The sequence below is a fragment of the Sinohyriopsis cumingii genome, chromosome 4 (genome assembly GCF_028554795.1).
Source record: "Sinohyriopsis cumingii isolate HCF-2022 chromosome 4, ASM2855479v2, whole genome shotgun sequence".
Classification (NCBI taxonomy): domain Eukaryota; kingdom Metazoa; phylum Mollusca; class Bivalvia; order Unionida; family Unionidae; genus Sinohyriopsis; species Sinohyriopsis cumingii.
Genome location: NC_142964.1, coordinates 135,934,551 through 136,006,639, shown reverse-complemented (window position 1 = coordinate 136,006,639; position 72,089 = coordinate 135,934,551). Strand labels below are relative to the sequence as shown.

At 36.4% G+C, this 72,089-nt stretch overlaps 2 protein-coding genes across 3 annotated transcripts; both read right to left on the bottom strand.

Moving 5' to 3' along the window:
• Positions 1-17,750: 17,750 nt before the first annotated feature.
• Positions 17,751-47,867, bottom strand: LOC149802144 (uncharacterized). 2 transcript variants are annotated; one of them, XM_089956543.1, is made up of 4 exons: positions 47,561-47,867; positions 30,003-30,080; positions 29,097-29,243; positions 17,751-18,716 (listed from the first exon to the last, which is right to left on the bottom strand). In XM_089956543.1, the coding sequence occupies exons 2-4, from the start codon at positions 30,066-30,068 to the stop codon at positions 18,495-18,497; spliced, it is 435 nt and encodes a 144-aa protein (XP_089812669.1). In that variant the 5' UTR covers positions 30,069-30,080; positions 47,561-47,867; the 3' UTR covers positions 17,751-18,494. The 2 variants fall into 2 exon arrangements, with proteins under 2 accessions (XP_089812669.1, XP_089812668.1); XM_089956542.1 differs by having other exon boundaries at positions 29,097-29,212; positions 47,561-47,862.
• Positions 47,868-58,829: 10,962 nt separating this feature from the next.
• LOC149802143 (uncharacterized) lies at positions 58,830-67,018 on the bottom strand. Its single transcript, XM_089956541.1, has 4 exons — positions 66,842-67,018; positions 64,256-64,336; positions 60,059-60,171; positions 58,830-59,472 (listed from the first exon to the last, which is right to left on the bottom strand). The coding sequence occupies exons 1-4, from the start codon at positions 66,924-66,926 to the stop codon at positions 59,161-59,163; spliced, it is 591 nt and encodes a 196-aa protein (XP_089812667.1). The 5' UTR covers positions 66,927-67,018; the 3' UTR covers positions 58,830-59,160.
• Between the last annotated feature and the right edge of the window lie 5,071 nt (positions 67,019-72,089).

Here is a 72,089-nt window from a genome sequence, read left to right as displayed (position 1 = left end):
AATGTTGAATTGAAACCGGCATTTTAAAAACAATATTGTTAGATGAATTTGTCTGAAACAAAAATTTTCATACAGGTAGGCAATTATTAGGAAAAAAATACCTGGATTGTCTTGTTACATTGTTCTTACAGATTTATTTGCCAATCCCTTTTGTTTTTCACTTTCACATGAATAAAATATGAATGAAGACAAGCTTTTCACACAATCTGGCTTTTGGATTGGATGTACTCTCATCATTGCAAATTCTGAGGAATTAAAACTGTAAATCCTGGATTGGGCAAGACACATTACCTTTTGTGTACTACATACATTTGTAAATTATGACTCAAGAACAGTCTGGTTATATTCCCTAGTGTCTGTGCCAAGAATTAATCCCCAAAAATATTCCATTACTGGATTTGTATTCAATATATACCCTGTACAAAAATGCTCACTTTTTGATGAATTTATTTTGTGGACAATAAAAACAAGTTGTTTGCACTTGCTATGAGCAAAAAACCATGGAAAGGATTATATTTTATTTGCTAACTTGTTATTTCTGATACTTTGACCTTCACAAAACTATTATATTTATGAACCTGAGATGAAATTGTAAATTTGGCCTATTATCCCTAATGTATATGCCTTGGAACAATGGATAAGGTAAATTCCATAATTTAAATGTCTTAATCACTCAGCAGAGAGAGAGAGAGAGAGAGAGAGAGAGATTCATAAGTAAGTTAGTTTCTTCACAGAATAGTAGAAATCACTAGCCAATTACTGACTGCAGTTGTAAGATATCTGAGGAGAAAGTAAAAGCTACTTTATAAGCTCGCAAGTCACTTTAATGTGAGTTATAGGCCCCCAAATACTATTACTCCTCAGAGAAAACAAAAAACTGGGTTTTAGAAATTAAAGCCACACAAGTACCAGTTTGTTACTTTGTGAAAAATGGGGTCATTATAAGAAAATGGAGACACCTGATGTACCTGCTGGTGATGAGTGGTCAGTGAGCAATCAAATTGTTGTTCCTAAGTCATATAGACAGGAAATGCATAGTCTAGCCCATAAAACTCCTTAAGCTGGTCTTTTTGGTGTAAATAAGACTTATCACAAGATCCTGAATCACTTTTTTTTGCCAAAATTAAACGTGATGTTTATAAGTACCATATATCTTGTGACATTTGACCATTTGACAAGCCATTTAACAGAAAAATGGTAGACGGTCGGTTCTTTACCTAATGCCAAGTCAAGCAACCAACACTTGTTGACCATAATGTGTGCATCCTCAAGATTTCCAGTCAGATTTGGGAAGGTAAACAAGTGTTAAAAACATTGCCTAAAAGTTTAGGCAATGTTTTTAACACTTGTTTGCCTGCCCAAATCTGTCCAGCAAATTTTATGTTTGATTATGTCCAACAACTTATGCATGAATTAGACATCCAACAATTTAATTTTTCTATCTGTCACCCTGAAAGTAATGGGGCTAGCTCAAGAGTGTCCGAAAAAACTCTCACCTACCCAGGATACATGTATACCATTATACTGAACCAAACTTTAAAAAGGACAGTGATCAGTAAAATCCTGCATTGTATAATTTTCGAGTAAGATCAGGAGAGTTTTATTTCTTCTTCGGATATTGATATTTATCACCAAAAGAAAGACCTCATGACTACTCTAAAAAAAAAAAAGACTATCCCAAAACAACATCAGCTACCCAGGATACATGTAGGCAATCAAATAGAATAAAACCAAATAAAAAGACAGTGATCTGTAAAATTCTACCTTGTATAATTATCGAGTAAGATCAGTAGAGTTTATTCTTTTGTTGATACTTGCTGAAGACTGTCCCAAAACACACTCATCGACCCAGGATACATGTATACAATTACAATGACTTAATGAAATATGCAGTTTTGGTGCTTTCTCTCTCTCTTTCTCTGATTATATATAGTTCACTAAACTATTTTCATATTGCAAAGAGCAGCACAATTAACAAGTCAGAATCATGTGTCACTACATTCATGTTTAAAAAATTCTTTTAAGCTTTTTTTAATCTTTAATGTGACAAAGAGCAGCTGAATAATTAGAACCCAAGGGTGCTGTTTTTATAATTCTTGAACCAAATTATTAATTTTAATTGGTTTGATAATGGTAAGAATTACAATAGATAAAAGTAAAATCTCCTGTAACATCTTTCGTCTCTGATTATTTCCACTGTTAGAGACAAAAGTTTTAAAAGATGCAAACCAGTTTTAACGCTGTTTTTTTTTGTTGTTGTATTTTTATAAATACATTCAAATGTTGAGGTTCTGTATATTAACAATGCAAATTAAGTATTGGAAAACAATTATACACTAAATCTAATCTTTCTAATCGCAAGTCAACATTTTTATCATGATACGATCATGATTTTCCTCAGTTTGATTATTTCGGTTTTTGCGGCAAAATATGTTCCAAAATGAATATCGGGATAAGAATAAGAACACCTTTAAGGAATGCATAATTTTTTAAATGTCATTTTACGTATAAACATTTTTTAATGTGCTATTGATATTGCTTTGAAATATTTTATTTTCGCAGGAGCTTATGTACAAGAGTATCACAGGAAAAGATATACGTCTGTGAGGTGCGTCAAAATGGGTGATGTACAATACAATCCTTACAACCAGGGTTCGTCTGATGAAAGCTCATTAAGAAGAGTACGAGGGGATATATCATTATCATTTCTGATCCTTACTAAAATAACTAAAGTTAACAAAGTAATAAGAGATATCACTAAGAAGTAGATTTCTTAAACGGTGAAGGTAAATACTTAAGTGCGTCAAAACTGGGGTTGAAAAAGATGGACGACCTTGCCGTACTGTAAACGTTTTTGTTTTAGTAAGGTGCTATAAATCACTTAAATCTTGGAGAAAGCATATGGTTATAGAGACGATTAAAACTTTGTTGCTAACGAACACCTAAAAAAAGGGACTGAAAGAGTTATCGTCACAGCATGAATGTCTTAAAGCTCCATGGGGAGCATTCATTGTTTCTGATAAAGGAAATATTTTAGAAATTTAGAGCGCCGTCTGTTTTCATATTGCCATGCTAATCTATAGTATGCCATTATGCCAACAGATGGCGACACGAGATGGACAACAAAGACGATACTGATAAAACGTATGACAACAGATGGCGCCCTGATAACAGCATAAAACTATAGAAGTGGATCAGGTGAATTTACATTCTAATCTTGGAGGAATGAACTATATAAAGATCCGTCCTGCCGTGTCTCGACATCAGCATAGTATTTGCCGAATAACAAGACAATATAAATGCTTCCTTTTGTGAGTTTTTGTAATATAAAAAAAGAATTATATCTTTTTAAAATACATGGACCTACTACAGGTGAAGAATTGAGAAGAAGCCACTCTTCACCTTCACCGTTCATCAGTAGTTTCATCATGAGCTACTATTTTAAAAGTTCAACGCTTTTCCTAATTCTTTAAGTGATAAATCTGACATAAAATCTCTCTCGACCTCGATCTCAATTTCATGTTTACATATAGAAACCTTATATATATATATATATATATATATATATATATATATATATATATATATATATATATATATATATATATATATATATATATATATATATATATATATATATATATATATATATATATATATATATATATATGTGTGTGTGTGTGTGTGTGTGTGTGTGAAATTAGGGACATATATTAGCAAGATTCACCCTTGCAGATAAATAAATGGTAAACATGAAAACAGTACTGATAAATTGCATTTGATTCAGTGTTTGGGCAGAAACATCCGGTTTTAATTTTATAAGCTTGTGCTAGCCTTGCAAAACAGCCATTTAATTCCATATCAAACCAAACAATTCTCCCGTGGTAATAATTACATGAGTAGCTTCTCAAAAGAGCATCATCTCGTCGATTTTTCCTTTTTGTTTTTTTTTAGAAAAAATTCATATCTAAAATATTTGACACAAAAATATTTAATCGGTTTATGAACATAAATAAACACCGAACAATGTTCACATAATTGACATTCTTTCTTCAAGGCTATGAAAAGTTAAAGAAAAAATAAAAATCTTACTTCTTACTAATATGATAATCATAATTTATAAACGTTTTATGTTTAGCAACACATTAATGTAAACAATTACATTCTAGAGTCATTATTGATTTGTTAACGAAGTCACATGCGGCACGTAAATTCACCACTTCACGAAACAATTTAATAAGCAAAATACTATTCAAGTTTGGAATGCTTCAGTCCTGATTATTTCTCAACACCGGTGTGTTCCGTAAATATCAAAACACAAAAACAATAATAACAACAACAAAATATTTTTAAATATGTTCTTGTAAAAGATATGGGGATAGGGAAGAAGCGGTGTTGCAGATAGGTGTAACTACTTGTCAAAAAGTAGCAGCTAATCAAAACACCATTTCTGTGTTGTAATTGTGGTTTACATGAAATGCATCAAACAATAAAAGCAAAATAAAATTAAATAAACCTAAAATATAATATTAGTTTTAAGAAGTCGGGGTGTCAGCCTAGGGTTTCTTTGGAACTTGATTAGATCGGTATGGGAAATCTGTACGCATTTATGAAATATTTCTTTATTTTGAAACCTAACGTGCGTGACCACACACAAACACACACAAGAGAAAACACGGAAAGCGAAACATCTATACTCCTATAAGATGTATTTGCAATACAAACAACGTAAGAGATACGTTTGGTGAATTTCCAGCAGTAATTTAGAATGAACTGTATTTACAGACAGAACGTGCGGACGGATAAAAGGAAGGAATCATCAAATCCTCTGACACGGATGTGTTTTAAATCATGTTATACAAAAAATCATCAAATCCTCTGACACGGATGTGTTTTAGATCATGTTATACAAGGAATCATTAGAGGGCTCCGAGTGGCCGAGTTGTCTAAAGCGCTCTCCGTTACGGATAACTGCCATCTCACCCCTGTCTGCGTGGGTTCAAGTCTAGGATTCGGCCAATGTGGGTATGTGAGAAAGCTTGCCAGTAGCTTCTCGTGGCTCGGTGGTACTTCCCAGGGTTTTCCCAGGTTCTTTATCCACCATTAATACTGGCCGCCATCGTGTGCTGAAAAATGGCGTTAAACCCAACAACAACAACAACAACAACAAGGAATCATTAAATCCTCTGACACGGATGTGTTTTAGATCATGTTATACAAGGAATTATCAAATCCTGTGACACGGATGTGTTTTAATCATGTTATAAAAGGAATTATCAAATCCTCGGACAAGGATGTGTTTTGGATCATGTTATACATGAGAATCTATATATGATAACTAATTGATTTTGAAGTGATTGCAACGAACAATCCCTTACACTCGATAAGCCTGTTAAGAGAAATAAATAAATAAATAAATAAATAAATAAATAAATTGTTATGTACATTTGACTTAATTATATAAGAATTAATATATATTTATTTCAATTTAATTGTTTGTCAGTTTTACATTTTTTATTTTTTCATTATATGATATTGTAATGTAAATGTATTCACTAGAGATGATATTTTTTAGAAAATAGTTTGACTACGACTGTTGGTTTATAAACACCAGGTGTTGATCTAAATCCTGACCTTGTTTCAGAATTTGTAGCAACCTTCGTAAACAAGTTCTATTTTTTTAAAAAAATGATTGGTTGTTTCCAAGGTCATGATGGGACCTTGTCTTTAAGATATAAAGTTTATTTATTTTTTCTAAGAGTAAAAATGTTTGGTTTTCGCCAGGGTCATACTGGGTAAACGTGATCTGTAACAAGCATTTGCTTCTATAAAATACCAGAAGATGATCACGTGACCTTGTTTACATTTTAGAAAGCCCATATAACCCAAGTTTTGGAGAATTAATCTCAGTAGAAGTTGGGCTGTTAAACTGTTAGTTGTACGTTGTGCTGTTTGGAGTTTTTTCAAATTACTTGGATTCAAAATGATTAATTCTGTTATTTTTCTGGAAAACACGTGTGCTCATGAAATATTGTGGAACAAGGACAGTTTTTTATATATAAATATTTATTCAGCTATTAGAAACTGGAGTGATAATTCTTATTTCTACAAGGAACTGTAGACTTCAACACTACAGATAGTAGGATACGTCATCGTCCAAGTTTTGTTATTAGGATTCACCCTTGCAGATAAATAAATGGTAAACATGAAAACAGTACTGATAAATTGCATTTGATTCAGTGTTTGGGCAGAAACATCCGGTTTTAATTTTATAAGCTTGTGCTAGCCTTGCAAAACAGCCATTTAATTCCATATCAAACCAAACAATTCTCCCGTGGTAATAATTACATGAGTAGTTTCTCAAAAGAGCATCATCTCGTCGATTTTTCCTTTTTGTTTTTTTTTAGAAAAAATCATATCTAAAATATTTGACACAAAAATATTTAATCGGTTTATGAACATAAATAAACACCGAACAATGTTCACATAATTAACATTCTTTCTTCAAGGTTATGAAAAGTTAAAGAAAAAATAAAAATCTTACTTCTTACTAATATGATAATCATAATTTATAAACGTTTTATGTTTAGCAACACATTAATGTAAACAATTACATTCTAGAGTCATTATTGATTTGTTAACGAAGTCACATGCGGCACGTAAATTCACCACTTCACGAAACAATTTAATAAGCAAAATACTATTCAAGTTTGGAATGCTTCAGTCCTGATTATTTCTCAACACCGGTGTGTTCCGTAAATATCAAAACACAAAAACAATAATAACAACAACAAAATATTTTTAAATATGTTCTTGTAAAAGATATGGGGATAGGGAAGAAGCGGTGTTGCAGATAGGTGTAACTACTTGTCAAAAAGTAGCAGCTAATCAAAACACCATTTCTGTGTTGTAATTGTGGTTTACATGAAATGCATCAAACAATAAAAGCAAAATAAAATTAAATAAACCTAAAATATAATATTAGTTTTAAGAAGTCGGGGTGTCAGCCTAGGGTTTCTTTGGAACTTGATTAGATCGGTATGGGAAATCTGTACGCATTTATGAAATATTTCTTTATTTTGAAACCTAACGTGCGTGACCACACACAAACACACACAAGAGAAAACACGGAAAGCGAAACATCTATACTCCTATAAGATGTATTTGCAATACAAACAACGTAAGAGATACGTTTGGTGAATTTCCAGCAGTAATTTAGAATGAACTGTATTTACAGACAGAACGTGCGGACGGATAAAAGGAAGGAATCATCAAATCCTCTGACACGGATGTGTTTTAAATCATGTTATACAAAAAATCATCAAATCCTCTGACACGGATGTGTTTTAGATCATGTTATACAAGAAATCATTAGAGGGCCCCGAGTGGCCGAGTGGTCTAAAGCGCTCTCCGTTACGGATCACTGCCATCTCACCTCTGTCTGCGTGGGTTCAAGTCTAGGATTCGGCCAATGTGGGTATGTGAGAAAGCTTGCCAGTAGCTTCTCGTGGGTCGGTGGTACTTCCCAGGGTTTTCCCCGGTTCTTTATCCACCATTAATACTGGTCGCCATCGTGTGTTGAAAAATGGCGTTAAACCCAACAACAACAACAACAACAAGGAATCATTAAATCCTCTGACACGGATGTGTTTTAGATCATGTTATACAAGGAATTATCAAATCCTCTGACATGGATGTGTTTTGGATCATGTTATACATGAGCATCTATATATGATAACTAACTGATTTTGAAGTGATTGCAACGAACAATCCCTTACACCCGATAAGCCTGTTAAGAGAAATAAATAAATAAATAAATAAATAAATAAATAAATAAATAAATAAATAAATTGTTATGTATATTTGACTTAATTATATAAGAATTAATATATATTTATTTCAATTTAATTGTTTGTCAGTTTTACATTTTTTATTTTTCATTATATGATATTGTAATGTAAATGTATTCACTAGAGATGATATTTTTTAGAAAATAGTTTGACCACGACTGTTAGTTTATAAACACCAGGTGTTGATCTAAATCCTGACCTTGTTTCAGAATTTGTAGCAACCTTCGTAAACAAGTTCTATTTTTTTTTTAAATGATTGGTTGTTTCCAAGGTCATGATGGGACCTTGTCTTTAAGATATAAAGTTTATTTATTTTTTCTAAGAGTAAAAATGATTGGTTTTCGCCAGGGTCATACTGGGTAAACGTGATCTGTAACAAGCATTTGCTTCTATAAAATACCAGAAGATGATCACGTGACCTTGTTTACATTTTAGAAAGCCCATATAACCCAAGTTTTGGAGAATTAATCTCAGTAGAAGTTGGGCTGTTAAACTGTTAGTTGTATGTTGTGCTGTTTGCAGTTTTTTCAAATTACTTGGATTCAAAATGATTAATTCTGTTATTTTTCTGGAAAACACGTGTGCTCATGTAATATTGTGGAACAATGACAGTTTTTTTATATATAAATATTTATTCAGCTATTAGAAACCGGAATGATAATTCTTATTTCTGCAAGGAACTGTAGACTTCAACACTACAGATAGTAGGATACGTCATCGTCTTCCATCTTGGATTCTTCGTCGGGATTCGAACGTGAAATCAGTAGAACATTTTGTTATTAGGACTACTAAAATTTTATTCTCGGTTTATTTTTGGATCATTTTTGGATTTGATTCTATAAAACCGTAAGTTCATATTTTTTCTTCATTTTTACAGAATTTTTCCAAGGAAATAAATTATTTTATTTTTTAAAAGCTTGTTGTTTTCACTCTTTCCTGTGTTACTGTTTATTCGAGCCTAAACAAGTGACATAAGAAAATAAACAAACAAGTTTCGAAAAGCTTGTCTGCCATTTTTCCTTAATAGCTTGAATCAGATCGGAACAACGATAAATAAATGCTGTGTGTGTGTGTGTGTGTGTGTGTTGCACAAGATAAAGCAAATTAGCCAATGTTGGTTTCTTGAATAGGGGCTTCGTGGCTATATCTGCCATGTTTAGAATTTGCAATATGTTGGAGCCGGACAGTTCTGCCTCTTCAGTTATTAATCTAATGGCTCCATCTGTTGTCATTATGTGTCATTACAGGAAAGGCACATTGTGACAACAGATGGCGTTGATTACAATATTCTTACCTGAATTATTGTTGCATCTTAGTTGTTAATTGCACGCCGCTACATTGTAACTTTTACAATGTCATGTATTTTTACGATTGTATTGATTATTATGTAATCAATGAACTGACAGAATGCAACGAGGAGACAGCTGGAAAATGCACTGTAGAATCTTGACGTATGTAATAGTCAATATATGTAAATGGAACTTGAAGATATGAAATTGCAGTATTCCAATATCACGCATATCAAATTGAGAACGACCTACTGCAGATGTAAAGATGCAGTCATGTGTGTACATCTTACACATATAGAAAATATAATAACGCATAGAATATACAGTATATACTAACAAAATTATATGCATATAATTATGGCAGCAATCTCCCTCCATAGTTCTCGACCTCTTCGATTTAGGATGTAAACTAGTTATTGCAAGTGGCCCACAATCCCATTTCTGATGTGTTTCTTCGATCAGTGGCGGAAAGGCCTGAACGCTTTCCGGCAGAGTGTTTATCGGAAAAGAAAATCTTTTTCAAGGATCAAAATTGCCGTAAACATGGATTTTCATTTATACATGAGCCAGAGAACACAGGCGAATTCTTTAAATAAATATTGAAGATTGATTCAAAAATTATCCTTGACGATTATATGTTTTTAGATGGATCTGTCTGCTGATATTCCAGATCCTGTGTTGATACTGATGGACGATTTGAGGGTATAATATCACATATTCGTTAAAATGTGCAATATTGCTTCATACAGATATATACATAACATACCTGCGTAACTTTTAGACACTTTCTGGTATTTAGTAACAGCCATATGTAGCCACGAAGTTCGAAATGGCCACATGACATAGGGTTGTTGTTTTTCCACGTGGAGTTACAAGTCCACAAAAATAGGACTTGATCCGGAAATAGTCAGAATATTTCCAGACAAATAACAGTATTAATCCTTTTTGAATTCAAGTGATTTGAAATAACTCCAAACAAGTAATTTGAAATAACTCTAAACAGCACAACATCACACTTTAACTGCCCAATTTCTACTAAAAATTATTTCTCTCAAACATTGAGTTACGCGCTTTCCTAAACATCAACAAGGGTCATGTGATTGTGTTTATATCACATACACTGAATATGGCCTTGATTAGACCAATGATTTTATTCGCAGAATAAAATTTGTAAAAAAGTGTCTACTTCTTAACCCACGTAGTTTCATCATGACATTGATAAAAATCAATCATTTTAAAATAAAATAGAACTTTGTTTATTAATTCTGGACCCAGGTCAGAATTTAGACCAACAGCTGTTGTTTATAAACTAACAGTCAAGGTCAAACCATTTCCTGAAAAAAGTATCATCCATAGTGAATAAATTTACATTACGATAGCATATAATAGAATAAAAGTTTTAAAACTGACAAATTAAATAATATATATATATATATATATATATATATATATATATATATATATATATTAAATCAGATATGCATAACATGTGTCTTAGGATTTTATATAAGATTCTGATGTTAACAACGTTCTTCATCCTTATTTTAACAATAGTCAGATGGAATAATTTATAGCTGTGTTCAGATATAATTTGAGAGGCTTAATTATTTAAATCATTCATTGGATTTACTAAAGTGCCCAATGACTAGATTAACTCTATTTTTGGATTGTTGTAAATTCCTTCAAAGACATTATATATATATATATATATATGGATTATATCACAGTGATTCATCACTACTGTTGGTGCATCAGTACATTGACGATTGGAATTCGCAGTAACGGGTACAAAGAGAAGCTGAGAGAGTATGAATGCCTAGGAGCTCTAAGACTTTTGTACGATATCATATTTATTAATCAATTCGCTACAATCAAGAGGTGTCATTCCTTCTGTAAATCCAAGAAAGTCAAAAGTTTTGATCGTTGTCAGCCATCCACAGCTGCACTGTTGCACGGGAACCATTTATATTCGTTGAGTCACTGTGGACTAGACTTGGACTTTTGAAGTTATAGCATTGATTGATTTATTTATAAATCCACTAGAATCAAAAGGTTTCTTCCTTATTCCAAGTGTAATTAATCAACAATGTTGGGTAGAGGCAAGTGGTTTAAAACTAAAGTAGAAACCAAAAATAGATAGACGGACGGACATATATAATACATATCGCCTTACGACAGTCCTATCAAAAAGAATAATTTATAATGGTATGCATACTGGGAGTGCTTGCTCCCATCTGTTACAGTAATAACTGTCCCTCGTATGGTCTCCGCCATTCTTGATAGAGTTTTGAGAAATGAAGCTTTTCAGGCAATAGGCTAGTTAAATTGTTATCATAGGCAAGATTATTTGGACCATTTCATCTATTCTGAAAGACTTAATATAATTATGATGTATGCCGCGAGGTAATTTGCAAAACAAAACAAAAACAAAAAAAAAAAACAAAAAAAAAACAAACAAATAAAACAAACACATAAAACACACACAAAACACCACCACCAACAACAACAATAAAAACAATCAAACAATTTGTTCGCCAGAAATCTCTTCGCAAAAAATGAAACCGCAACGTAATTCGGATTACCTTGGTTATTTCTACAATTGACAGACCATAGGAATTGTTGAAAAGTTGTGAAACGAATACCAAATAGTTAGATGCATTCGCACTTCTCTATCAATCCTTGTTTTGTTTTGTAAATAACCGATACAGTTTTGAATAGCAGTCATCAACACATATTCGAGGTATGATCTGTAGTTCAGTCAAAACTTCATCGGCCTTTTCCGGCGAGAAAGAACACTCAGGTATAATTCGTGGCCACTGATATATTTTGAACTACTTTTATTCGCATGGAGCAGTATGGTGACAGAAGAAAACTCTGCCATAATCAGAAAATTGTCGGCCTTTGCTGTCATGACATGTTTTGCTGTGGTCAAATTTTGGTTTATTCCTACAACTGTTGTGGATATTTCACCATCTGAGAGAAATGTCAGAGTGATATTCCCAATCGATCCGGAGGATTTACCTAAGCTGCGCAAGACACAGCATGTGATCTCACAGTATCTTGTGAACAATGAGGGCAACGTGTCGCGTTGTAATCATGTACATCTGATTATCTTGGTAGGTTTGTATTAAACAATAGTTCTGATGTGGCATGTTACAGCTTGGTATTAGAGTACATGGCACATAGCAATGTCTGGACTTCAGTGAAACAAATAGGTCCACAGTACGTACGCATTTTTCAGATTTGACTTCATGTATTTAAACATCGGATATATACTGGTCTAAAAGCTATATGTCTGAAATTAAATCAGATAATTAGATTCTGAGTCCATACTTACATTATATCAGATAATTAACTATTATTTACTTTCCATACTTACATGATATCAAATAATTAAATTAAATACACAGTCCATACCTGATAATATAAATTCATTATCCATAATTTCAGATACATTTGTAGGAACATTTTACATTGCTCTCCGATTTTAAACATTTATTGCACATTTCTGGTTATATAACTTTAACGAAAACAATCTCAACAATTTGCATTGTTCATATGTTGATATATCCTTCTTTCTCAGTTATTTTCGCAATGCTAACAGTTCGTTTATAACACGTGTTAAGAAAGTAATAACACAAGTTCGATAAGAAAATTATAACACGAATTCGATACGTCAGCTGATTTGTAATGCTGAATATTTTAAACCGGAATTTTTTTTATTTTTTTTTTATTTTAAATGGAACTCAGTATTTTAATGTATTCAGAGGAACTTAACAAAGCAATAATTACATTAGCTATCATAACGATAAATGAGTAATTAATGCAGACGGAATATTTATTCATATTCAGATGTAAAAACAATTTATCAAATATTGATAGAATTTCTTTTTAAGATAGTGAGATATCGATCCTGTTTGCATAATGTGAGTGGTCTGTCATATTTTATTGATCGACATCTGTCATCTTAATTGACTGAACTATCCGGAAGTGAGTTGCACCGATATGCCCTCTGGTGTTTTCAAGGGGAGATACTAACCGTGAAACCCCCTATAAGAAGGGGCCTGAAGATACAACTATTTTTATCCTAATTATTTCTTCCGTACATAGCACATTGACTATGAAAAACTAAACAAATAAAACAATGTTACATCTTAATAGGTAGGCTGAAACAAATCTTTTTGTTATCTGCACGTTTGTGGGCATAATGTGATCGGTAGTGTCCGACGTTTTGTCCATACAGCAGTCGGTCCATGCCTCTGTCCCTCGATATCTACAACCCTTAACGGAAGGTTTTGATATTATGTTTTACGAGGATGAGTAGAGGTGGGTTAGGGGTGGGGCGGGGGTTACCGGTCAAAATTCACATCGTCATATATAGAGTATGGGGGTTATTGCACGTAACCCGATTCTGTGTTGGTAGATGTTGTGATGTTTTACATCGATAAATAAATGACTCAGATTTTTTTTTTAAATGTTGACTTTAGATTTGGGGTCGGGAAGGGGAGGATTAACAAAAACAGTGTCGATAGTTTCGATGGCTCTGGTTTCTGGTCGTACGACTGATATAAAAAGTTAACTTGACTTAAGCGTACATATACGAAACTAGCCATTTTAGGAAACGTTTTTTTTTGTTGTTTGTTTCTTTATTTGGTCTGAAGCGCATATAAGTTGAAGTAATGTTTTCGTCAGCTTATAACTCTGAAATACAACGCAAAAGTCATAACCAATGTTACACGAACACGTCTGTGAAAGAGTTGATGTACCCAGTGAACTCCGTGACCCGGTCTGACCTGCTTTTGAGACAAGTCGATCGCGAGAATTTTGCATATTCATTTAGCAACTCGCTCGGCAATCTCATTAAAATCAGATCTCCACCCAACTACGTGAAGATCTGACGACGAACGTTTAGGGGTCATGCTCTGGTGACCTTTGAATTAGCCAATGGAAATGCAGATTTCAAAACCTGAACGTGAATCATATCGTTCGATACACATTCATGCTCTTCATCCACACTGCTCAGTCTCCAAACGCGAAGATATAAGACTTCATCTGATTGGTTGATATAATTAGCGAGTATGGCAATAACATGGGTTGCCAGAACATGCCCCCTAAGCGGTCGCTGTCAGATCTTCATGTATAACAACGGAGATCTGATTTTAATCAGATTGCTAGCTACGGATAAATGGGAAAGTATTATCTTGGGGTAAAGGTTTCACAGTATTCCATTTGGCCACCACGTTGGCATACGTGGTACGTGTTAAACATATGATTAAAGATTAAAAAATAAAATTATATCTGTAATATTCAAAATTAATTTGGAAAAGATACAACTATTTTGTAAGAGGGGACCCCGAGTGGCCGAGTGGTCTAAAGCGCTCTCCGTTACGGATCACTGCCATCTCACCTCTGTCTGCGCCGGTTCGAGTCTAAGATTCAGCCAATGTGGGTATGTGAGAAAGTTTGCCAGTAGCTTCTCGTGGGTCGGTGGTTCTTTCCGGGATTTTCCCGGGTTCTTCCTCCACCATTAATACTGGTCGCCATGTATAGCCTATCGTGTGCTGAAAAATGGCGTTAAGACCCACAACAATAACAACAACATTTTGTAAGAAAAACCATTTTAAAAAAATTGCCATTTAAAAAATGTAACCATGCTGATAATACCTTTAAAATCATAACATTGCTCCGGAATTCCCGTACGTTCTACAGTTAAGAAAAACATACCGTGGTATATATCACCGAGAAAAATACCGCGGTAAACCGGTATTCCGGTAATACCGCGCACCTCTGTTGTGCACTATTAAAGCAAGTGCCGCTCGCAAAAGTTCTTATGACAACGATGCATATCAATAAAAAGATTTTTCTATAGGTACTTGAAAACATTGTAATAATTGTTATTAATTTTGTATGTATGCATGTCAGTGTACACACACACACGCGCGTGTGTGTGTGTGTGTATATATATATATATATATATATATATATATATATATATATATATATATATACAATGTACGCTGTATCGATGATATACCACGAGATGTATGAATTTTCCATGAAAAATATATACTAGTGGTACATCATGGGTACAGCGTACATACTGTACATATATTTTATTTATGTCACATACATATATTTGTCCTTTGAATTGAATTTAAGATTGACTACAGGCAACTGTGTGAATGAACTTTTCACATCCCTTATGAGTGTGTCCTCTACAAATGTAGTTATATGCCTTTTGTTGCTATTTACAATCACCTTTGCATAATGACACGTTTTCTTTTTTAGTTTTCCTTTACAGTCACATTTATTAAATCAATATGACACACTTTTAATTTAATGAAGAAAGTAGAGCAAAAAATATTGTTAGCTACGCCATTCACATGCGGTAATTAAAATATTTTAATATATTTACAGTTGATCCAAGTCATTATTTTGCTTTAATAACAGTACTACCGACGAAAAATCTCTCCCCCCTCCCCTCTCTCATATTCTTTGGCCGGTTTGACTTAACGTTTCAATCATTCACAAGTCCCAAGACATCGTGGGATGACACAAACTAAAATCCTCGATGCTCGTCTTTTCATGGATTTTCGCCCGTATTTTGCTATGATTGTCCATCCATCCATCCCTCCATCGAGAGAGAGGGAGAGAGAGAGGCGGTCTTTGGACATTTTCATTTTTAATTAATAATAATCGATTTTTAGAATATTATAATAGGTTTAAAAAACAACAATATTAAAGCATTAAATACGCTACAGGATGTCTGCCTTGTAAGCAAGAAATTTACCGTATAATGTCGACAGTCTACTGCAACTTTGTATCATTGATTATATAAACGTTGTAGATAAATCCCAAGGAAAGTGTACACATACCGTTACGATGAACCATATTCTTGTAGGTTACTTGTTGTAAGTTTGTAAGTTCAGTTTCAATGTTTACATCCAGCCCAACTTCTTTTGTTCTTTCACTCCAGATTTCTGCGTATTTTATCCCTTATGCATGAGATAGGAAGCGGAACGGAAAGCAGAAAGGATTGCGATCAAATTTTATATCGTATTCAACTCATTTAGAAATTGGGGATTATTAATACTATTTATCGTTCTTTTCGTACGTCACTAATAAATTAATGAGTGGAAATTCATCATTGATATCTATCTATCTATCGATCGAGAGGACAAACAACTCGTACATTTTATTCCAAGAAGTTTTATTTTCACCAACTCAACATAGAACACTGGGATTTGGTGTCAAACATTCCATCACAGCAAAAACATTCGCGTTTTATGCTCTGAGTGTTTTTTTTTTTAAACACACTTGCGGAGGAAGTTGGAGAACGTTTATTACAACGCAAAGAAACCAGGTTAACTCCAAAGCACACTCTCCGCGTCTTGATTGGTTTCCTTGCTAATCTCCGCTGAATATGTACACTTCTTTTTCAGTAGATATCGCTGTTATGAAGTTAAACCCTTTGAACCCTTAATTGTTCAACAAGGTGAAACGTGGTTCAACTACAAAAAAGTATACTATCAAGGATGCAAAAATAAAGTGTAGAAAATCATAATCACAGGTGAATCCTCGCAAATTATTTTTGACTGCATAATATTCACGCACACTTAGTATTTATCCAATGAAATAATCTGTTGCTAGGATTACCTCGTGGCTGGTCTTCCTATCATCTCTCTTTCTTTGGACATCTAAGGGGGCGCTCTACATATATCATGTACTTCTGATAGAGCGACAGGTGTAAGGTGAAGTTCTTTGCATATGCAACACGGACAGTGGAGATGATGTTACCTCTATGCTACCACCTTGTACTGTAGCTGAAATTAATGGATATTGTACATGATCTAAGCACATAGCTAACCAAAATGGCTGCTCCCATGTGCTCGAAAAAAAAAATCAGCCTGAATTAGTCTAAAGTATCCCATCTTTATCAGTTATTCAAATAGTGAAAACGAATTTTGCCAAACTAGACAATGCTAGCTTTTAAAGTGCAATGAATGAATTACAAAATACATAAAGAGTGAAATATGTTATGTTTGTTTTGTTGTTTTTTGTTTGTTTTTTTAAATACAGAATTTACCTTCTAAGTCCATGAAGTGAAAATGACCGACCAGAGCTAGCATTGTTTTAGGTGCACATCTCGTGTAAGGCCAAGCTGTATAATTTACAACCCAAATTACAGCCATCAATCATACAGCACATTAAGGGGAATTAAAAGTTCTTTTAACAATACCTAATAAATAAAAGGTAATTTGTCAATAGCCAGTATAACCAGTGAGGGTCGCCTAAGAAATTATTTTTCTTACAAAATCTAACGCTATGCAAAATACGAAACTGTAGAGTGCAACCTTTAGTACTAGACTATACAGGTCAACAGAAAAAAAGAAATCAATTAAAAAACACTGGGGCGGAAATGTGGTGTCTGAATGATTTACTTGCATATCCAGCTTTGATTTACTAGGAACATGAAGAAAAGAAAACAATCGTTTGTTACGTCCAAAATGTAATCTTGAACATTTCAAAGTAGTCGGAAATAAACGTGTTAAATCCTCTGCCATTGAGGCATATTTTACAAAATTCAAAACAAAAATAGGAAAAACAAGTGTTGCTATTTAAGAGAGATTTTTATTTCTTGGAAAACAGCCAAAGATGTCCAGTCAATTAGATTGATTTTGTACTTCTACTCCATTGCAAAGCAGTACAACAATGAACACTATTCAAACAACATTAAGATATAACTACACCGAAAGCATGTGTAGTAAGCAGTAAAGTACACTCTGCTAAACAGTGAAATCTGCAGGATGGATTGACAGGTAGAGTCAGGCCTGGGCTACACTGTGCTGTTGGATCATATACTTAACTAATTTACGACTCATGATGTTACCATCTGCATTCATTCCTTTGGGGATACTGGGGCACACCATAAACTGGCCAGGTAGAATCCACTACTGGATTTGAGTGAAAGTTACACCCAGTGTGAGAAGTACAGTCAGAACAAAGAAATTTCACTGGCATAGTTCACTGAACTACACTGAACCACCAGCACCAGTGGATTATGGTCAATACACTTTGTACATACTGTATAGTGCAGTATATGGCTAAGTACACTCAAGCGTTGCATTGCAACACATCTTCATGCTGTCAGACACAATGTCTGTCAGGAGTAGTCAGTCACCTTCGATCATATTATGGTAAAACGTAATGAAAAGTCGTAACAATAATTTTTGACGCCAGTTAAAAATAATATGCATTTATAAATTGTTAGTAATAATATATTCAACAGCTCGATGCTGACATAATTCTCATTAATTCTTATATGCGTTTTGTTTCGATGATTGATCCATACACGTCACTTCTGGACATGGCTTGACTGTTCATCCGAATGTCTACAGATGAGGACAGGTACATGTGAGTGATGTAGAATGTAATCGCTGACGCTACCCAGAATCGTGCGACGTATTGTTCCGAGTCCACGAGTCCCAGTCACGATGAATTCCGCTCCGTGTTCTTTGCAGACTTCAGTTAAACTCTCGCCTGCATGTCCATGGACACGAATGACCTTGCCGTCGATCTGCAAAGAAAATGTTGTTGTGATTAGTTCTTTCCAATCTGTTAAGAAACTGGCCCTGTATGTATTCAAGAAGTGGGAAGTTTTCTTCCCGCAATTTTTTAGAAGTCATATCTGCGCTATTTATTCATGAGTGTTTAATACGGTCCCGTTTTCTAACAGCATTTTTCAGACACCATTACTATACCCATCACATGATAAATGAAGAATGTCAAAATGCACCAAAATGCACACACTTGTAAGCAACAAATTAGGACAACCCACTATACTACACACCCTAAAAGTAATAACTAGGCGATGAAGACGCATCATGTTGTTACGTCCATCCCTCCATGATCAGTAGCAATAACAAGATTTTCAAGGTGGCCATTGTGGCGGCCATAGCGGATGTACAAACAGCACCATTTTTAACCAGAACCAGCTAAAGCATGGGATAAATGTATGCATTAACTTTCATGGCAATCCTCCATATAGTTTAGGAGGAGCCGCGATAAAAAAACATGTTGCAAAACAGACGGACGGGCGTTGGACGACGGACGAGAGGCAATGGACGGACGACGAACAATATATCACATCATAAGCTCTTGTGGCTTATCGTTTAAATTAAGAAAAACATATTAGCCGATCAATCCTGAATGATAAAAACAACAACAATATACATTTCAAGCTTTAAAAAAAGAAACAAACAAAAACCTTAGACCTTCAGGAATTTAACACACATTAAACCACACACCCTTCCATCCACCAAACTTTGGAAGAAATAAAAAAGGCAACCCATCCTGCAATGCACCATACCGAATAAAGAACAAACCTAAGGCCACCAACCTTCCAATTATTTATAAAAGATTACCAGACCACCAATCCTCACAAAAATATTAAAACAAAACAATAAAATCGACCACCTGAAATTTGTAAAGCCAATTAAGCCACCAAGATTTTTTTTAAATCACCTTTAGAATTTATTATCTATGACCTAAGCTTATTTTACTTATTCATGAGTTCTAAGTCTATCCGAGAAAAACTTCCCTTAAGACCTCACCAGTATACAGGCCCTAATACAATCCTTAATTTCAAATGAAAACCTCATGCAAGTAGGCACTGTCGCAATAATGATAACGTTTTACTTCAGAAACTATGAGTGTACTCATCTACAGATGAAATTATGAAAATGTAACGAAGAAATATTACCGCTCCGCTGAACGAGCACAGCCAGATAAGTGGCCGCCCTCTATCAAACATAATTTCACATGTATAAAGTATAAAAACTGACATTATTAGTCAGTGCATACAACCATGGTACAGTCTCCTAGATAAATAACGGACTTCAGATTAGAAAATCAAGCAAACTAACAAGCAGTGCACATGGTTTAACACTCCTTTTGATCAAGGAATAGCAAGTGAATTTAAAGGTAAAATATACTACACAGAAAACAGCCATTTTCAACACATACCGTTATATATTTTTGATATTTACGCTGCAACATGTGGCAAAGATGAGTCAATGGAAATACATAGAACACAGTGTGACATGAATTGCTCACTATGGACGGCAAAATCAGGGTGGGGAGAATCTGATTGGCATTTATCTGATCCAAGGATACCATAATGTGCGTGTGTGTGTGTGTGTGTGATTTGGAGTTTTAACGTAGCTTTAACAATTTTTCAGTTATATCGCTATGATGTCTAGTCTACACTGTGGCTGTTTATATAGATGTCTAACACTGGGACATCATGCCACAGACATGTAGCATAATGTCCCACCTAGTCAACATAATCCTGACACTCGGTTGACCAGTCATAAATCTTAACATCTTAAGGCTGAGCGCCAAGCGAGGCAGCTGCAAGAACCATTTTTAAAATTAAGTCTTTGATATGAGTCGGCCGGGTTCGAACCCGCGACTTCCCGCATCCGAAGCGGACGCTTTAACCACTTAGACCACCAGTCCCAGAATTAGTAAAATCAGATATTATTTGAGATTAGGTAACTGTTGACTGAATGCTCAATAACATAGTCTGTAAGACAGAATGCGCAATAACATAGTCTGTAAGACAGATTTTAGAATAAAAACAAACAAAAACAAACATTTCGACAAAGCAACCAAGATACATCAAAATCATTCAACATAATTTGCAATAACTTCAATAATCATCTTCATAATGATTTGTGTGATATTAATGGAGAGAAATATAGTCTTGATATTTTTAAAAAAAATTTTATCTAACGAAAATTAAACTCTACACTAAGGCTTTTGGAGAACCTACGCCGGCTGATGTGTTAAGTGCAAACCAACGCAAGGAACTAGAACAGTCGAGTACTAGAGACAAATGTCTGCTGAAGGTTTTAATGTTACAGATGATGAAAAATAGGAGTGGCTTCTTTTTCTCGTGATAATGACGGACCAATAGACGAAATATATCTTTATTAAATCAACTTATTAAGTTGTGTGTGATACGAGCTTAATGAGTTCAACTACAAATGAGTAAAAACTAGTACAGTTTGTTTTTACTGTTCAAGACAAAATAAAAACGTTTCAAAACTTAATTTTAGATAAACATGGTTATGAAATGATTAAAACATCACATTAAGATTTCAGCAATATATTTCAAATTAAAGTAAATGCACAATGTGTTTGTGGTGATGGTATAATTTTGTTTCCAAAGTAGTATCGTTATGAAAATAGCACATCGGGCTACAACAGTAGTTTACATAAAGCATCAGATAAATTTAATTTGGATATAAATACTGACACAATGACCGATGTTATAAAGAACGAGATACCAGCAGGTCTATTTCTTTGATCGGGGCTATAATCATTACAAAGTTGTCATTCGGACGGTCAAGCGTACTTAAATGAGGTTATCATTACAACTGTGAAGCTTTCTTACAGTATGTGTTCATTTAAAATTACTGACCCTATCTTTGACGTAATTCCTTAACGATAGTGAACATTTATCTAGTTCGAGGACAAAGTTCTGATAATCAGGAAATTCAGGTGTGTGTGTGTGTGTGTGCGTGCGATTTGGATTTTTAACATAGCTTTAACAATATTTCAGTCATATCGCTACGATGTCTGCAGTGTGGTAGTTTATAGTGATCTCTGGCATTATGCCGCAGACATGTAACATCGTGTCCCAACCCGTCATATTATCCTAACACCTGACCAACCAGTCCTACTAACACTAACCTCTTAATGCTGAGATTATATGAGGCAGCTGTTAGTAACCTTTTTATAAGTCCTTAGAATGACTCGGCTGAGGTTGGATCCCGCGACCTCTCGCATTCGAGGCGGACGCTCTAACCTCTAGGCCACCAGAGTGGTCACTTTCCACAGGAAAGATTTTAGATATTACATGACAGAGTACATGTTTTCTTTTCATTTTGAGGTTGGGTGGCAAAGACACTTTAAAAAAAAAATTAAGGGTTTGTCATTCACAGTTTTTATGGTGATGAAGTGCTTTGAACGAAAATTGAGGGTTCGTTGTCTAGTGGGCTTTTTAAATACAAAATCTGGAGGGTTGGTGAGGTTGGGATTTTTTTAAAAATTGATAGAAGTGTGAGTTGTCAAGTGGATTTATTTCCTAAATATTTTGGTAGATAAAAGATGGGTGAACCAGTGGGTCTTTATTAAATTTGTATAATTATTGGGGGGGGGGGGATCTTAATAGTTGGTGGTTTATTGTATTGGAGGGGATTTTGAGATAATTGCTCAAGGTAAGTTATAATTTTGAGGGTTTAGTTTAAATATAAAAAGTCACTCGAAGACTTTCATAGGAATCAGAATTCATGATGCTACGCAAATTAATTGTTTAAAGATCGAGATTGGTTCGTACAGATACATCTTTGCTAGAATCATTTATGTTCTGAAACTGTACACACAAACAAGCCAGCAGATAAAAAGATAAAACTCTTACAAAGGGAAGGATCATTCTCAGTTATTATTTCGAGACAAGGTACAGCTTCTTTCGTTGTTCGTTTTATGTGTTCAAAGTATGTCCTGGATACTAAGGTCACCTTGTGGAGATTTGTGTTGGGAATTCCTCGAGTGCTGTATATGGAGATTTGTGTTGGGAATTTCTCAAGTGCTATATATGGAGATTTGCGTTGGGAATTCCTCAAGTGCTATATATGGAGATTTGTGTTGGGAATTCCTCAAGTGCTGTATATGGAGATTTGTGTTGGGAATTTCTCAAGTACTATATATGGAGATTTGTGTTGTGAATTCCTCAAGTGCTATATATGGAGATTTGTGTTGGGAATTCCTCAAGTGCTATATATGAAGATTTGTGTTGGGAATTCCTCAAGTGCTATATATGGCCGTAGTAAGCTATTAATGATGCCACTGCCATATAAAAGACAAAATTATAACAATCTTTATGCTGCCAAAACAAAGATAACAAACACTAACAAAAAACAAAAGAAAAAAGAAAGGCTGCGAAGAAAGTAAAATGAATACTTGACTGTAAATATATGGAATATGCAGCACAGAAGTGTATTAGTTCAATTACTGAGTTTCCTATATATGAATTTGAATTTATTGCAGAATAATTCGTGATCAATGGGGAATAATCTATCCTACCATTTACACATATCGAGGTATTAGAAGAACTTAAACGATCTATATATTGAAAGAATTAATTTCTCTGTATCTGGTAAATGGAACTGTAAATAAAAGGTGTTGAATTTTCAAACTGGAATCCAGATTGGTCGAGTATTAGGATCATCCTGTATTGACCAGCTTTTAAACAATTAGAACTCTGTAACTAAATTCTGTTCAACCGTATTCAATTTCCCGTGGCCTCGAGTAAAATATCTTTTCAGCATCCGAGTCAAATTGTTTTGAACATATACAAAGACGGGGACATACGGCATTCTAGGAAAATCCAACATTTAATTTTATTAGGTAAGAAAGAAGACTAAAAGAGGTCGAGTCTGGACGGCCTGGAAGTTATTTGAAATCTGTCTGGAAGATACTACATTTATACACCACTCCACATTAGGAGAAACAATTTCAACATGCAAATGTGTTTTATGATTGGAGTTTTTTTTAAAAACTTACATTTTCTTTCACTTAGGTTTCATTGTAGTTTCAAGTCAAACCAATCTACCTTGCTTTCTTCCGGAATGAATTAACTATTACCTTTAAGCACAGGATTCTGACGTTTTGTCAATAAAATACAAAGAAAATTTGTAACACGAAATAACCGTATATGTACTGGAGAAGGACTTGACGGGTAATGCTGATTTGCCGTAATAGATCCATGTGACGGTCGTTCGAGAGTTATTTGTTTGTACGTTAGGTCTGTTGAGTGGATATGTGTAGCTTTCTAAGTCTTCGTACAGATGGTATATGGAGAACTCGCCCCATGGAGAACTCACCCCAACGTATCTGGAGAAGTCGCCTCAGAGTGGTTTGAGAAGTCCCCCCAAAACTCGTCATCCAGAAAACCTATTTAATATTTATCTTTGAAATAAATAAATAATTTAAAAGATAGAAACGTGTACCTTAGAACAATACCGTTAGCAACAAAAAAAAAAATAACGTCGCCACATGGTGGTTACCGCATTATATGAATACATGAATGATATATCTTACCATCTGGTGTTGACTCTCCTGTACAAAGAAGCAAACTCCATACCTATGCAACTCAAGATGGTTTCGGAAGGGAAACTGAAACGAAGTCAGACCCGGAAAAGAAGAAAAAAAACAAAACAAGGAAGAATATTTCACTTGTTGGATACGTTCAAAAACAAAGAACTAAGTGTCATGTATCCTAATTCTATTTTATTATGTTTGTCATTCCAACGTAATGGTGCAAATGTCATCATGGCAAAGTGTATATTCATTTTTGGTCATTTTGTAAATTTCGGTAAGTTCATAGATACATGCATTGATATCAAAATCATTGTCAAATTTGCTGAGATCATACTTTTCATCGGAAATCTTCTAAAACAACATGAACACTTGTTTAAAAATACAAAAAGCACGAGTCTTTATTGCTTATAACTCGGATATAAACATTTTTGTTCTTGATCCATTTTGACAAAATCTATGTAAGTGCCGTGCGTAACTTATTTAAATTCATTGATGTTCAAATAAATGCAATTAATTTTATCAAACGTACTATTAAGTAGTCACAGTCATTTTTGTAGAGGGTTCAGACTGTCAAATAGATCGTTGAATACCTTTTCCTTCATTGAATATGTTCAGCGCGTATCCCAATACTTTTTTTCCCATTCTCTTAGACAATCCTACGCTTGATACTGTATAATATGGGAAATAGTGCCTTTTTCTTCATCAGTGCTCATCTCTGACAGTTATACGGCAAATCTGTTTCAATATTGGTAGCAAAAAGTATTCGTTTTGAAATCCTAACTTTATATCGTTGCTGAATTCTGATATTTATATTGTACAATTATATTAACATGTGAACTATAACAATCCTCAATTTTTTTACTCTTTTTTTTTCCTCCATCTTTGAAAAGTAAGAAATTATCTACCGAATGAAAAAACACTAAAGACATGCTTACGCTTTTTCATTCAATGTTTCCATCAATTTATTATGCACCTTTGATTTTGTATGTAACTGCATCGGAAGAATATGCATTTTGCTTCCACACTTATGTTCAAGACTGTTTTCCACTCGTAGAGTCGTTGTATAATAAACCCTTCCTTCCCATTCTGCATTCATCTTGTTTGTGTAATGTCAATAATAGAAAAATAAATCACTTATAATTAAGAGTCCGTGTATTCATATAAACTCGTTAGATTTCTTATAACACACACTGGAACACAACGAGAAAATGTTTAAAACAAATGTTACTGTTAACTTTCTTGATTGATACATCTATTATACAAACATTATTCATTAATGTGGCAATTACTCTCAAGCTGGGGCCCCGAGTGGCCGAGTGGTCTAAAGCGCTCTCCGTTACGGATCACTGCCATCTCACCTCTGTCTGCGGCGGTTCGAGTCTAAGATTCAGCCAATGTGGGCATGTGAGAAAGCTTGCCAGTAGCTTCTTGTGGGTCGTTGGTTCTTTCCGGGGTTTTCCGGGTTCTTCCTCCACCATTAATACTGGCCGCCATGTATAGCCTATCGTGTGCTGAAAAATGGCGTTAAACCCCACAACAACAACAACAACTCTGAAGCTCGGAGCAGGCTGATTCGGTACAAATTACTGACTGATTCGGCCCAAATTTCCGGCGTATTCGGAAAACTTCCAAGCTGATTCGGACCATGTGAAATATTATTCAGTTTAGTCCAGGATTTAAATGTGACATTTAAATTTGATTTTAAAGATGATTTTCTCATTATGTCCCAAGTACGTCGAGCAGTTCAAATATGCATTTAAGGTAACAAAATCCCGTTAAAAGGCGTGGCCATGGTGTTGTTATATATAATATAAAAACGTAATCCTGTTTATTTCGCATCGGAATTTAGAGAAATATTTTTTAAAAGTTCTTGTTCAACTTGAAATAGTTTGTTTTATTGAGAAATAATAAAATTACGAACACTGACAAAAAAAAGAAGAAATAAACTAAATGATGGGTGTATTAAATGTGAGCTTTCAGAAACCGACCGAATTCTGCGCATTATCCATGATGTTTAACTCGGTAGCGACCGCATTTCCTGAGTAGGCGTCAATGATGATTTTTATCGAGTTCAAGTATCATTCATCAATTGTTTGTAAATCTCAATAAAAAATCAGATTAAATCGTTCAGTTAGAGAGATGATACTATAACCCTTTGGCTTATTGACGGTCATCGCCAATTCAGTCGGCTTCTGGTTATAGAGGTCCATGCCATAAAGTCATCTCAGGATGACTCTGGTTATTAGGTTGGAACCCTTTCATATATAAAACTGCAGACGTCACATCATGCTTACACCCGCTCTATTTTTCCCAAATAAAATGCATCTAATGATTTGAAAAGCAGAGCAAAACACTTCTTTTTTGTTAAGTACAGAAGCGGAGTTGATCAAATAGAAAAGTTGAAAAGTTGCAAATTTTATAGATCTAATAAGTTATTAAGTTGAAGAAAAACAACAATACATAAAGCCTTAAACAAACATGTGGCGACATCTCAGAATTAGTATATATGATAATTGGGGCGACTTCTCCAGGCGCAGTGGGACGAATTATCCGACCACCATGGGGCAACTTCCCCTGGCTCCTGGGATGAGTTCTCCATGGGGTGAGTTCTCCATAATTCGCACAGATTTGGTTATTTCGTGTTACAGACGTGCCAACACTGACGAGTCCGTCTCAGTAAGACAGTTGATTTTTATTCCCTAAGTATGACCAGGGTTCAGTAAGGTGTAACAAAATATCATAAACTGCTGTTGTAAAAGCTGGAAAACGTAATTAAAAGTTCGGTATTCGGAACGTGCAGTGACGATAAACATTATGTTAAACTGAAAAGTTTGTAAAGTATGCGTAGACTTTATTTACCAGTAGTACAGTGCAATGTTTTTTAGTTCCAAACCCTATGCAGTTCAATGGCTTGTTGCTCTCTCTCAACTTGACGTAATTCCTGGAAATTCTTTTTCCATTTCACATGACGACGGCATTCACATTTCCCGCCACGTGTCACACTCAAATTGGCACGTGATGTCCAATAAACACAATTGTGTCCCTTCGAACTTTTATTCATAAGAATATTAATATTCCTTTTTAATTTTTCTGTGTTGATTAAAATCAAACACGGATGAACAATTTTTCGGCAATGATCATTTTTCAGAAGTTTTTGCTTTTATGCCGTAAATCCGGCTTTTAAGGGTAATTTTTCGTAAGACTTACGGCAAAATCGCAAGTGTTGGATAGGACTGGTGTTGCCACAAATTTCATCGTATTTTTTAAGACACCTGTGATTTAAGTATCAAAGAGCACACACCAGACCTGCCAACCCTGACGAGTCCGTCTCAGTAAGGAAGTTGTTTTTTTTATCCCCGTAAGATTGACCAGTTTTCAGTAAGGTGCAACAAAATATCAACAACTGCTATTGTAAAGTTGGGAAACGTAATTAAAAGTTCGACGCATCGACGATAAACATTATGATCAACTGAAAGTTTGTAAAGTAAGCGTAGACTTTATTTATCACTACTACAGTTGCACAAACTCTAGTTCCAAACCCTATGCAGCTCAATCGCTTGCTGCTGTCTCTCAACTTGACATAATTCCTGGAAATTCTTTTTCCATTTCACATGACGACGGCAATCATATCTCCCGGCACGAGACACTCTCAAATTGGCAAGTGATGTCCAATAAACGTAATTGTGACCTTTCCAGCTTTTATTCACAAGAATCTGAATACTCCTTTCTATTCTTCTGTGTTGATTATTAACACTTTTCTAGAAGCTTATTTTTCATTTCGTCTTAAACATGCATCACTTTTTGGACGCCATTTTTAAAAATTCTATAATCAACACTTTGATCATGCAGACACCTCACATGAACAAATAGGTGCAGTTTAAAGCGTCTGGGTTGCTGCTGTAAAGTTAGTCTGGTTCCCTGACTAATTTCACTAATTCTAAGATGTAAGCCGGATCCAAAAAATACCCGGATGAACCAATTATCCGGATTTTTCGGTAACGAACATTTTGCCGTAGTTTTTGCTAGTATGCCACAAGTCCGTAGTCTAAGGGTTATTTTCGAAAGATCTACAGCAAAATCGTAGTGCTTCTACATACATTTTCGTGCAAAAGGTACACACTAGCGTTTTATTCTTTTGATCAAGACTTTTCCACAGATTCCAAATATATGATGATGCCTTTTTTAATTTATTCACGGTGATTCAATAAAAACTGAAAAGTATAGGATACTAGAATCAACTGAAAATGAGGCCGACTTTTGTGTCCAACAGTATGTACTAGCTAACAATACAGCGTAGTTTGAAGAGGCCATTATGGAATCAGACCACAATTATTAGTGCCACAAGTGTAGTCCCAGTCTATTTTTAGAGACTTTTTCCTGTTTCCTTTTGGTGGTGATACAAGAGTCAGATTTAGGCTTTCTTGGTATGAGTTTAAAGGTAATTGTTTATTCTTTAGAATATGAGCTTATGGTGTGATTGTCTCTTGTGTGTTTCGGCGACAGAGTACAGTGAGTAATAAGGTCTTGTTGATGATCCGGAAGTGAAATCTGTGTTTCAATGCACGTTGGTTTGTTTACAGTCCAGCCTCTCAAAATCTGTATGCGGACCTATGACAAGTACTTCACCATGAATTCATCTCTGAAGGTATTTTAGATTAAATATGATTTGTATTGATTGTCACACAGTGGAATTTCAGTACTGAGAAGCAAATGTAGAGAATCTATAGTAAAATTAATTGTGTTCAGGGTCCATGTTGGGATAGGTTTGTGACAAAAGTATCAACCATACCTTGTTTCTCGCCAGAAGAGTTTCCAGTTCGGTTAAAAACTTCTGTTCCTTATGCTCGAATTCATGGACCATTCGCTCTATAACCATCGGATTGGAATTCATCATCAGGGATGTGGCTGTGAAACACACACAGGAAATTGTGTTATACTGCTGAAGCGAAATGAATCAAATGGAAATATGATAGCGCTGCATTGAAACCGCTCCAGTAGAAGATTTTGACATATAGCAGACAGCAGCATTTTAAACCTTTTTACCGTATTCAACCCTCACTGCTTTCCAGGTGATACAATTTTGCTATTTTTCAAGATTATGCCAATGAATACAAATTATCTGACAAATTTTAAAATACGCAGAACTATTATATGTTGCGGTTAGAAAACCAGCGTGTTTGTGTATTTAGATTTTTAACGCAGCTTAAACAATTTTTGTCATATCGCTACGATGTCTACAGTGTGGCAGTTTATAGTGATGTCTAGCCCTTGGACATCATACCGCAAACATGTAGCATCATGTTCCATCTAGTCACATTATCCTGACACCAGGCTGACCAGCTCCAACACTAACCTATTAGTGCTGAGCGCCAGGCGAGGCAGCTGCTAGTACCATTTTTATGATCTGTAAGTTTTTATACGACTTGGCTGGGGTTCGAACCCGCGACCTCCCACATCCAAGGCAGACGCTCTAAACACTAAGGCCAAAGAAGCGGTCTTAGAAAACCAAAATGTTAGGCTCAAGCATCCAATAAATTCTGTCGGATAAGTTTTTCCAGTAATCGCAATATACATTTGGATTCAGAATCATTTTGAAACCTTTATTCTGCAAAAGCTCTGTGTTAGTGTGTGTGTGTGTGTGTGTGTGTATGAGAGAGAGAGAGAGAGAGAGAGAGAGAGAGAGAGAGAGACTTACGTGGATAAGCAAAACTGAAATCTGAGGTATGGACAAGCAGAACAAGGTCTCCTTCCTTATGAACATTCTCTAAATACCCTGTAAAAGAATATATGCAAATATACATAATACATACATACGCACTCACGCACACACATATGTAGATACATACATACATATGTCACTGTCACAAAAACATACATTTATATATCGCTGTAGCAAAGAAAAATGTCTTGGTGTCGTTTTGGTGGAAGTTGTTTCACAAAGAGTAAACAATTTCACGTAATGGTAAGAAAGGAAAGATAAATGTTCGAAACTATTAACTTTTCGTATTTATGTCGGACATAAAACTCTTTCCTTGCCTATGTTTTTTTTATATATAAAAATAAATATAACAGAAACATACAATCTCACCCCAACAATGCTTATTCAGATCTGTAAATGTTTGGGTTACACTTTAAAGTAGGGAGTTCAGGGTGGCTGGGTGGTCTAAAACAATCGCCTTTACCGCTTACTGCTGCCTCACTTCTGCCTGTGTGGGTTCGATTCTCGGTATGTGAGAAAGCTTGCTTTCTAGCTAGTTTCATTGTCGTTTCATTCGGCTGCACCTACCAATATTCAAAAATTGTGATCACGACAATGGCAAAAACTATGTAAAAGAAAAGGAAAAAAAACCCAAACCTTGGCAAGAAGACAGTAAAGGAAAAGGAAAAGGAAAATACAACCTCAAAAAAAAAAAAAGTAAAAGAAAAGAAAAACCATACTGTAGACTAGTGTAATACCCCGTCGAATGAAGGGAAAACACTGACAACAATATTGTTTATTAAATCCAGACTTCAAGTTTTATTTGTAAAAAAAACATTCCTGGTTTTATTTCTAATTATACTACAACACGAGTATTGTGAAAAACGCATTACACACATGCTGTGTGTTTGATAGACCTGTATGTCGGCCGTCAACATGTTAACCTTGACGTGTAGAAGCCACACTTTCCAATTAGACTTGACCTAACACCTCTGGCCTTTAAACGCTAGAATCTACTAGTTTGTTTATTACTTTAAGTGCAAGTCATCCACCAAGTATGGTCAATGAACCCACTTTAGAACAAAATGTTATTCTGCAAAACCATATTTCTTTGTAGGCACGATTACACTGCCCATATATCTTTTGGACCCCAAAATGAATAGGCATTTTTCAAACTTTAACTGTAAGCCCGCCACAAACTTTAGTTGAGGTACATTGTTTAGAAATAAAGTATTATGCAAAAACATTTCTCTTCTTTCAGTCATAATGACCTTACCGTAACCAACATCCCTCCCCCAACGAATCAATATGATTCTTTCTTATTCAACGTACAAGTCACCTACTAACTATGATGAAGGTATAGCCGATCACTGAACGTTTTGTGAAGCAACCATTTTCTTTAACCATTTACTTTATGTCCAAGTGACCTTGACATCTGATATTTGACCTCAAGATCCACATGCTTGTTCCAGGTATGTAATGCAGAACTAAGATTATTATTTGGAAACCATTTTTCTTCTTTCAGCCAAAAATGACCTTTATAGCCCGATATCGATAGGTTTTTACTTACCAAAATGCGAGCCATTAGCAAATTTCTTTAGTTGTAGATGGCAGAGAACTCAAGTTGTTGTGTTGTTTCTTACAGTCATACTGACATTGACTTTTGTGCCCAAAGTCGGTTGGGTTCTTCGTTACCCAAATGCAAGTTATCCACAAAGATAGGTAATTAATTATGGTATAGAACTCGAATTACTGTCCTGAAACCATTTTTCTTCGTTCAGTAACATTGACCTTAGCTTATGAGCTCTGACACTAATTTGACAAGGTTATTCCTTATCCCAAATGACTCAAATGTGGCCTCCAAACAGTTCTCAATGTAGACAAGGCGTGAAGAAAGGGGAGAAACTTCGAATGAACGTTGCACATAAGAAAAACAGTGAGGTACATAAATCGTACATAGGGAAGAGGTTTGAAATGTCATGACAACGGCGAAACTTCGAGTAAACATTGCAATTAAAAACAGAAAGATACTTAAATCCTAGACAGGGAAAAAGCTTTAAAGGTCATCTTTGCGGTGGTGAAAGTTATGAGTGACTAAGTGCGCAGACAGGATGTGCCAATTAACATAAAGTCAGCAAGGGGTCAAATTTCGAACCTCAAGAGCTAGTTGCCTTGTGCTAACTGGGAGCAAAGAAATTTCGCTCTTTTTCTGATATGATCAAGTGCCTTTGTGAAACAAAGTTGAGAGGAAGACAGACAGAAAGAAGAAGAAGAAAAACTAGTCAACACCATTTTTCTCCTAAAAATCAACATTTAAAAACGTCCCACTCACTTAAACATTGAAAAATGAAGTGGAAGGATATGAACGATCCTTACCTTTCCGTGACGAAATACAAAATATTAAACATGAACGTATTTGCAAAGTTGATATGAAATCCAAATATTCCATGATGTGGTCGTTAGGAACGTTAACAGTTACCCAATCGGTTCCTGAACGATAACGTCTGTGTGATGACATCAGGTCAGACGTCTTTATTATTATTATTATTATTATTATTATCATTATTATTTATATTTCATGATGTGTGTGTTTGTGTGTGAAAGACGCGGGGGGGGGGGGCAGGGGCAGAGAGATACACAGGGAATGCTAAAAGACAGAAAAGAAGAGCGTAATATTTTCTATGATCTTGCGGTATTATAGGACAAGGATAAATTGACCTTATCTCACCCTTTAAATTCTTTGGAGTGGAAGGGGATCGTGAACAGCATTTTAGGTTGCCTTCCAGTTTCCAGCAGGCTTATTATCATCTTGCTGAGGGCAACTCCCTTTAACATCATAATCAAACAGCCATATGCACCCACATTTGACTACGATGACAACGAACTGGAGAACATTTCTGATAAACTGCAAGATGTAACAGACAACTCACCCAAGGACATTATGTTTGTACAATGAGACTGAAATGCAAATGTTGACTCAAGACAACCTGGCAAAGCACTTGCGTACCCTTCTGCAGTACAGCAACAAACGAAAGAGGACTTATTCTTTGAAGTTTGCCGCCTACAACGATCTTGTGCTAGCCGAAATATTCCATCCCCACAAACCGTCCACAAAATGGACCTGGCACAGTCCAAATGGAAAACATAAAAACTAGACTGACTACTTTTTGTCGAAAAGAAAAGGACTGAACATCACCATAAGACGAAGTTTTCCACGAGGAGCTGATCATGATTTATTAATGACAACGTTTCGTTTACATCTGAAAATGATCAAAATGCATAACCAGCCAGAAAATTAAAGATCCTAAATTCGCCGATGCCTTCCAAGCAATGATAGGTGGTAAATTCGCACCTCTTATCACCATGGGCAACCAAGACTATGACAGAGTCCCTAAACATGACATTCAACACAGCTGTGACTGGCACATCCAGCGAAATCTTTGCCAAACATCATCGGACAAAGAAACCTTGGTCACAACAGATGTATTTGAACTATGTGACAAAGGAAGAGAACTAAAAATGGAAAAAAAGAGATCGTGAGGAAGATAAACATATAGAGAGATCGAAAGACAATATTCGACTGGTGAAAGATCTCACAACCATGAAACAAGAGAAAACTACCACCACCCAAGACAAATCAGGAAAATGCCTCAAAGAAGCTTAGAGATCCTCAAGCGATCGACAGAACACTGCTCAGAACTATACAATCAAAAGACCCAAGGATATCAAGCAGTACTAGACTGATCTCAGTCAAAACAAATCAATGACAACCCAAATCTTCATGAGGCAGTAGCGACTGTAGTTAGGTCACTGGAGCTGACGACATATCAGCAGAGCAATGTAAGCAGGAGAAGGAATGGTGGTCAGTCTTAACAACAGTATGCAACAAGATATAGCAGACAGGAGAATGGTCCATCACATCGACTCTGTTTTGGATCATCGTGGTCCCCAAGAAAGATAACCTACATCTATGCCAAAACCACAGAGCCATCAGTCTATGTGTGATTGACCACCCGAGAAAAGTCATGATGAAGATAATTATCAACAGACTAAAGCCTCAAGCAGATAAAATGATTGCTGAAGAGTGACCAGGTTTTTGAATAGGAACACTACAGAACAAATATTCAATCTCTGACTCCTTTGCGAGAAATATCTTCAGTATCAGCAGAAATTATAGTATGTCTTCATAGACTTAAAGAATACCTTTGATAGGAAATGGCACTCATCCTTATAGGCAATTAACAGGAAGTACAACATCAGTTCAAACTTGGTGAGGGTCATAGAACACCTCTATGACAAAGCCAGCGGTGCTGTCCTCATCAATGGCAGCATAGGAGATTGGTTCAGAACAACAGTTGAAGTCAGCAGGGATGTCTACTGTCACCCCCACTCTTTCAACATTTTTCTAGGAAGGATTATGAACGATGAATTTGAAGACAATGAGGGCACTGTCAGCATCAAAGTAAGAACAATTACGAACCTTCGCTTCGAAGACAATACTGATGACGTGGCAAGAGATGAACAAAAACTGGCTGACTTGGGTGAGCACCTCGACACAACCTCTACAGCATACGGTATGGAGATTAGCGCGAAAAAGACCAAACTGATGACAAACGACACTAATGGCATCAGTGCAGAGATAAAGGTCAGTGGAGAGGAGCTGGAAACAGTCAGAAGATTCAAATACTTGGAATCAATTATAACAGAAGAGGGCTCCAAGCAAAAACTACTTTCCAAACTACCCAGACAACTGCAGCAATAACAAGATTGAGACCAATATTGAAGGACGGCAAGACTGTTGTTGGTTCCAACATAAAGCTGATGCTATCTATTGTGGTATCCATTTTTTATGTATGCCTGTCAAACACGGATGCTAACAGCAGATCTAAAAAGTAGGATTCAAACCTTCAAAATGAGAAGCTATCGCAAGATCTTAGGCATCCCTTACATTGACCACATAACCAATAGAGAGATCCACAGTAAGAACCAACGAGCCATCTAAGAAGACCTCCTGGCCACCGTGAAAAAACGCAAACTGAAGTGGTACGGTCATGTCTTGGGATCATCTGGACTGGCAAAAACAATCTTGCAAGGCACAGTGACAGGGTGCAAAAGAAGAGGCGTACCGAAAAGGAGGTGGGAAAACAACTTTAAAGAGTGGACAGGCATGGGGTTTGGAGATCCCCAAAGGGCAGTGGGGAACAAGGGACGGTAGATAAAACTGATGGTAAAATCATATGTAGTGCCCCAAAGACCACTTGGGTTAAGGGGTAGATGATGATTACATTTATGTTAAAGCCAAGTGAGCACTAATTATAGGTAACTCGGGCAATCTCTTGCCAATGATAGGTCACACGCTTCGCCTTGTAAACAAATTTTACAGCCACCGATATAAATATGGTACGTAAACGATTTTCATAAGGGTAAGGGACGATTACAGGGGGATACATTAATAATTAACTAGTCTTTCAACAACTTTAATACAATGCCACATTTCATCAGCGCGTTCGAAGTTTTATCAGGCAAATTAGAATTGTTTTTCGACAAGCCCAATGGCAATTAACTTAGTATACAGGAAGGGCTCGACTATAATTAGAGGGACCTCGGGCTTCAGGCTATATGAATTTTTAGCACTGATCTCCATTGTTAATCTGTGCGTCAGGTGATAAAAACGTTATAACTAGGAGTTCCTCTTCATGCCAAGTGTCGCCGTTTGGGTCTAGAATCCAATCGACAAAATCACGAAGAGTAAGCGAGCCCAGAAATACCTTTTCTCGTCTTCATGGAATCGCGCTACAGTCTGGACAATGATGAATCAAAGTTTCGTCAATGCATTTGTCGCAAGAATGATGATCTTGAAATTTGGGTGGTGATTTCCATTTTCTTGTGAAGATTCAAATGGAAGAAAAAAATCCATGCGATTCACTTCTTTCTTTTCCTTGTTCTATTCGTCTTTTAATACCTCCTCGAGTTCATTGTGATATCTTTAAATGTAAAATTGATCCTCTAACTCGACGACTTGGCCAAAAAACGACTTTTTTTCTTTCCTACCCAAACGTGATGGTTGGGATTTAGAAATGTCAAATTTCACACATGCCATACTTGTTATCATCAACGAGACCTAAAACGTCCTTTTTTCTGAATTCACCAAGGAAGTGTTGATCGATGAAACATGCCAACAACATAAGAATTATATATATATAAAAAAAACACAACAAAACACGGAACACAAATGACAGAAACGTGGAAACACGACTACGATCGACGTTGCATAACCGATACGGAACGTAGACATATTACGGAGGCGTACGCAACCACAGAACATGACGATGATTCTAATGAAGGGATTTACTTAGGTTACGTCAACGAATCTCTAAAATTGAAGCAAGAAGCGAATGGCTATTTTTCATTGTGTCTGATTCTAAAAAATGAAAGGCGAATTCAAAGAACACAACCGACTGTAGAAGGCGTCACTTTGAAGCACTTTGAAAAGAGCCAAATAAGGCGATTGTAAGCAAACGGTATGCTCAATTGTTTGTGGAGAAAACTAGCGCAACGTCATATTTTTAAAGACGTCACACTTGTTAGAACCAAGTCGATGCATTCAACTCAGCGACGATAAAGGAAAACTATATAAACACGTGTAAATTACGAAGTATCTGAGTTGGGTTTCGAAATGTCATCGCTTCAGCGTAAGTGACAATGTCCATTCAAAAGTGTGGTCCGTCTTGCAACCTTTAGGAGATAATACTCCCTTACTTGGGCACCAACAGCAATAACATCGACCGCAATGGAAGCAACCACCCACACATCGAAGACAAACGTTTAGGAGCTTCGCCCGACTACCATCATTAAGACACTATTTTTAGTTTTGCTGACGCTGGACAATAGTTCCAGTCAAGTAATCACCTCTGACGTCTTAAAAAATCCTTAAAGTCAGGACAAAAGCACAACTTTCGTGAGACAACGTTGGATGTTAACAGAATTGTACGTTTGCAAGATCATCAAATCGTCAACTGTCCCTTAGAAAAGGTATATCAGATCACCTACCAGAAACGAGTGCAACGTCCCGATAACATTTTACCTTACCGACGCGCCGATCTCCAGTATAAAATAGTAAAAAGTACCAAGAAAAAAATATATTGTGACCATAGACGCTGACCGAGAATAATGAATTCCACACAGAAAAATGTTTTAGTAATGTGGTCTCGAAATGTCATTCTAACTTTATTAAAAATAAATATAATAAAAAGTATCTTCACTTTAAAAAAAATAGGAATATGATATTCACTCACACCTACATCTCTATCTCTCTCTCTCTCTCTCATAAAACAGATATACGCATATTTAAATCATGACGATACATGTAGCATGTAATGTATCTAGGTCAATTAGTGAGAAACGGTCTGTTTGAGCAAGTATCAACTTCAACTACTGCCCTCTTAAATAGTAAATGTGTTGGAGTTGATGTTTATCTTATTGTTGTGAAAACAATGTTCCAGATATTAGGGTCGAAATACTCCAAAAGTTAGGATAGAGGTCAACATAAAGTGGTTTTGTGAACATTATTGTCATCTTTTGGCTTTTGCATAGAAACGTAGTGTGCATCGATGGTAAAACGACACTGTACTAAATGATTGGAAATCCAGTCTTGTTCCAATCGTTGTCAACATTGCAAGTATGTTCATTTCTAATATTTGTTTTTGAACAAAAAGGGACTCGCCATTCTCCACCCTCTTCTTTTCTAAGTGAGTTGGGGATACTAGAAACCATGTTGATTTGAAAAATGGTGCTGACATTTGTTTTCAAAAGTTCTTTAGATAGTTGTCTCCTTCAGACACACGACCTTGTTAAGACACACCCCTTATATCGGCTTATATGTCATTATATTTATCAAGCAAAAGAAAATACTACATTTTAGCTGGAGGTGAGGCAAACCCACATTTCCCGCCAAATACATCTAACATGCTACGTTTTCAGCACAGATGACAAAACTGGGACGTAATACGGCTCTTACGTTCGAATGCAGACAGACCCATAATGTTACATGGATACTGTTGCATGCGTGTTCATGTATTGTCATGTATGCATTAACATTTTCCACTGGTAATAACGTCCACAGAAAAGCAATGACTTGCTCTTCTTCTTAAACTGGTTATGAAGGCAAGACATCATCCTACATAATTTCCTGTTAGTTCATTCTTAGCACTGATCTTCCATTTTGTATCTAGTGTTACGACTCGATGGTCTTAAACTAAGTAACAGAAAAGAGCGAAAACCAGCAAGTTTTGTAAAATTCAACAAATAATTTTTTCCTAAGATACAAAGTGAAAATTTATTTTAAAAAACTTACAGTAATGTAAATGAAATCCCAAACAGTCCTAAATGTTTTATCACAAGTCAAAATGTATCATGTTCCAACACAATTCTAGCAGTATTCCAATAAATTCCAATATTTGATGTGATGTGCCTGTAAGCTTGAACGTGATAATGTACCATTAGCCTGTATTGTGCCACGAGTCTTTTTGATGTATTATAATCCAAAAATATTCTTGTTTGAAATCACCATAATTCGAAATTAATATTTATGTCCAGGAACATTATTATTGATACACACTTTGCATTTCCAATAAATAACAATTCGAATCAATAATTCCACCCAATGAAAAACTGAACAATAATACAAATGATCTCTGCTTCAGATGTTCATCGCAAGAACGAGTAATTTTTCAAGAAAATAACATGATATAAAAAAGCTAAGACCCCAAAAATGGAACTTGGATGTAGTTCAAAAGCTGATTTCTAGAAAATTCTCAGTTGTTACCATAATACAATCTGTTACTAAAATTATAACAAAAACATGGTAAACATCAGGTGCATCATATTACTCCATTACGGAATTCCAACTCAGATTAAGATAAACATGTTCGCATTAATAATGATCTGAATATTTAGTCCACACTCATAGAGAAAATTTTAGCTATATATTATATTGTTTACCAAAATGAATGGCCCTAGTCAGGTACACAATGAAATTGATTTTTGACAAGGTCAATTACAAATTACAATTATACAATATAACGATAACAAAATCTTAATAAACAATACAAATTCAATATACATAATACTAGTGATATGAGTGAATGACAAAAACATGGAGGGGGATTACCACCATAATTTTATGCATGTGTTTTCTACTCTTCCTTGATGCATTATTGTAAATGGCTGCTTGCAAGTGCTATTTTCATAATTATATCAATGTATATTGTATTCTTCATTGATGCAGATTGTACGTGGCAGTTTGCAAGTGCTACTTTCCTTCTGCATTATTGTCAATGGCTTCTTGCATGTGCTACATTCATAATTCTAGTCATGAATTTTCTATTTTTCATTGATGCAAGCTGTAAATGGTTGCTTGCAAGTTTTTAGATCTACTTTCCTTCTGCGTTTTTGTATCTTGCAATTTGCCAACTACTGAACTGATTCTGTAGTTTATCGGATGGCAAATGCTATGTCAGTTATTACAAGTTTTAACATTCCATTTATAAACTTGCTATATCACAAGTTAGACCAACTGCACCTTCCAAAATCATGACTATAATGTAACATCAAGCACGTTGCAAGTTAGAATCAAGGAAGTTTGCATAAAATAATGCCTCATTATGACAACAGATGGCGCTGTGTGTCACGTCAATTTCTTACAATACGACTACTCCTTTGATCCTAGCAACAAGATGTTATACCACTTTACGGCGTGTTTGGGCGTCTTATTTAAAATATCATTAGAATTAAATTACAGCAGCTGATGTCTCAGAATATTAACATTCGGAAGAGAGGTGACCTGCAAGTAGCACAAAACAAATTAAATGTATCAAATTTTATACAATTATATGTGTTTACACAACGTTATATTTCCGCTGACCCTTCCCACCCGATAACGTCAAGTTTCAAAACTATCTCTGACGTTGCTTGATTTGTTTATTGTGTAAAACCAGCTTGGTGTATAATGTTAAAAGTTCTACTGAGTGCGGCCACCACAATCACCAATTACCAAAGAACAAAGGAACAGGAAAATAAGAACAAAGAAATGATACTAAGAAGAGAAAAAGAATAACAGTCCGCCAAGCCGCGAACAAAGGAAGTGCACAGAACAAAGGAACTCTCGAACAAATGAACGATAGGAACACGCAGTAAGATCGAAATATAGTAATATAATATAAGCCTGCGGGCAATTGCATTTTCTGTGCTGTTTTGAAGTATTTAAACTCATTACTTTTAACACTACCCTTATATATTTCTCTTAACTAACAATAACAATCTTATTCTATTGGCACCATTATCCTAAAACAAATCCACTTTTTCTCATCTCCACTAAGCAAAAATAAACTATTTAATCAAGAGTTAAAATCTAATTAAATAAACCAAATTCAAACAATACCTACATAATATTACTGATAGCTCTACCTCACTACAATATTAATAAGCAATCCAACTTACAGAGGAAATTAAATAAGACAATACCATAAAACCAAAATTTACAATCAAAACAATCAACTGAAATCAATCTATACACAAAGTTAACTAAACCTAAAACTAAAACTATCCAACCTAAGGAATTTATAAAAGAAAGGTCTAAACTTAATAGTAAAAAATCATTATTCCCACTTAGTCAAACAACAGACAATATGGCCCAAAACAAGTATGCAAACAAAATGGCGCTCAACGCCAGAAAAAAAAAAAAAACACAAAAAAACAAACAAGATAGGCAACTTAACAGTATCATAAAAATGTCACTCACCAACCAAACAGAAAACAATTCCCCAATACATAATGGACAACTAGACACTAGCTTGAGTCCTTCAATAAAACAAATCCAACAAAAAAACATCTAACATTCACTACCAGCTCCCCGCACAATGTTAATCGCAGCAATACACGATCTTGACCCGACCTCGCCTATAGACCTCAAGCGCTCTGATCAGACATACGAATATGAGGAATTAGATGATACAATACCCACACTATTTGTGGAACACATAATCGCCACCCCACCCCCCTCCCCCGAATTGGACCAACACTTAGATGTCAAAACAACACTACCAACATACAAACTACTTGAAATTCCCCAATCCAAAACACCAATTGGCATCCTGATAAGCAAAGAACCAAAAACCACTATTACTCCACCCAAACCACAGCTAAACCAACCTGATGTAAACGATCCAGCAACCAATCTAAACGTAACAGCTCCAACTACAACTACACAGCAAACTACTACCCGCCCCTCCACACTCAACACAGCAAAATCCAGCAATAAAGGAAAACAGGATGTCTCAAAGAATAAACAAAACGAAAGAAAAAATCCACAACAGCCAAACCCCAGACCCCTCAGGGATCAATCAAGGTAATAAACCCAACAGCCAACCACCTAAAAATAAACCCCATAAACCCAACTACCCCTCTACTATAGACAGCACCAGGGAAAAAGTAACCTATTTAGGTAAAGGAAAGCTTCCTATGGAGAAAAGAACCCCACCACCACTCCAACCCAACTGAGAAACAGGATACAAGTACTAACAAACCCTCTCCCCCAGGCAACAACCAGGAAGTAAAACCAAGATTTCATTCGTTGGAACTTACATTATAGATAAGCAGTAGGGACAGGCAACTGCTTCACCTAAGCAACAACAGCATTATAGGTGCCCTTTCCCAAACACAACGTGGGCAATTTAGGTTAATTAGATCAAAAACTGACAACCTAATTGTTCACTGCAGCACGCTCAACCAAGTGGAAAAATTCCTGCAACTGGAAAACCTATGCCACATTAGAGTTAAAATCGAACGGCACCACAAAATACAAAATAAACCTATTAAACCTGACAGCAAAAACCCCTCTGAATAAAAAACAGACAACAAAACTACCAAACCACCCCTAAATACAACTTCAAAGCAGTACTAACCCTCAAAGGATATAATAAGGATCTACATGACCAAACACAGCTTAAAAAACTCAATGAGATTGGTGCAAAAGTAGAAAAAGCATACAGACTTAAAAATCGTAAAGGACTACCCACCACAAAAGCAGTTATAGTATCAAAAGAACCACTTACAACCTTGATAAAATTAGGTTCCTCCGGAGTAAGACACAGACTGGAACCTTATGTCAACAAACCCCGATTCTGCACCAAATGTCAACATTGGGGACACTGCGCCAACAAATGTCTATACAGATATAGATGCGGGGGCCAAAATAGAGAGGCATGTAAAAAGAGAATTATCAACTGCCCCAACTACAGAGAACCACATTACACCAGAGCATCTGAATGCCTCTGTACTATCAAAGAAAATCAAATAATTAACCTCATGAATGACATATCAGGCAGCAACATCCCCCGCCCAAAAAAAACAAAACAAAAAACAAAAAAGAACAATTGATAACAGCAACACAACTTCTATCAAATCGGAACAAAGGAAGTCACCTAACCTCTCAACAGCAACCACAAAAAAAAACTAATCCGCCCCAAACTGTACCAAAATCTGAAACCAAATTTACAGGAATGCAATCAGGAAAAAATCAAAGCCATAACAATACCAAAATAAACAGTCATACACCCCACCCCCACCAAGGTTATCAAAACATCATCACATGGCAGACGTGGATTGAACTGTTAAAGAGATAATTAAATCTAACAGCACCAGACCCCCCCCCCACACACACACACATTAGAAAACATAACAGTACACCTAAACTCAAGTGTTACCAAACATTATCATGCTAAACACACAATTACTCCTCAGACCACCATCATGACCACAACCACCACCAATCTCAATGGATAACACAACTATAAAGAAAAAACTTACTATCTGGCAATGGAGTTGCAGGGGCCTATCCAAAATCCTACCTGAACTAACACACAAAATCAACAACACAATCAATAAACCTGACATAATCTACCTCCAGGAAACACACTTACCGGAGGATCCAAAACATACACCCAAAATCTCCGGATACTCACCAGGCATATTCAAAAGTCGTAGCAATGGGAAAAAGGGAGGAGGACTTGCAATATTTCTAATTCACTCCCTGCCCGACTCTGAAACATTAACGATCCCAATGCCAATAGACATAAATAACAAAACTGAAATTCAAACTATATTAGTTAACAGTGGATCGAATAATATAATAATAACTAATATGCATGACCCATAGAGCAATGACAACCCAATCAACGTAGAATCTTATCGACAAATCTCCTCTAACCAGTCTGGAATCCTTATCATTTGTGGCGACTTCAATGCTCACAATAAACAATGGGGAGAAAGTAGAAGGGATAAAAGAGGCAACTTAATTGAAGAATGGATTGCTGCATCAAACCTAACCATACTCAATGATGGGTCTTAAACTCGACTTAATCCTGAGGATGGCTCCCTCTCAGCAATCGATCTTACTATATGCGCACCCAAACTAGCCCAACTTACAAACTGGTGGGTTGATCAAGATAACACATTAGGTAGTGACCGTTTCCCCCATCATAATCTCCCTCCAAATATCACTTCAGCACAACCCCATGAAGCCCCACCCAAATGGAGATATGATAAAGCTTATTGGGATAACTTTAGAAACACTCTAGCCGCTATTAATACCAAAGAGTCTGAAGACCCAGATATAACAATATTCCATAACAATGTAATTAATACTATACTTAATGCAGCTACCCTAAATATTCCCCCCCCCCCCCAAAAAAAAAAAAAAAAAAAAAATATACAATCAGTACCATGGTGGGATGATCAATGTCAAAAAGCACATAGCGATAAAAAAACAACACTTAACTAATATAAGCGAACAAGATACTCAATAGATTTCATCCAATATAAAGACAAAGAAAAACACCTTAAAGGGATCATAAAACTAGCCAAAGACAAAACATGGCAACACTTCTGCTCCAAATTGAATCTCAAATCTAACTCTAAACAAGAATGGGACAAAATAAAATTTATCCGGGGGAAAGCTATTAACTTAACACCTAAGCTGAAAAATGTTACAACCAACCATGACAAAGCTGACCTACTTGCTAACCATTTCTTGGCATATAACCAGTAATAACAACCACAGTAGGAACTTCCAAGAACACAGACAGAAAGCTGAAACCACACTTCCTAACCTCTTTAAAGACCTAGGGTTCAAGAACTCCGATTTAAATTCTGAAATCACCCTATACGAATGGAAAATAGCGCTAGGATCTAAAAAAATAAACCTCACCTGGGAAAAATTAAATTGGATATATCATATACAAAAATCTTCGAAACAACATTACAACAAACATTATAAAACTGCTCAACCAAATTTAGCAAGGTGGAAAACTACCACTCAGCTGGAAACAAGCAATTTTCATCCCAATCCTAAACCAAGTAAAGACCCTAATAATATTAACTCGTATCGTCCCATCTCCCTCACTAATAACATATGTAAAATGATGGAAACAATCCTAACCAACAGATTAAAACACCACCTAGAAAGTAACAAACTCCTATCTGAAAACCAATATGGCTTCCGTAACAGGCGTTCCACCACAGATCAACTTTTAAGACTAGAAGCGGATATCAAACTAGCTTTCAACTCTAAAAGAAAATCAGACAGACAACTTATAGCAGTCTTCCTTGACACTGAAAAAGCTTGTCTGTACCAAATGATTGATTGAAAACTCAACCACTTCGAAATTACTGGATGCATGTTTAACTGGATCGAAAACTTCCTAAGAGGTCGCAGAATAATCACTAGAGTAGGAAACACAAACTTTTTTTTATGTGCTATTGATGTTGCTCTGAAATATTTTATTTTCATGGGAGCTTATGTACAAGAGTATCACAGGAAAAGATAGACGTCTGTGAGGTGCTTCAAAATAGGTGACGTACAATACAATCCTTACAACCAGGGTTCGTCTGATGAAAGCTCGTTAAGAAGCCGAGGGAATATATCATTGTCATTTCTGATCCATACTTTGCTAAAATAACTAATATTTCCAAAATAACGAGAAATATCACTAAGAAGTAGATTTCTTAAACGGTGAAGGTAAATACTTAAGTGCGTCATAACTGGGGTGAAAAAGATGGACCACCCTGCTGTAGTGTATGCGTTTTTGTTTTCGTAAGGTGCTATGAATCACTTAGATTTTCGAGAAAGCATGTGGTTTTATAAACGATTAAAACTTTGTTCCTAACGTACACCTGAAAAAGGGACTGAATGAATTATCGACACAAAATGAATGCAGTAAAGCTCCGTGGGGAGCATTCATTATTTATGGTAAAGGAAAAACTTTAAAAATTTAGAGCGCCGTCTGTTGTCATAACAATCTAGTGGACATACCAGCGGACAAATACCTGACCCTGGCATATATAGCCAAACTAGGGTAAACCACAGGAAAAAGTTCCAATTAAAGTCAGCATCGACAAATTGTTTCAAGTTCAGCTTCTTCCCATGTACAATAGGGACTTGGAACAAATTACCATCAATAATTGCAGAAGCTCCTGACTTGGTATCTCACAAGCATGAGCTTTCCAAAATCACATTCTAATGAACTAGTTAGCTACAAGACCTAGTGATTCTCAGGGCTATGCCGGTTGAGGTTCCATATCGCATTGCCGCTACGGTAGCCGGATTGGTCTGAGTATGAAGGGTTGAAAACGTACACTGACACAATTTTACTTATTTCTGCCTTTCCTATCATTACTCTTCTGACTGTCCTATCACTTCCATCTTTACTTTATCTTTGACCACGTACCACCCGTTGCTTAATAGTCAAGTGTGACTGCGTCAACGTATTTACAGATAGATAATGTCATGCTAATCTCTAGTATGCCATTATGACAACTGCTGGTGACGTGAGTTGGACAACAAAGACGATACCGATAAAACTTGGTATTTACATTGTTGCGAGGCCAAATCTGTATGAAAACAGCAGTTGGAATGATGTAATTGTTAAGTTTATAAACAGAATATACAATACTTGTAATAACGGACATAGCGTTTGTCATACGACAAACTACAGAATCAATTCAGTAGTTGGCAAACTGCAAGATACAATAACGCAGAAGGAAAGTAGATCGAAAACCTTGCAAGCAACCATTTACAGCTTGGATCAATGAAAAATAGAAAATTCATGACGAGTTATGAATGTAGCGCTTGCAAGCAGTCATTTACAATAATACAGAAGGAAAGTAGCACTTGCAAACTGCCACGTACAATTTGTATCAATGAAAATCAAGAGCGAAACACACTCAGATTACCACTTGCAATGTAAAGTATGTTCAACTACAAGGTTATCCGTTTGTGATGTGAAAAAGAACAAGAACAAGAATAACTTTAGCTGAGAAGAGTGGACTGTCAACCATGTCAACACCTGTGTTAGCGTTTCAACAGTGGATTAAGCCTGCGTCTCCACCACCCACTTTCAAAAGTGAGGCAACCGGACGTTTCCTTTTGTCCTGACACGCTTAAAATGCAGCAGCAGTATGGGATTTCACTGACAGACCCCTTGCCTATTTCTTGTAGCCCCGCTTCAAAAGCTAGTCATGCTTCCGCCTGTTACACGTGCCTGCTCGTGACAATTTTAACTGTCCACATACTTAATATAGGTCTTATCTAAATTACAATTTGTATCGTCATTGCCAGTTATGTTATCTCATAATTTTAATTAATGCTTTGGAAAAAAAATGAATTAAAACCGACGTCGTCTTTCACTTCTTCGCCGTCATTTTTATACACAGATTCGTCATTACTGTCTTAATCACCATTGGTGTCATGATCATCATTTCTTCTACTTTTTTTTAACCTTAAAAGTTCTTCAATTTTAAAAGTATCTATTTTATTTAACACATTTTGATTGCCCTTATGTTGTAATGTTTTTTTTTTTTTTTTTTTTAAAAAAAAACTTTAGCTTTTATTGTATTTACCTTTTAAAGGATTTTAACATAACGACCGTGTATCTTGCTGTACTACATGCTTACATTTATTTGGAAGAGTTCATATTTCTAAAGACTTTTAAACGACGAAATGTACCTTTCAGAACTTAATGATCTGTTATTTGTGCTGACTGGCCATTAAACCCTACATATACAGATATGCACAATAGGTCGTTAAGGTAGTAGTGATATCATCAAAAGGTTTCAAACATTCAATCTTTCTCCTTTTGGGCTCCCCCTCACCTCCCCCCACCCCGTGGCGGAAAAAGGGAAATTTGATCGGCAAGTTGAAACCTTCAGTGTTGCATGACCACTATTCGTGCCTTGTAAACGAATACTTATATATTGGAAGTACATCGAAATATATGAAATAACGCACCCAGACACGTATGTAAATTTGAAAGGGAGCAAAGCCTGAGAAGAAAACAAATTACAGATGTAAAGTATGTAAGATACTTTATCCGAGGAGGTTGAATTGATCAAGTTCTCTTGGCTGACATATCTGGCAAGGGTCGTATTGCATAGTATGATATTGACCTACATAAATAAACCCTGTCTAACATCCACACTATTAAATATGCGGTGTAACTTACACTGGTATGCATATTCCGAGTGCTTGCTCCCATCCATTGCTACAACAACCGTCCTTCGTTTTACCTCCGCCATCATTATGAGTATTCGGTGGGGAGGACTACTTATTTGTATCACTATTTACTATCCTAACCCAGCCTGCATATAGCGTCGAAAGTCAAGTCTCAATGCAAGAATAATACATCGAGAATAAAGTCCATCTAATGTTATCAGTGACGACTGTACATGTAGTACACCTGTCGAACTAGTTTGGTTTCCTGCCTCATATGCTCCCTGCGCTGCACTCCACTATACGAAGAGGTTGACTTTACATCATATTGTCATGTGATCAAAACAAACTGGCTTTATATGGAGAAAGCTAGGTCATCAAATCGTGGCAAATGCATACCTTTTTTTTTTGTTTGTTAGTGACACAACACGAATTTTACCGGATCTATGGCAGTTGTTATATAATTATAATCGCTCATATAATTATTTTTACATTATATTTACCAGTAGGCAAGATGAAGGAAAGGAGTTCACACAACACTATTTTGTTAAAACTGCACGTTTCCCACTGTGTCATCTAAAAATGCATTATCCAGTGATTTATTGGTAACTTTTACGTACAAAGTGATTTGAGGTGCAATATGACAGCCTTAATTTTGCCAAAAATTAGGATGAAAAAAAAAAAACCTCTTTACGAAGGGGTGAGGGTACCGATTAGTTTGCAAGTACTGCACATTTCACGCCGCGTTATCTAAATAATTATACATGAACTAAATCCCTTGATCACTTTTACATAGCCAGTGATAAATCGCTGTACATGACAGCACTGATTTTGTCAAATATAACGATCGATATATCAAAGTCTTCTATTGGCCGTGTGGGTGACGATATTTCGGCAAATATAGGACATTTCTATGTCAGTCAGTAAATTCTACTTGCAACTGACTTCTTAAGCAAAGTGGCGTGGCAACCCACTTAAATGCTAGAGGCGGGGGCAGATCCATACGGCGACCTAAATGCACGTGTGTGCGTGTGTATGTGAAGTATTTAAATTATAACCATTTTCTGTTCTTGACAAATATTGCTATAAAAAGATATTAGTGAAAGCATATTTTTAATAAAAAAAAATAGAAACTTTGATCCATCGTATTCTGTTGACATCGATTAAATATACAATACTATTTAAATTCCCATTTAACTGAATTACCCGAAGATTTCATCATAAACTTTGACATGTACACGTACTGTTATTTAATGCTTGAAATAATATGTCTTTGGCGTTTCTTTTGTTGTTTTGTTTTTAAATGCCCATTAAAAACAGAATATCAGAATAAACAAAGATTTTACTACTGGCACAGTACAATCATAATCCGACTTTTGGTCCAATCACTTCTTTTCTATCCAGGTCTCCCTCACCCCTTGCAAAAGAAGACCGGCGTTTTGGTTTTTATTAGTGCTCCAGCTACACAAAAATACAATAACACCCCTCCCCTTACCCACAATGCCGTTCTAGCTCATCCCTTTTGACTCTGTCCAAATCTTACAACACGTTCTTTAAATTTTATTGATTTCGATTGATTCGTTTTATTTCTAATGCCTATCCAATGTAAATAAACATAAATGTGTATTTTTCCTTCTTTAAATTTCCATAAAGATGAAATTCAAAACTCAATCAGCTGCATCAAATCCCTTTATCGTAAAAGATATACTTTTTTCTTCAAAATAATATCACTTCCTTAAAAAAAGTATTCCCGTCTGTAATAAATTCATTTATAAAGCTGGATTAATCTATGGCAAAATCCAGGCTGCCATGTCATATATGAATATCAATGTAACACCAATCAAGAAATCGAATGCAAATACAACTTTTAGATGTGCAGTATTTGCAAAATATCGATCACTCCTACCTGCCTTCACACACACACATACACATATTGTTGTTGTTGTAGGGTTTAACGCTATTTTTCAGCATACGATAGGCTATACATGGCGGCCAATATTAATGGTGGAGGAGGAACCCGGGATAACCCCAGAAAGAACCACCGACCCACGAGAAGCTACTGGCAAGCTTTCTCACATACCCACATTGGCCTAATCTGAGACTCGAACCCACGCAGACAGAGGTGGAGGTGAGATGGCAGTGATCCGTAACGGAGAGCGCTTTAGACCACTCGGCCACTTTTTTTTACACAATACAGTCGAATATATGATATTTAACAAAACATTGTTGCATTCACCCTCTCGTGGTGATGATATTTCGATTCTAATATTTGACAACATCTTAGCTGTCACCTACAACGGTATATCAACATCGATGTAAAATTGATCAAGGAATCGATTGTACATATAAATGCTAGATGACGCAGTGTGAAATGTGTAGTATCTGCAAAACAATCGTTACAGACATTTCCTCGTAAAGGGTTGATATTTTCGTCTTAACCTTTGGCAAAATTACGGCTGTCTTATACCACCTCAAATCACTTTTGACGTACAATGTATCAAGAAATCGATTGGAAACGTTTCTGAGATGAGGCAGTGGGAAATGTGTAATAGTTACACATAAATAACATGTGCTCGTGTTACGTAGTGACCTAGATGCTCGATCATACCGTCAATGTGGTATCAGAGTGTTGCATATTGTCTCGCCGATCATGCGGTTCTTTTCGCAAGTATTATCGTGCGCGCCGACCATGATTCGACAACACAACAAATGTCGAACCAGTTGTTACAGAAATATCCGTCGAGGGAAAACCCGACAACGTCAGCCCTGCTGAGCCTTTAAAAGATACATAAGTCAATTACATATGAGCAATTGTAGCGATTGTAGTTTTTGATCTTGGTAAAATGAAAATGTTTAAAAACAATATTGACGGAATTTGCAAATAGGCAATGCTTTTTCTTCATATACAAGCATGCCGACTGTGATTCAAGTAAGGAAACTCGCACGAGAGCGTGGGATATATAGACCAAGCGGAATGCGAAAAGCGGGCATACTTGGGTTATTAGGACCCGTAAATGAACTACGGCCAGTTATGCAGCAACTTCCCCCGGATGAACGACAGCTGGTTGTAACGGTGACGTTTACAGTATATCCGCACAAGAACATGAATAAAAACATACCAAGAAGTACCAGAAAATAATGTTTCCTTGCATTATTGAGTCTCGCAGTCTCACCGTGTTTAATTGTAAAATAGCTTCGTGTAACACAGGCACAATTCAATATTAAAGTTTTTCCAGCCGCCAAGCGTACAGTCGAGGATGAACAAAAGCACTGATGGGTCACATCCATTATCGTTCACAAGGCAGTCAAGTATGATCGTCAAGAAGCCAAAATTCCGGAATTTAAATGACATAAGCGTTGTGGTGATCTTGAATATTATCATGCGATTATTGAATGTAAAGGCGTAAGAAAACTGTAATCAAAGATGCGTCCATGAATCGTATCGAAGCTATAGATCTCCGGCACCAACGGAGTTAAGGTATGATTTATCTTGATGTGCATTTGATTATGCCGCTGAATCGTATGTCATCAGTACGGATGGATTGAAAATCGCAACCCGTGGATTGACAGCAGTGACCTGTGCGATCTTAAACTGCAAATGCACCAGTAACATTAATGATGAACTTGATAGACTTTGAAAAAATTATAGAGACGTTGAAAATATGCACCAACGCAGGATCCTGATAGACTCTTGACATATATTTGGAAGTTCATTTAAATACTATACGAACATGGAAGTCAGCATTTCTAACTATATTCCGACGTCAAAGTAGGTTACTCCACGGTCAATGACAAATATGAATAATGGTGACAATCGATGCTGTGAATAGGCGCTCGCATCCTGATTATACCCCGCTAGCGACATCAAATTGCAGCCGCAGAAATGTCAGCAATACTTGGGTGAACCTTGGTGATAGAGAATTTCCGCTGCAGGTTACTAACGCTATACGCAAAATGTTTTAAGAACTCAACACCAGTATTGCTGTTAATGTGTACGCTTTGGACAAACGTTTTTATGCCCTTGCACTATCCCCACTTATCTATAACTGAAATTCGCATGGGCGGACTCGGGTTCAACTATTGTTGATGAAGGATATGAATGTTTCGGAGTCGCGATATCATTATGTATGAATAAAGACTCTTTCCCAGTTGCTTAACCGACATTGTAAGTACGATGGTAAATTGTTTTCCATGCAATCTAGAGCTGTGAATTAATCAAATAAAGTACGAATTCTAGTAGAACTTCAAAACCTACGTGGTGGGTATGATGGCCACTTGATTATACAAGCAGTAGCATCAGCATCAAATGCACCAATAAGTATCATCCATAACACCGTGGAAAAATACATGATGTTTAGACCTAGCCAGCTGAAATTCATCGATTCGTTACAAAGGTAATGGTCGTTTTACAATCAGTCATTGACACGCTGGCGCTGGTGATGATGGAACGTGTACCTAGCTTACTCGTAAAGAAAGATATCCATATGCGTATACGAGCGATTGGAACAAGTTTGCTAAAACTCAGTTATCACCGATCGAGGCATTCCATTTCGTCGTTGTCTCGTGAAGGTATTTTCGTCATGAACTACGTACATGGAAACAACATATGGTCAGAGTTTGGTTGAAAAAACATGGGCGACTATCTCAATCTGTATTTGAGAAGATTGTTGTATAAAATAAGGTTGAAGTGGAGTTATTAGCAGACATTTACCGACACATACTTAATGAAAGATAAATCAGTGGCGGTGATTTAATGATGAGCTAACGCCCTGTAGTGGACGGATACGACCCCACTATCCCAAAGAGTTTCGGCTTGTGTCTATATCCCTAAATCCTGTATGGCTGGACAATGACGCAGTCCATGCCTACTGAAGGGTTTGAATGTGTCGATCCCTCTAATATAGACTTAGAGATGTACGACAGCAACAGCGACATCGGTTACTTAATTTAGTTGATCTAGAATACCCAGACGAGCTTCTCAAGGCTAACACCGGAATCGCTCTGGTGCCACGTGATTGACTATCATACCAGTACGCGCTAGTGGACGAATCGGGACACAAGTGCACATTATGCATTATGCTAATACCAAACCTGCGTCTAAAGCTCAGTTACATAGTTCAATTATGAATACAACAAATCCATCGAGTGGTGCGATTTCATCAACGTGCATGGATAGTATCATACATTAAAATGAATACGGATTTGCGCACAAAGGCTACGAGCTAGTTTGAGCGAGAGCGAACTTATATCGATCTTGTCCGTGATAGTAAGCAAGATAAACTTCGCAACATTGCTGCTGACCCAGCATTTCAGTCGTGCAAGCTATTTGGTGGCGGACTCATAGCCGTTCAAGTTAGAAAAATTAAATAAAGTTGACGCATCCTTCATGAATTTGTCAAAGCTCTTGATTTATGAATTCTTTTATGTCAAAATCAAACCGCGGTACGTCGATACAATATTACCGCTTACGGATTCATATTTAATTTTGAAGCATATAACAACCGATTAATTATTTGTGGACATAGCGGAAGCATGTTAGGTAGATGAATTTGCAAAAGTGATTACCCAAAAGATATTCACTGCTTAGTAATGCCAACAAAAAAGTTGCTTGTAAGTTAAAGGGTGAAAGTGCTTAAAAATATAATCGATCTTGGTCAAACTGCAGATCAGTAAGAACATGAAAAAAGGCGAAAAGAGATCCACGGATTGTTGTAGTGAAGGATCCTCCACGTGATATGTAGCAGTTACTGTTCAGGGTCGGCAAGTGGTGCTTCCACAAACATTGCATCAGAAAGTAATATGTTCTTTGGATTCTCCCCAAATGCCCCGCTAGGGTTTTTGCTGCCTATTACTCCCACGCAAGTGTATTTTCCATGCCACTATCCCCAGTTGATGAAACTTCGTATCACTCTTGTAGATAAAGACGGGCACATGAAGGACCTACGCGAGGCGATCTTGACGGTACAATTGTACAATAGAGATCGACCTGTTCTATAATACAATGATAATCGCTCCTGGACTGAACGTGTGATGCCATTTTGCATTGTCAATGCGTGAAAACCCGTTTTCATGACATTGTAAGAAAATGGTCTGGGTGATGTTGCCAGGAATTGTTTACAGTCGCACTCAAGGTGAACGCGGCCTTGTCATCGTGCACTACACCGATCACTAAACAAATTACAATGCGAGTCGTTGATAGCATCAAAAGCGTTTTACGGATCGGTTGAAAAATCTGGGATTGCGATCGTTTAGTCGATTTGAGATCAACGACGACAATTAGTGACTCAAGCACCGTGGGAAGAACCGAAGGCAGTTACACTTCCATAAACAGTAACAATATCTACGCCGATCAGTAAAATCATCAACGAAGCCGCTCAGCAGCTTAAAGCTGATTCAGCGATGGCAAATGTGGTACTGGGAAGCAGATTACAGTTGCAAACACGAGTGTCAAAGTCATCAAATTGTATTAGATGAAACCGATAATGTATAACCAATGGCAAATTTGAAGAAGTAGCAGATTCCGCGTTTGCCAGGGACGCGCCTTTGAATAGAGATCGAAGCAAACCAGATTTTCAGTATTTTTCGTACCCGGCGAAACATCCTAATCAGCAGGGACGAATAAAAGAGCATGAGACGTTTCAATAGTTTGTCCCTTGTTAGGCCTTTCTGGAAATCGATGGAAATCACAACTACCCCGACGATGCCCTGGTTGGACTTGTCAAGAACGGTATTATGGCGTCGCATAGCAGTGCACATTATTTCAGTGATGAAAAGTAAATCGAAGCATGTTGGAGCAAAGTTTACTTTGACACAAAAAGCTCCAACTTGCAAGATAAAGAAGTTTGATATCCTATGATGTTTTTCAAAGCTTTTAGCCGCTAATGAGAGAATATAAACCGTATACTATTGCACGACCTTAACTATTCACCAACGCTGCTAACGATGCAGATGTACAACCTGTAGTCCTTGGCGCCAAGAACAATTTTAAACATGGAATTTTATAGCGCCGATTACAAATTAACGGAAACTCATTGTCGCTTTCGAGTGCGATCCCTCTCAGTCATATAATTGGAATGTTCGCAGGGCTATATTAGGAGCGAAAAGCTCAATCACATTATACCGAAAACCCAACGACAATCATGAACTTCTGTTCATAGAGATGCGGAAAATAAAGTTGTTTTATTGAAATTAGCATTGTGAATGCTTGTGATGATCTCGTCAGTGGTTACAGAAACACATTTGATGTCGTGTGTGGGATCTGGAGGCACATATACGCTATCATTTCACACGCCTACTACAGCCTTTTATGAGGGCTGAGTTCAGCAGTTATCATGGTGAATAACAACGCAACAACGTGTTCTTGGCGTTTCAAACAATAGCTTAGATGCAGTAGACAGACTGGAAATAAAATGAATCGGCTTAGAGTGTCTTAAATTTCATTGAGGTTAAACGTTTGTCAGGAATCCGCCGGAGACTGCACGACTTTCCTAACTTGTACCCGTTTGAATACGTTTCCTCGAAACACCTGAATCTGTACATGCAGTACGTGGTCGACGCGCACTTTCATGCACGTTTAACTGATACCTCCGCAGCTCCGCCCGTCCTTGTTGGTTACAGGTGTATTCATGCAGTTCTCTCTGATATGATGTTATTCATTAAGGGAACAGGTAGTCGAATGAGGGTTATTGACGTGCCTGTGGAAAACCTATAATTATTGTACTGTTATAATTACATAGCATGATTAAATATAACGTTATTTCACGAAGTTAATATTGGCCTTAGCCCAAAGAAGCTAGCGAGAAGAAGGAGAGCAATAGGAGACGACTGTGGTATTACATTGGAACATTCTCTGAAACAAGTTAAATGGAACTGTCCCCGTGTGGTTGACTCGAACAGCTTAACCAGTTTAGAGCGGTCAAACAAAAGAACACCTCAGTGACAGTAAAATTATCCAAGTCAGAGGTGACACAGATTCAAAAGACCAATGCGATATTTCCACTCCTGGTAGTTATTCAAGCATTGTTAACGACGGCATCTCCTGCGGTTGCAAAAGACGCTGCGTTAAGGGCTGTAGGAACTGCATCCGAGAATAGTTCTGGAAAAAGCTGTTGGTGAAAAAAATAAATTTTTCGTGTCGTACACCAAGAAATAAAGGAAATGGTTTGATTACCTGGAACGACTCGCAAAATATGCTTATGGAAAGATCTTCGCCTACCCGGACCATACCAAATGGCCTTTGGTCGTGAACTTGCCGTTGATTGAAGCGAAGCTTCTCACGCGTCCATTAAGTAATTTTGATTTACTAGTGCCAAAGTCCGTCAAGCATTTCCGATGTATCTTTTTGCGTTACGCATGTGCATCGATGATTCCCCGCACACAGAAAACCGGTATTGTTAACATGGATTCGACAACAGAACATGGACTACATTGGGTTGCACACCTAATAACGCCTCCACATTTTTCATCTTTTGACTCATACGGTCTTGCACCGCCACGTGAAGCCGTTGATAATCTATCGCAGGGAGCTGGGCGACAGAATCATCTACCACTGTTTTCTTCAACTCTGCAGCTACAAATTTGGCTGGACGGGCCAATATGTGAATATTATGTTAAAGCGTTGCATGATTAAGCGGTCAATAACACCACAAAGGCATTTTTTTTCCCGGTGTATACAAACTATGTTCATATTTAAGGACGAAGCTCAGCCTGACCTGGAGCTGACCAGGTCTGCTATGAAAGCTATATGAATGAGTTTACCAGGCGGGTTATTGTTGAAGTTGACCAGGGAAAACTTGTGATTGTATACTATCAAACTTGAAAGATTAAAACGTCCAACGTGGATATTTAAGCTCTTGTTTTATAACTGCGATGCACTATCGCGAAATACTTGGTCGAAATCGAGTGAATCAGAGCCTCTCGTGTGTCAGTTGTGTTTATCAAACACAATGTCAACACAAATACGGTATCGAAACGCGAAAAAAGGTAAATTAAATGAGTCGAGACCTTATTATGAACGGAAATGGAATTAAATTAATTCAAGAGCCCATCGATGATGATGCCATGAAACAAAATGTAAAAAAAAGGATCGTTGATCTGCCCTTACTACAACGCATACCAACTTCCTTTACACCAAAACAAAAATTGCAGATTAATGAAGAGGAAAAAAGAACTGAAAATACAAATGGTCGAATTGTTTTTACCTGTAAAACTGGTTTCGATGAACCTAAGTCTCTTATCTTAACAGTAAGCGATTCTGGATCGTATTTATCGTATCCAATTGTAACAGGTGGGACCAATTAAAACTCCTGATAAACAATCCGCATGGTTCATGAATGATTATGCATAACAGTCGCAACGAAACTGCAGAATGTATCACGTATACGACATCAATATCACCAGTCGTCAAATATGATATTCAGTTTGAAGCATATCACATCTATTCATATGGATACTTAGCCGTCTTTGGTGACTGTATTTAAGTTCAGATTTATCATTAAATGTAGGTGATGAACTCTGACCTCTATGATGAGCGTGCTGAATTTGCTGAGAGGTTGTTAGACCAGTTGACTGCGTATGCAAACATTATTGGAGATTTTTTCCACTTGTTGACAAAGATAGGTGATGTGACCACTCTGATGTACCAAACCAACTCGATGCCAGCTTGGTGTTGTATCAATAACATGTGAAAATGCCACCTCGCCGAGTGCACCGCCACGCGTGAAAATATACAGGGTTGTTTCTACAACGAGGAAGTGTAATTTTCCGGGAAATCTATCCGGCTGTATTCCCCGACGATTATGTGGCACCAACATTGACTCAGCCAAGGAGAGAAAATCTCTACTGCTATTTAGCAAGGAAGCATTTGTCCTCGGAATAGGTTTTGGGAGAATACGAGACGTATCGTTTCTGAAACATTCAGTGGCGTAATTACTGTTTCTATATGAACGTGGTGTCAGGCCTCCAGAACTTACAATCGCCGGATGTTTAAATATTCCTCGGGCAGATATTTGCTATGATTGTAAGACAGTTGTACCAATAAAAGAGAATAACTGGTTAGAAGTGAGTGTGCGTGTTGCAACTGAAGAAGGTCAGCCTGTCGAGCAATTATCCTTCGCGATTACATTATTAATATAACTATAATGGACCCTCATTGTTACCTACGTGAGAACAAAAATAAAGCGGAACAACAATTACGAGAGGAAATCACTGAAAAATGCGCTACTCGTGAAAAATGAATGCGCGTCTGGTTGTAGATGCTATTTATGGAATCACCATCGCGACTACTGTTGGCCTTGGTGTGGATGGAATTGTGATTATAGCAGCTAGCATTAGTGCATCTGTCGGATTTACCGGGACTCAGGCTGTGTTGGTAAAATAATTTTTATATGATTACACTCACAAATATCTATTTATTCATAACTTCTCGAGGAGGGACAGTCTCAATACAACTTCCAAGCTGTATCCGATGGCTATTGAGGATAAAACGATTAGCATGACTAAGTTCCACATCGTGTTGGCGGAAAAGTAAAACTACCGGCGACTTCGAGCACAGATAGGGAACCGTAGGGCTAGCGACCTTATACCGGTAATTCATTTACAGGCAGTGAAAATCTAGTACCTTTTTGCCAATGTACATCACTCAACATGCTAGCAGATCTGGATGTGCAAAAAATCGTTCACGAAAACAAAGAGCATCCAGTTTGTATGCAAAGACAGTGACATCGAATACAACGAAGAAATTTTCTACACTTTGTAGTGGCAGTGTTTTGATGTTATTGCTTACATAAGCATACCAATTTTATTTCCTAAAATATAATATTTGCATTTCCCCCAAAATAACTACTTCGTCTTATGCTTACAGATTTTGCGGAGCAAATTCATTCGCGCTAGTGTTATAATTAATTGTTACCGACCATTTTTAGCCTTACTCGATACACTCGCGTGTGACGATCGGGGTAAGAGTAGTAAAGTGAAGGCGTTGTCTCAGCCACCGGAATCCAAAAAGACTATTATGATACTACTTCTGCGGTAATTTGTTTTCATTGTCCTTCATCAAAAGGTTCGCGTAGATTCTTATTCCGTAGGAAAGATTAACTTGGTCCAAACTGTTTTAATTTTTTCATTAAGAACTAAACCTACATACTTTGATGACCGTGACACGTATTCCACCTAGGCGCATGATTATGGTAACTAATTCTAAGGAGGTATTATTTCCCGCGCAATAAAGCAGGCATACGGCTCGATAAAGCGGTACATACTTAAGAAAATAACAAAAGACAGAGGATACGTCGCGGTTTTATTTTACAAGCTCCGAAGTTTCACATTTGATAATGGTTCTGAATATTTATTTTAAAAATGAAATAGGACTAACGCATCAATGATGCTTAGAAACAATTTCCTCAAGACAAACATCAAATGTGCAACAGCCCATTGCCGGTAATATGCCTAAGCCTACACAAGTTTACTAACCTTGGCTTATGGCATGCAAGAAGCAGGCAAAAATTCTGACAAAGATGGAACCGTAAGGTATTCCCCCCCCCCCTTAATTTGTTAGAAATAAAGTGACTAAAACAACTACACATATGTCTTGGTCTCACAAATATGGTTATAAGTTTATTCGTTGTGACTGTCGCTCTTTTGTTCTACTTCCATCTCCTTCTCTTCATGTTTTTTGCTCTTATGGTGGTCATGGTGGAATAGGTTGAAATGATGGTGATGGTGTGGATGCGAGTCTTTATGGCGGCATACAAACACCGGTACGTGAGAGTGATGTAAGACGAAGGTGCTGACGCTTCCCATGAGTGTCCTCCGGACGGTGCCAGCTCCACGACAGCCTACTACAATTAGATCTGCCCCTTTTTCCTTAGCAACTTTTACTATTGCGTGGCCTGGATCACCTTCTTCCCGAATGGTTTCTCCATCCAACTAGGGAAAACAATAGAGTAATAAAAGTAAAACTGAAGGAATAATTGCTGACCTATTTCAATGAAAATAGGATAAAATTCCGTTGAAAAAAAAAATGTTTAATATGAATTCTATAAACTTACATTGAGATGATACTATGTATCCGAGCACCGTACAAGAGAAAAAACAAAACTTCAACACTCATACACCTTACTAAAGTGTGTATAATAACGCTATCAAAAATAATTAGATCGGAGACTAAGGAGAACATTAATATTATTTCGATGGGAGAGTAGAATTGTACGATATTATAAAAGGGAAAGGCACGTTACAAAAGAAATTGTGGATGACATAGTCGTCTTTATAATTCATAGAAAAAGCTTTACTCGAGGGATGTTAGTCGTAATGTCCAAGACGAAATAAATAATGAACAGTTCACTTCTGTAATATCGTAAAAGCGCTTGCATCGAATACATCATAGAATTATTGTCGCAATCAAACACTACTATGACAGGAACATGTTAATGTAAAAAGGAGAACAAAAAGCCAAATAAATATCAAGGCTAAAGATTGAAATAGACGTATTAACTGTTGGAGATGCTATTACCTTGAGCTCCTCAATTTTCTGCTGCCATTTTTTGATCAAAGTTGACATTTTCTTTTCTTCTTTTTCAATTTCTTGTACCATCATGGCGGGAGACCAGGACATAACTGTCACCGCTAAAATAAAGGAGGACGAAATGATCATTTATTTAATTTTTTTTATCTTATCCCTAAAATGTTGTGAAGGACGTTAAACTCACAATTACTTGTTTTGTGTCCATGCTCCTACAATAAACTTTATACAAAAAATATTAATGTTCCCTTCTTTCGAGGTATAATTCCTATCAACTTTGTTTTCGTAGAATGTTACGGATCCTGTAAGTGACCATCGGTCAGAGATGGATTGCATAAGATATGTAACTTTTCCATACTTCTCATACTTCTACCAACTCTCGGATGCTGCAAACGATGTATGTTTTCGCCATTTCCATCAAATTGGAAAAATCACGATAGCATGCTTTTTCATTAGCAATTTCAGTTACTACTTGTAGGTCAAACATATCTCTATACATTGTTCATTAATTTCGTCGTATTCAATATATATATATATATATATATATATATATATATATATATATATATATATATATATATATATATATATATATATATATATATATATATATATATATCTATATATGTGTGTGTGTGTGTGTCTTTTTAACCTGACGATCTTTCACGGAGTCACTTCTGTGACGCAATGAAATGTCATTCGGATATGTACATGTGTTAGAACGAAAATCCTGCGTACGTGTCTTACGATTAGAAACAGCTGTTATCAAATTAAAACTGTACTTATTTCATATTCTCGATTTTTTTCATATAATGCACAATAGTTCCTGGACATCAATGATCTACGCGATCCTGGTGTGGTTATTCATCTCTTGGGACGGAAATTGTCCCTTTACTCATTTTTCCTTTCGTTGTAGTATTCTGTCACTCATCCTCCCGGCCAATGATATTATATAATTATGGGCTTGTTTTGAGGCCATATTACAAATTATCCACTTGAGGCATTTTTCAAGTTACTCAACGGCTCTGACCAAAGACAGTACTTCATACGTCGTGGGTGGACAACGAGTAATTTAACATCATTGTTTGATTAAATTGAATTAAAATGAAATTGCAAAAGTAAAAGGTAAAAGGTTAGCAAATCACCAGAATTTTTTTCCTGAGTGGTGAAACATCCTAATTAACTATTACAAGCACAATGTGTCGTATTTTAAGGAAACAATCAAGGGTACATGTAGTCATAACATTTGGGGAAAAACCGGGGTCTATGACGGTCACCCGAAAGATGGCGTGGCACCACGAATATGTTTGGGCGTGATGATTCGAGGATAAGATCATGTAATGAGAGGAATTTTCTAAGGTAAATAATACAATTTAGGTTAAAGTCACGTGCTTGAATTTCAATTAATGAAAAACATGAGGCTAAAACTGAGAAATACTTAACAATTTTGTTTCACGTTGGTGCTGTCGATACATTAGCAGTGAACATTTTGAAAACTTAATAATGTGAAGGTTATACTATGAAAAAGTAGTTTATCGTTTTCCAATAAGACCAACGAATATATATATATATATATATATATATATATATATATATATATATATATATATATATATATATATATATATATATATATATATATATATATATATATATATATATATGACAACGAACAGTGCGAAACTAGTATCTAATTAGCCTGAGCACTTTCGTCTCTTTATTGAGTCTTTTTCAAAGGCAAATACAAAACCTAGACAAGACAACCAAATAAAACAGAAAAACGGTTATGTTTACAATGGCTGTTTCTACAGGAATAAAACCTTTCACTTTATTATTTTTCAAAAATTTATTTCAACTAGTTGTTGATACTCCTGTAGAAACATCCATTTATAGTTTCGATTGCGACAAAAGCAACAACGACAGCAATGACACATTATTTTGATACAATTGATAATACAGAATTGCACGAATCTATTTCACCGTATCGAGTCCACAGGACGACAACAGTTACGCTGCGTCGCTGAAGGTATGTGCTGTGCACACGACTGAGTCGTCCAGAGCCTCGGTTTTAGCGATGGTGGCTATGACGGTGATGTTGCAAAGAAAATGTATGCTGTGCACAGAGACAGCGCAGTCTAACACACAATGTTTTTGACATTTAGTGAAATTTAATTTGTGACATTGCATGATATTCAGTTAGTGATAATCAGTTACATTTAGAAATAATTAGTGACATTCTGTAACAATTAGTGACGTGCAGCAGCATTTAGCGAGAATCAATTAGTTCTGTTGTTCGATACTGTGTAATGGTGCGAAATTTCGTGGAGATAATTTCGCAGTACATTCTGTCACGGTCAACGTGACGAAGAGCCATTAAGTGTGACGTATGGGCTAAACTCTAAATAAACTGACCTCAAAGGATGTGACCTGCTCTGTTTGGGTCACGAACTAGAGGCCGTTCGATAACGGGCTGGCAGATATATCAGTGTAGGGTTAAATGTTTGGAATGACAGAGCTGAGGTTGAGAGATTTGGCGGTTAGAGAAAGTAATCCTGATTGGCTACGCTAAATGAAGGAATGTGTTTCCGATACGAAATTTAAGGTTTTAAAGTAATCTCCCTAGCGATGTGAGTCAGTCTCAGTTTTTCTGCCGAAAAGGGGAAGCTGGCTCCGAGAATAGTAAAAAGTACTCATCTCGTTAAATATATCGTCCATGGGACAGGGGGGTCTGAACAGCTGAGAGACCTTAAACCATAAAAGAGACAGAGGTAATTCTGTAATGATAAGCCAGCTAGGGCTCGGGAAGGCACAAAGGTACTGTGTTAATTGCATAAATATGTTCACTGATGTAAGTCTGTAATTACTTGTTGAATTTATTCGTTTTAAATTCTAATTTTGTTTTTCATTTAGTTCAGAAAAAAAAAAACAATAAGCAAGAATGTCAAAGAATATTTCCTTGGTATAAATGCGTTCGGATAAGTGGTTTTCTATGTTAAAGAAATCATTTATCGTAGGAATTTTATGCATTTCTACTGATAACAATTATGAGAAGTAAATTATCTGTCTTAAATGGTTTGTATCACGTATGTTGAAAATTGATTTTTCCATGTCTGGAAATGTATATAAATGAATCACTTATTAGCAAAGTAACGTAGTTAGGACAAATAGTGAAGTCCGTTAATTCGTTTGTGTAATTAAGTTGTGAGTTCTTTTCAACCGAGATTCGATGGTATTAGCATTAGGAACGCGTGTCGACTGACAGTTCCGCTAGTAATTTATAGTCACTGACGGGTGTAATAGTTATCTAATAGGTCTAATTATATCATATTCCAGCAGGACGAAAGTAGCCACTAGAAAAGACTAATATTTTGTCAACAGGGTGAGTGTGTATCAGGCGGCGAACTGATCATATTACCTTAGTTATGTCAAATCGCGATAAGACGATATATGACGTAAAAAGAGTGGGAATATTATTTGATCCCAAGAGAAGAAAAAAAACCCCAGGATATGTATTTAGGTTGGGTATTATATTTTTATTTGAAGGAAAAAATTAGCTGCATATCTGTATTCAAAGTGGAAAAGAGCACAGTCTACAACTACGGCAAAACATACGGCAAACACCGACCTATCACCAAAAATAATTTGGAAAAGATCGCAAGCAGCTAGTGGTGCTGACATGATGATAATTTGAGTTCGATCAGTCACCCAATGATGAAATTTGTTCTATTAGAGAGATATTTAATTTTGCATAAATTTTGCATAAATTTTATAACTCTATGTCGAATCATTCAAATATATATTCAATTTCATTTTGCTTATATAGTTGATTAAACTGTCATATTTTACATACGGGGACTTGTGTTCTTCTATTCTATATATGTTCAGATCGCTGTTATTCCATCCACTAATTTCACATTTTATTCTATTTGTAATCGATCCTGGCAATAACACCGTGGTGGATCATCTCCTAGATAACGATAACCAAAACACCACGAGTGTCCTACTTTCCGTGCTGAGCAAAGAGTATCAAACACATTATATAAAATACAAGCAAGGGTGTTATGCGGGTTAAAAAAACGCTAATAATATCAATTTCACGACTAAGCAAGCAAAGTAAAGATAGAAAGACGATACACAACAACTAGAATTTACGCTGACATCAGTACAAAGCTATGAAATATCTGGTACCTGGGTTCGTAACCGTCTTGTACTGAACGGCGTGCACGAGTAGAACCTTGCTGCCCTCTTTATGCACGTTATCCATGTACCCTGAGAAAAGAAAATAATAGTTCGTAGTAGCATGCATTTAGCGTTTGGGAAAAAGAAAAAAACTAAAGTAATATAAAAGTGCAGAAATTGTGCGTATATATACATGGATGGATGGTTAGATGTACAGTCCAAACCAGTCAGGGTATAAATTCAAGGAACCTGGAAACTTATTTCATGCTACCTGGTTTCAATGAGAAAAGGTGGACTGTTTTTTTTTAGAGTGGTGGAAAACGTTTCGACTGAACGTTATTTCTTAATAGGGTAAACAAGGATAAAATGTAATCAACATCTGACACAAGAAGACTGGGAAAATTAAAGATTATCTGTCATAAAATACCTGGGCAGTATGAACCTTTTAACAAAACGTTTAAGTTTAATTAAACGCTTAAGATTCACCTGGATATACGTTTTCAAGAATATATATATATATATATATATATATATATATATATATATATATATATATATATATATATATATATATATATATATATATATATATATATATATATATATATATATATATATATATATATATATATATGTGTGTGTGTGTGTGTGTGTGTGTGTGTGTGTGTGTGTGTGTGTGTGTAATATACGTCCATCTGGAGAAATAAGAGTTACACTAAAGACAGTACTTCCTCAAGCAAATAAAATATGAATTCAGATGAGCGGGAAAATTGCTCAATTTCTCGCACATACCAATCAAAGTTTATCAAATTCAACCATAGATACAGATAAAAATGAAAGAGCCCTAAAAGGACAATATTTGCTGCACAAAAAAACCCATGTGTATAACTGAAACGAGGTACTGAAACGTGGATGACTTACAAATAGCTTTACAATTACAAAATTGATAGGAAAACATTAAATTTAACTCCCGGTCACTGGTATAGACAAGAAAAGTAAGGTGAAGAGATGTGGTCTCAATTACAACCTTATATACACACAATAAGCCAAGGGGCCCATTTATACGGAAAAGGATCCATGCATATCGTAAGGGACCCATTTGTGTGATGTCATTTTGCATTTTTAACGTAGCTTTAACAATTTTTCAGCCATTTCGCTACGATGTCTGCAATGTGGCAGTTTATAGTGATGTCTAACACTGACATGTAGACATGTAGCATGATGTCCCACGGAGCCACATTATCCTGACTCCAGGCAAACCAGTCCTAACACTAACCTCTTAATGCTGAACGCCAAGCGAGGGAGCTGTTAGTGCCATTTTTATGTCTTTGGTATGATTCGGCCGGGGATCGAACCCACGACCTCCCGCATCCGAGGCGGACGCTCTTACCAATAGGCCACTGGAGCGGTTGGACCCATTTATATCGTAAGGGTAAGATGGATATCGTAAGGGACCGATGCATTTAGTAGGGGATCGCAAAGGATCGACGTATATGTGGGACCCATCAGTATTTATTACGTATTATCATTATAACATTCATCAACATATTAGCATATAGAGAACTGAACAACAAGCACTAAATGGAGATATTTAGTGAAAACAATCTCGATTCAGATGATCCTTACACATCGACTGAATAATTACAAAAGAAAAATGTTAATTTACAGCATGACATTATTTGAAAGTATTTGTACCTACACAATGGGGTGAATGGGTACGCAAATAAATACAACTTCAAACTGAATTAGCATTTATCTATTTTTTGATGATACAACAGGCTAGTTGTAATAGAGTCCATACAATCGGCCAGTTGTAATAGAGGTCGTAATTACGACAGTGACAATAGAGTCCATACAATATGCCAGTTGTAATAGAGTTCGTAATTACGACAGTGACAATAGAGTCCATACAATATGCCATTTGTAATAGAGGTCGTAATTACGACAGTGACAATAGAGTCCATACAATATGCCAGTTGTAATAGAGATCGTAATTACGACAGTGGCAATAGAGTCCATACAATATGCCAGTTGTAATCGAGTCAATCAATAGGCCAGTTGTAATCGAGTCAATCAATAGGCCAGTGATAGTAGAGTCCATAAAATGTCAGTTGTAGGATCAATACCAGAGACAGATGGGAGAGGGTGTTCCATGGTGGCTTGACTCCCTCGCGGCTAAAAATAAATAAATCCAAAAACCTACCCACCCACCCCGCCCCAACACCTGATCTGATCCAGCCCTGGATACAATCGATTAGCTGTAAATGAGTCCATAATGAAATCCTTAGTACGATAATTTGCAAAGTGAATCGCTTGTCAGACGTTGTACATATATCTATGCTTGTTTCTAATGTATGAACAGCAAATTCGTGTCACTTGCAGTCTATTTTAGCGCGTATAAAAACATACGAGCATGTCTTCACTTTAAACGCGTTGCTTTTGTAACTAGCACGATAAAAGTAATTAGCCTGCTGTTTCCTCATTTTAGCACGCTAAAATACGCGCTAACATAGACTGCAAGCGACATGAATTGCCATTCATTCTAATAATGAGAGAGAGAGAGAGAGAGAGAGAGAGAGAGAGAGGAGAACGTACACTGGAAAGCATAATCCGCATGTTCGCTCTCGTCTATTCCTATAACAACAATATTCGGTTTCCTTGCTTCTCCCGTAGCGGACATTTTCCAAGAGTCTCCTCGTTTCTTTAGCCTGTTGAAGTTTTTACTGCGTTATCACCAATGTACGATATGACCGACTTTTACCACATATATTCGACTAAGCATTCGAAAGACTTCGGATATTGACCTATTGCATGAACTTCAGTCATTTTCGTATCAGTTCCCACATCAAAATTTACCCCTTTTGGTGACAGAGAACGATTATGATACAAGTATAAACAGAATACAACCTATTTCGGTGTCAAGTTTATGGTCTCACTAACCTAACCTAACCCATCCTTTCTCCGTTAGAGCCTTAAGCGTTTTGCGGCGATCTCAAGCAGCCAGTCTGGGTGAACGAGACTAATACGGCGAAGGGATATCATGTTATTGGCAAATATCTAAAATATTTTTTTTTTTTTTACATCGACTTTGTATTTTGAGTACTTTACCTTTATGGCTTTATTTTTGTTATGAAATAATTTTTTTTAGGATAGGTTAACTTGCTCAGCACTCAGTCAGGGTTGTTGTAACGTGCTTATTAAATCAGACATACATACATACCTACATACATACCTACATACCTACCTACCTACCTACATACATACATACATACATACATACATACATACGTAGACTGATCGAATCAATGACGCAGTTTGAGAGTTCACAGTGCATATTCTCAAACAATAATTCAGCCGACTTAGTTGAAAGACAAGATTAATGCATTCAATGCAACCAGTTTTATTCCAGCACAAATTCTCGTTTTGAAAGTTTCCAAAATCTATTTGATGTTAGTTCAGTGGCTACATGGTAACTACCCCCCTGGATGTTATTGGAAATTTCCGTGGTCGTAAATGTAGACAGAGCTAGACGTCTTGTTAAATTCACGTTTGAAATTGGCAAAAAGATGCATATTTCAGTGATGAATGTGAAGGAAATTTTTACATATTTTTACAAAATATGATCACAAAGTCACTACTCTTTATGACAGACAAATTGTTCGCCCTATATATTAAAATCATTTATAGGTCCGTATTCCACTAAGAGCTCTATGTCAAGGGAGAAAACTCTTAGACACGTGCAATGGAGTCGGCATGGAAGCATGTTAGGGGGCAGGGACCAGTTTTTATGTACAAATTTAATACCACAATCTGCGACCTAGCATAAAAAATCATAAAAAATCAAATACACAAGTCAGGTCAAAAAGGTCCATATTTTTAGATACCTATATTAAAATAAAGCGTAAGAATAGTATTCACTTAACCAGAGAAGTCAATGGCAGTTCATAGCAGAAGAAGTTTATGCACCCCAACCCCTATTTTATACATGCATTTTTCACATCCAAAGGCCATTTTTGACAGCATGTGGTGCTCACAGTGCAAACGCAAGCGCTTTCCCTGGATGAAAATTTTGAAAAACATTGTCTACTAAATAGTTTGATGCAATTCAGAATAGTTGTCATCCAAGCCGTTTTTGAGATACTCTACTTGCCTTGAACCCACGTGTCTACTGCTATGGGAGGCTAGCTCTTCTTCCTAGCCGACTATTGGTATTTCACTATCAACATACTGCAGAGCCGCTATGGAAGGTGTACATGCCTGACATCAGTTTCAAGAACAACACAAGCCCGAAACACCTAGTTCACAAATATGTCCATATCTATAAACAGTAAACAATAATAGCTGAAAAAGTCACACCATAGCCTTAAAGGAGACCAGAAACCAATGGAAATATAGAATAATAATAAAAGTACTATAGCATAAAACCTTATTCTGAAGTATCATCTGCGACCGTAATGCCAATATTTAAATATTGGCCTATCTTCTAGGAGCTGAATTTCCGTGACCTCGTATGCAAAATTTCCGCGCCTATTCGGTTACTTTCGGGATGTGACGTCATAGTAGCGACTCCAGCAGCTCAAGTGGGAGTTGCCAGAGTAAAAGACAATACCGTTTTACGTTGCTTACGGGTGTAATGGAACATTAAGAAAAGCCTGTGGACATATTTTTTTTTTCTTTTCCGAAAGATAAAGGCATCATGAAAGAATAGGTGCATTATTACAAACGAGTCGATTTCAAAGCAACACCATACAGCACTATGTGCTCGTTACATTTCTCAAAGGAATGTTACGAGAGGGATCATGAAAAAATAGCAGCTCAAAGATACGTAAATGCTAGGCCTAGACTAAAAGTTGGCGCTGTTCCAGACATACCTTTGGACATTTTAAATCCTGGGAAAAGAGTTAAACGTTTGAGTTACGAAAATAGGCAGAAGGACGAGTAAGTGACCACAAAATGCAACAATCAATCCACATATCTTTTATCTAAAACAGCAGTACTAAAAACAAATCTGATAGCCCGACACCCTGAGTCCCTTCTGGTTTTAGTTCCGGCCCATCCTGTATTCAAAGTGAGGTGCCCGTCAGGCTTGTCGAAACAAAAATTGTTTGCCTGAGGAAACTTTGATCGCGCTGGTGAAATGAGTAAATGTATTTTCAAGATGTTGACATACATGCCTTAACACGGCACAATCTAAATCAAATCACCACTGTCCTAGGTGAAATTTAGATTTGATTTTAATCAAATGGAAGCTTTGCTAAAAATAAGATTCTAAATCTGTCGTGTTTCGAGAAAACACAATTTTCAGTAATCTTATAAAAAATAATTGTTAAAAAAATGCATTGTATACATGTAGTTTGCATAAACGGTAATCTGTATTAATTGGAACTGATATAAAACTATTCCTTGGGCAGTTTAAAAAGCAGCGATTAAAAAAAAAAAGGTCAAAGTTTCACATTAACTGTCTGACAATAGAACGGGGGGGGGGCTATTGACCCCCCCCCCCCCCGTTGCCCCAATGTGCGACCGCCCATTTGACGTGCCTTTTCTCGCTGTGATACGCCTTATTAATCCCCCATGACAAGCCCCTTTTACATATTCTGGTCAGTTCTGGCTAAATTGCAAAATAGCTAAAGTTTTAATTTAAGTACGCAAACAATACAGCCGGTGTGACTAATGAACATACTCCTTATCCTTGCATTGATCTTGTGATCGGACATACTTCAAAGAAACCATGTTCGACAGTGTGTGTATGTGTAAGCATCAGCAATCAGCAATACTAAATAAACGATGCCTATTTTGTTGTTACTTACGATGCCATGGACTTCATTTTAACAGTTCAAATTTGCAGTCACAAGTTACCGTACATGTGGCAACTGTTTTTCTCAGTTTTATGCCCCACCTTTTTTCCTTTGGTTTAAGTCTTAATGCATGTAACACTGTTTGCTGAATAAAATATTTAATCAGAATTAGTTCTTTAGGGCCACATATATTGCATGGTATATTTTGTTTTATTCCTTGTAATTTAATCATGGTAATTAAACTTTTCATATACGGTAGAGGAATGTCGGGTGTTAACTGGCCGAGTTTCTTTGGCGGAAATGGAGATGCGATTTTGTTTGCAGAGAAAATTTCAACGTGATCATTCATTTAAGCTAATTGGTGACAATTTTATTCTTTTAATTATTTTTTTTACTATAGTACTGTTGTAGTTCTTTAAAAAATCTGAAATTTACTTGAATAATGTTTAATCTTCACGTTCTATTTACTGAAGAAGAAAAGAAGAAGAAAAAAAACTGTTGTATGATATTAATTATTTCGTCCAGTGCCGGGTTTAGACGTGTGTGCGTGTGATTTGAATTTTTAACGTAGCTTTAACAATTTTTCAGTCATATCGCTACGATGTCAGCAGTGTGGCAGTTTAGACTGTGGATTGCATACGTTATATTTAAAAATGGTTTAGGGTTGGGTTTTTTTCTTCTGACAAATGAAAATTGACAGACATAATGTAATAATCGGGACTTCGCTGCGCAAAATTGAGAGATATTACGAGATCGGGATGTAAATGAGGAAATACCCCCAAAATCGGGAGGTTTTTCTCTCGGCTTGAGAGTTGACAGGTATGAACTGTCCAGGCTTGTGGAATTTCATTCAGGACTTTAGTTTATTTAAGTCACCAGCCCGGGCCTGTGCCTAACAAATTTCTTTTAGCACTTACCAGTACAGTACATAAACTATTATATCAGACTGCAGATTCAACTTTTGAATGTGCAACCCAAATGTGGTCTCCTGTCTGCCTCGCTCGCCAATGTTTATGTTTGTATTCGAGGACTGGCTAGTATAGCGTCACGGTACCACGTGATCTGTCGTCTCATCAAAACTCGGAAAAACTCGGCAATTTACGGAATCGTGGTATCTTCCACGCAATATAATCACTACCCACTTACGATATTTAATTTATAAACATTGCAGTCGAATTAAAATCTGTAGAGAATTACATACGTAAAAGGAAAATTTTGATTTCTAGTCTCCTTTAAGTTAAGAAATTTGCCAGGGGCCAATTAACGAAACTGGACCCTGCCACCTTGCCATATCACGTTCACCCTAAAACTTCATCTTGTGACCAGACGTATTTAATGGAGCACTTCAGAAGACACGGAGCTCATTATCTGTATTTTCTTTGATGTGCTATTTAAAGTGTGGTGCTTACCTTATTGATGTTTAATCTATTTTAAAATTCTGAGCTTCTCAGCAACACTGACTTCTAGGTTAACAATTAAATCCAGCTGCTGTAGCTGAAAGACGGAAATTTCATTTATAGTTACGACTGTATGGTCTAAACTAAATAACAGAAAAAAGCCAAATCGACCAAGTTTAGTAAAATGCAGCAAATAATTTATTTAAAACGAATGCAAATGAAAATTGGAAAAGAACATTGTATTGAGAATTAAATCCCAAATAGTCTAAAAGTTTTATCACAAGTCCAAAGTATAGAGTGTTCCAAATATGTTCCAGTGTTGTTCCTAATTAATTCCAATCTTGAATGTGCTGATATACCAATAGCACCTGATATTCTGATGTGCTAATAGTTTTGATGTACCACAATGATATAATACAGAATGCCTTTAAATGAATTAACAATAATCCCAAAATATGATTTAGTCCGAAAGTATCAACAAGCACTCTGTAATTCCAATGAATAGTTTAAATAAATAAATCGTCTTAAATTATTGCTGAACACAACTAAAAGTCTGATTCCAAAAGACAGATGTTAAAATAGGAAAATGAATTCTCCTATAAACCACCTTTTATAGATCTCCACTTGACCTTTGTCTCAATAACCATT

Bases quoted from the DNA above. Each gene is read 5' to 3' on its own strand.
- LOC149802144 (XM_089956542.1), bottom strand. From the start codon at position 47,636: ATGATGGCGGAGGTAAAACGAAGGACGGTTGTTGTAGCAATGGATGGG. The intron at 30,081-47,560 runs GTAAGTTACACC...ATTCTTTTACAG, and splicing joins CTCGGAATATGCATACCAGT to GGTATTTAGAGAATGTTCAT. The intron at 18,717-29,096 runs GTATGGTTGATA...TTTTCTTTGCAG, and splicing joins CTCTTCTGGCGAGAAACAAG to ATCGACGGCAAGGTCATTCG.
- LOC149802143 (XM_089956541.1), bottom strand. From the start codon at position 66,926: ATGTCCGCTACGGGAGAAGCAAGGAAACCGAATATTGTTGTTATAGGA. The intron at 64,337-66,841 runs GTACGTTCTCCT...TTCTTTTCTCAG, and splicing joins TGCGGATTATGCTTTCCAGT to GGTACATGGATAACGTGCAT. The intron at 59,473-60,058 runs GTAATAGCATCT...TGTTTTCCCTAG, and splicing joins AGAAAATTGAGGAGCTCAAG to TTGGATGGAGAAACCATTCG.